The following is a 69,938-nucleotide window of genomic DNA, read 5'->3' as shown; positions in this document are numbered from 1 at the left end:
AGGACAAGTGCAAAGGTTAGAGAACAGGTTCCCACACACCGGGATTTCTGGCAGTGCTGATAAAGAAATGCAGGAGGAACTCGGACCTGCTTATAGCATTGCACCAGGAAGGTTCCCACCAGCATTGTGTTTTATAAGGATGAATGTGCTATCCTGTGCCATGGAAAGAGCCAGGTGGCTTGTGACCATCTCAGTGGCATGGGCATGCTGGGCAGTGACCCAGGCAGGAACATCATCTCAAGACCCTACAGAAAGATGCAGCAGGACTGAGCTGGAAGAGTCATCATCTTGGCCAGAGCAGACCTCCTGGGCAGCCACCCAAATGGGAGGCCACCCCAGGACACCCAATAAAGCCATAGAAGCCTACAGGGCAGAAGTGCAGGGCAGGAGATGTGACAGGTCCTCACACCCAGAGAGAGAGCCCCTGTCCTGATGCAATGGACATTAGCAGCTCTGGCTGTGCCGTCTCAGCACACATGGGTGCTTAGAAAGGACAAGAGGAACTGAGACAGTGGGTGACCTCAGGGTGCAGTGAGTCTTTTGCCCAGGACTTTATGTCCAGCTCATGGTGCCAAGCCCAGAGGTGCTGGCTGGGGCACTGGAGGGCAGGACTGGATGCCCTCTTGGCAGTGAGAGTGTCTCTCATCTGCTCTCTCCACCTTCCCCTGACACTTTTCCAGACTCCTGTTTGGTTTTCACTTCCTTCTGCATGTTGCCCTGTTCTGAATTTTCCTTCTTTTCTCTAATTTCCTCCTTTTTCTTGGAGCTGAAAACCGAATCCAGTAATAGTGAGATGGGGAAAGCAACTCATCTGCCCGTAGTTCAGTGCACCAGGTTTGTGCTCAAGTGATAATTTCACAAGGATTAGCCCTTCATTCAGCTGTCTCTGGGGGGTGCCCTTCACACTTTGCTCAGCTCTACCCAGAGCCATAGAGCACCTTGCAATAAAATCGGTGCAAGCACAACGAAACCCACACCAGAGATATTCCCCACCAAGAGTCCTCAGGAATCATCCCAGAGAGACTCACGAGGTGGTACAAGGCTGAAGATGTGACATCATCTATGGCCACAGCACATCTTGGATGGTGGAGCCCAATGTTCTCCAAACATTAGCTCCCAGTGCTTTTTTATATTACTCTGTCCAGATGAAGGACTGTACTGGTCCTCTTTGTCATGGACTCACTTGCTGTTGCTGCACACACCTCTTCCAAGCTGAGCTCAGGTGGAATTCGGTGTTTGTTAATGTCATGGAGGAGACAACCATTGACGTGGCACCAAGGACACATGCCATCATTCAAGCTTGCACCAGCCTGCTTGGGAAGTCCCTTCGGTGGTGGTGCCGCAGTGGGAAGCATGAACAATGTCGGGAAGTTGAAACTCTCGGAGGAGAGCAGATTGTGGACTCTGGCTGGAGACCTGGGGAGGAAAGGCAAGAGGTGGGAAACCATGGGTTGCAACCATGGGATCCCCTTGGTGCCTCCCTTCTCCAATGGCTAGAGAGCCAACCCTGCTGTATAGAGTGCCTAATGCCAACAAGACTAACTCCTGAGTGTCAGGCCACTTGCCACAATGGAAGTCTCCAGCAATATTAAGGATGAGTTATATCCTGCCAGAGACTACAACACACCATTACCATCATCTTCCTCTTAGACAGTGCTTGTCACACACACTGTTAGTCAGGACCTAGCACTCAGCTTTGGCCATGCTCATCACCTGCTGAGTGAAGCCCAGGAATGGAGGAAGGTGGGAGCTCAGTGGGAGGGTGGTTTCACCTCCTTGCCTCTGCCCTGTGATGAGATGTAAGGTCTGGACTCAGTTTTGTGGTGCTGGAGCCCATAATTTCACTTCAACTGTATTAAAGGTACATCCTTATAGACATAACTTCATCTCAGATGTGACTTGCTTCACCTGTGTCCTCACCACACTCTGGCAGGAGTGAGCTCATCTCACCAGCTATCACCAGTTCAGCCTTTGCTCCATCCCACACCAAGCTGTTTAGGTCTTTCCTGACTTGTCTGCACCCCACAGGCACCCATTTTGGCAGCAGATCATAGAATCACAGAATGGTTAGAGCTGGAAGGAACCTTAAAGATCATCTTGTTCCAAACCCCCTGCCCTGGGCAGGGACACCTCCCACCAGACCAGGTTGCTCCAAGCCCCCTCCAACCTGGCCTTGAACCCCTCCAGGCATGGGGCAGCCACAGCTTCTCTCGGCAACCTGGGCCAGGCTCTCACCACCCTCACAGCAAAGAAGTTCTTCCCCAGATCTCAGCTCAATCTCCCCTCTTTCAGTTTAAAACTCTTCCCCCTCCTCCTATGGCTCCCCTCCCTGATCAAGAGTCCCTCCCCAGCTTTCCTGGAGCCCCTTTAGGGACTGGAAGGGGCTCTAAGGTCTCCCTGGAGCCTTCTCTTCTCCAGGCTGGTCTCACAACTCTCTCAACCTGTTTTCATAGGAGAGGTGCTCCAGCCCTCCACTGATCTTTGTGGCCCTCCGCTGGACCCATTCCAACAGGTCCATGTCCTTCCTGTGTTGAGGACTCCAGAGCTGGACACAGTGCTCTAGGTGGGGTCTCACGAGAGCAGAGTAGAGGGGTAGAATCACCTCCCTCACCCTGCTGGCCACGCTTCTTTTGATGCAGCCCAGGATGTGGGTGGTTTCTGCGCTGCCAGTGCACATTGTTGGCTCATGTTGAGCTTCTCATCCACAAGCACTCCCAAGTCCTTCTCCTCAGGGCTGCTCTCCAGCCATTCTCCGCCCAACCTGTATTTGTGCTTGGGATGATGTGGAGCAACCTCATGCATAGGCAGAAGAGCAGGGAGGCAGCTTTAGCCAGGCAGAGCTGGTCCAGTGGGGATCTACCCACCCATCTCTGAGAGCCTGGTCACTTCAGCCTCCTCCTGGGATAAGCACAGGAAGGACATTGACCTGTTGGAGCAGGGCCAGATGAGGACTACAAGGATGCTCAGAGGGCTGGAGCCCCTCTGCTGTGAGGACAGGCTGAGAAAGTTGCAGGGGTTCAGCCTGGAGAAAAGAAGGCTCCAGGGAGACCTTATAGTGGTCTTCCAATACCTAAAGGGGGCTACAGGAAGAATGGGGAGGGATTCTCGATCAGGGAGGGGAACAATAGGATGAGGGGAAATGGTTTTAAACTAAAAGAGGGGAGATTTAGAGTAGATATAAGGAAGAACGTCTCTGCTGTGAGGGTGGTGAGAGCCTGGCCCAGGTTGCCCAGAGAAGCTGTGGCTGCCCCATCCCTGGAGGGGTTCAAGGCCAGGTTGGAGGGGGCTTGGAGCAACCTGGTCTGGTGGGAGGTGTCCCTGCCCAGGGCAGGGGGTTTGGAACCCCCTTTAAGGTCCCTTCCAACCCAAACATTCTATGATTCTATGATTCTAAGGTGGAGAAGTCCACACCAGGCTGCACTAGCAAGAAGCACCTCTCTATAGGTCTGCCACTCCCTGAGACTTCTACAAAGCAATAATGTTTGGAAAGCGTTTATGTCCTGAACCACTGGCAAATGGGTGGGGATGTGTCTGCTTGCCTCTCGGCAGCCGGAGGATAGTCCTGCCCAACTGGCACGGCCCGGCCCTTGGCAAACTCTGTTTGAAAAATAATGGGCACTTTATGGTTGGGCACCTGGGGCTGTCAGCAGATGCCAGTGATTTAACTGCAACGTGCTGAAAAGGAGCAGGTGGGAGGCTCAGCGAGAAGGGCCCCCAAGGACAGAAAGGCATGGTGGCTCCTTAGGTTTTCAGAGAAGGCGCTATAAGAAGACAAAGGCATTGGTGGTGTAACTCCATGAGCACCAAGTGTGCACGGCAGTGGTACATCTGAACGACAACCCCTGTTAGAAGGAGATGCCTTGGTGCCTGGGTACGCAACCTGCAGTGCGCCTGGCCCTGCTCCTCCCTGCCCTCCACCACTCTACCCCCTTCACACAGCTCCCTTCATCCCCTCCTCCTCCTCCCAGACACAACCACTGCTGCTTCCCTTCCAGACCCTCTCCTGGAACTTGGTGGAGCTCCAGCACCTTTCTCCAATGCCAGCCCCCCAGAGCAGGGCTGCCGTCTGGTGGTCCCTTACACCCCACACCTGCAGCACCAGAAGCTGTGTGTGTCCCAGACACCAGCCCTCACCCACCCCACACTTGGCTGTTCGAGGACACCAAGAGAGCCCCTTCTTTCCCAGCCCAGCTTCCCGGGACGTGTACTCTACCATGATCATGTCCTGTGCAGAGGAGCTGGGAGCTGGCCTACATGATGGAGCAAGTGAAGCCACAGCACTCCTTGAGCAGGGTGAGACCCGTTTTGGTCATGTAGGGTGCGGTGGTTTGCTGCCCCCTGGAAGTCATTTTCTTCTCTTTGACAGGAGCTACGGAAAGAAGAATCAATGTCTGCTTGGTGACAAGAGCACAGGTCCATCACTGCTTCTTAGAGTTCCTTTGGGGGCTAAGATGCGGACCCTCTTCTGACCCACAGCTGGGCATGAGGTTCTGCATCCAGGAGGCACATCACCATGTGTGCCACAGGCACAGGGACCTGGGGCTAGAAATGCCTCCCACTGCACTGGGGAGGTGTTCCTCCAGCAATGATGGAGGCACAGCAAAGAGGGTAGCCATCAGAGGCCATGAAGAAAGGAGGACTGGATGGATACCACAACTTATGATCTTAGCTAATGGTGTGATGAAACCTAAGGAGCTGGTTGGAAAGGGTCAGATGAAGTATATCAGCCCTAAAAGGAGACCTACTCGTCCCCATTCTCATGCGACATGCTGGCTGGGAAATGGAAGCATAACATCTGTACCAACTTAGGATGTTTCCACAATGTGATCTCAAGCACCACCATCCCCCAGTTGTCATTTCCCCACACCCTCCTCCAGCAACAGACAGCCTCCAGGTAAGCTGGCCCCATGCAGAGCAATGAAATCTTGGGTACAGTGTCCTTAGGAAGGGGGAGAAACTGCCAGGGAAGTTCAATGCAGGGAATAAAACTCATCAACCACCTACTTGCTTTCTGGAGGTAGCTTTTGGAGAGCTTACTTTGCAGGAACTCTGCCATTTCCTTGTCTTCTTCCCTTTCCCTGTGACCAAGAGATTGGTTAGCACTCAGGAAAGGAGCAGCAAGGCACTCAGGACCATCTGGCAAGGCATGATACAGACCAGAGGACAGACTGCACTGTCCTCAGTACAAGGAATAAATTGCACCCAGCTACCTGAGCCTCTCAAACTCCACATCGTCCACCAGGAAATCCCGTGTTTCCACCAGCTTGTGTATCTGCTGGACCAGCTCCTCTTCCTTCTGCTTCTCCTCGTTGGACTTCTCATTCTCTGAAGCACAGGGAACACATTTAACACACCAACAGGGGCCATCCCGCCCATGCCAAGGCCAAGCTTGCTCTGCTTCTGCTCGACCTGGGAGCAGATGTGAGAGTGGGGGTAAAAGCCAACCCAAAGTAAGCACCTGGATCCAGACACAGGCTGCTAAATAAGCAACAACCTCATCCCAAACCTCCCTGGCCAGAAGGAGACAAGTCTGGTGTCACTGAAGTTTGAATTTTCAGCTTCTCCCCAAAATTTCCATGAGGCTGAGCACTGCAAAATGCAACTGTGAGCTTTGCAGAGTAGAGGAAGGGCCCCTCAACCCTCTGACCTCTCTGGCCAGAGTTGACCATGGCTCCCCTGGGGTCTTCGCCCTGCACTGATGGAGAGGCTGGGTACTGGGCGTCAACAAGCTCAGAAATGTCAGGCTCAGATGTCATCCTTCGGTCAGGATGTGCTCAACCCGCGTTTCCCACGCCAGCACACCCAACCAGTCTCAGCTTGGCCCTCAGCTGTGTAGGGGTCCAGAGACCTCTGAGCCAGGTTCTCTGGCTGAGAAACCAGCCAGGGATTCAGGTGCACAGGGAATTATCAACAAGCCCAGATGACTTGGGAACACCTCACCCCACCATTTATCCCATTCATAGAGAGTCATGAAAACCAATACAATCCAATACGGGTTTTGTAGCCTTTTAATTCCCTTGCTGAACATGGTCCTGGTGATCTCATCCTTTACATCTGACCTTTCAAACCACTGACAGCCCCATTCCCACCCCAGCGACAAGGACGACCACAAGTTTCCAACCAGGCTCTTTTGGATGTGTTATCCTGGGCTGTCACCTGAACCCCTAGAGTGACCTGCCTTGAGCACAGAGGGACCCACTTGTGCCACAGATCTTTGGGTAGTGAGTTAGTGAAGACCTGAAAGCTCCCACAGCACTAGGAAGTCGTGTCTTATCTAAATTGGTACATAATGGTAAGTGGGATATGAGAAGATGATAAGGAGCGTTAAATATAAATGGAGAGCTACCTTAGGTGGAAACTATGACTGTCCATGCTGCAGCTAATTAATACTATTTCTGAATTTCATCCAGCTCCAAAATCAATACAGCACAGGATGGATCAATCTCCAGTCTTCCTTCAGCTAAATAAAAATACAGTGAAATGCACAGTATGGAGCAAACCCGGCAGGCTGGGTCTCAGCAGTTACCTAAACTACGTATTGATTTGTAGTTTAAAGTTTGCTACCTATTGATTGGAGGTGCCGCTGCAGGGGGCTGAGTAGGAGGAACTTCTTGTAATCATCATGTTGTTAGAACCATCCCCAGCAAACAAAGGTTTCTCCTACAGTTGTGGTCTTGTGCAGGGAGTGAGGTCCAGCTTCCCGGCAGAGAAAACCAACCTGGACTGAGGTCTGTCCATCTCTGGAGACATTCAAAACCCGCCTGGACACGTTCCTGTGCAATCTGCTCTGGGTGGACCTGCTCTGGCAGGGGGTTGGACTAGATGATCTCCAGAGGTCCCTTCCAACCCCATAGCATCCTGTGATTCTGTGATTCTGTCTGGGCCACGTCTGCCAGTCTTCTACCACAAAGAGTTAATGCAAAGTCACCCGGCCACGGGCACTACCTGTGTGCAGCAGCTCTCACCCACCTGGTGGGAACAGGAGCACTTTCCAGTGTCATTTGGATGCTGAAAAAATCGGAAACATCAGGCTGCACACAAACATCCCAGCTATCTGGAGTTAATTAACCATCTGCATTCCTGAGTTAGAGCACGTCGGAGTTAACGTGCCTGCCAGGTAAACACTGCACCTTTTTTTCCAACTTGCTGATCTCAGAGTCCATCGTGACCACGGTATCTCTCTGAATTATTAAAGGCACCTTGGTCTGGTGAGATTTCAAGCCCCAGGTCTGTCTGAGCTCTGAGTAAGCACTGACGTGTTTGAATCTTTATCCGTACAAAGTTCAATGCCCATTTTTTACAAATGATCTGCTGCTATCATCTCACAACACCTACGATTTGCGGGATTTTTCCGGCAGAGTCTGATTTGAGCCAAGTTATAAAGAAGACAAAAAGAGCATCCCTGATGCAAGCAGCATATCTGCTCTCAGCTGACTCTGGGAATGCTGAAAAGGATAGAAATGAAAGACCAAAGCAGATGAAGGAAAGCCAGCCACATTTCTCAAGCTCCAGAAAAGGCCAAGTTTACCTCTGGTCCTGAGCCATCGTTTAGGTCATCTTGTTTTATAAATTGGAATACACTTGAATTAAAAGCCCACAAGAGATTGGGGTCTATGTTTTGCAAGCAGCTCCCATTTTTATGGCAAAACCCTCCCCTCCCTTGTCTGAACCTCCCTCTGGATGTAGCCAGGTTGTATTAAACTGATCAAGACCTGCATATCAAGCAGCACTTGGGCTCTAACTGAGTGCTGATGATTCACAAGCGAAACCATGGCACTAGAAAGGGTGCAAGTTTCTTTGAGACAACCTTGGGGACAGAACCGATGAGCTAAGCCGCCGCTCTGGGAAACAGCTGGTCCCTTGTCTGCATCCCGGCATCGCCCCCTCCTACACATTCATTGGTCTCGGTGAGCACAGCATCCTCAGAGTGATACTTGTGGTGGTCCAGATCTTAATGCTTGGATGGGTGCAAATAAGCAGGGAAACATCTCCCACCTGGTTCCAAAAACACACATAAAGTCCTTCCTGGGGATGAGGGTGTGCTAGAAGGAGGCACGGTGTGATGGACACAGCTTGTGGGGAAGCCTTTCTTGCTTGCTCTCATTCAAACCCTGAGCTGTTTGGTGTGTGCTTCTGCTGAATACTTTGGCTGAGGGGGATCATTTAGAGAAATGAGGTTGTGAAGGGTCAAGGCTGGCTCTGGCCGCAATAGGCACCTGGGGGGTCATGGTCATGGTAAGGAGGGAGACAAAAGTGGCATTTCCTCCCAGCTGAAGGTTTTCACATATTTCCTTGGACTGTTTGCCTTTTTTCAACATCCCGAATGATGAATTCACCTAAATCAGGGACATCAATGGACCCCTTTGACATGATGGCCCCCCTACACCCATCCTATGTTGGTTGCAACCAGGAACCCTTCCCTGGCAGCTGCTGCCATTTGCCTGACACACATTTCTGACATGGCCACAGCAAGAATTCACTGTTTTTCATGTACTTGAGGCTCATCTTCCCTCCTGCTACTTCCAAAGCAGGGTGCCTCCATGGTGTGGTCTGACAATGTCCCCTGCTTGTCCTCTCAACTCATTTGGGGATCCAGTGTATGTGGCAGGTCCCACTGTGTCGGCATTTACTACCACCTCCCTCAGCTCCTGCCCTCCTCCTATACCAGACCCATGCTCTTCCTCAAAGGACTCATGTTTTTTCTCCTTTCCTGTTTCCTCTGCCTTTCAGCCCAGGCCTGGACAAGGACTCCCTGGCAGTAAACAGCAAAGATCCCAAGAAAGATCTCAGCTCAGACCCAAGGAGTCACGTTTCCTGATGCTCAGGCACTGCCTGCAGCAGCAGTGTCCCTGGGAGCATCCCGGGGTGGGAGCCATTCAAGAGCTTCTTGTATTTCACGGAAACCTTTCTGCTGATGGCAGTGGCAGGGTGCAGCTCTTGGAACCTTTACAAAGTCTTACCTGGAAGAGCAATGAGTTTTTGAAGCTCCTGTTTGAGCCGGCTGATTTCTTTGCAAAGCTGAATGTCGTCCATCCTGCAAAGACACAAATGAAACCACTGAGGGAAAGACTGGGAGAGAAAAGGTTCAGAGCCTCTGGAGCAACAGCCAGCCAACGCTGGAAGGCAACATGCTCAGTGTCCCCGGCGGGGAGCACAGATTTACCTGCCTGCTCATGGGAATCGGCAGCCCACTTCAGCCAGCTTTGTTGGAGCTACCTGGGTTGTGCCACTGGTTGTTGGCAGTGAGAAATCAGCCAACACATTTTTCACCTAGACAGAGGCACCATACCTCCTCCTAAGCCCTACCAAGCACCCCAGCATCTTAGCATGAACTTGCCAAGGCTGTCCAAGCCTCTGATGTAGAAGGACTCCTTGGACGCTTTGCGGCCCTCATGTGAAACCGTCCAACCTGGAAGAGCACAGCTGAGGTTTCTAGGAAGCTCCAGTCCATGAGTGACAAGAAACTCCAACATACCATCTGTGTCTACAGGTGATACAGGATTGATTTATGAGCTGGTGCCACCTTGAACATATGTGCTTTTGGTTCCCTTTGAAGCGTGTGTTACTAGAAGCCCTGTCTGCATCTTCAGTAATCCTGCTGGTCCTTCCACTGAGTCATGCTGTCCATCCCTTCTGGGATGAGTCATACTTGCTGGAGCTACTTGAAGATGCAGCTTTCTCAGCTGAGCCGAGGACACCAGAAAAATTAATAAGGGAAGGGAAAATAAACGGATTGATGAAGAGGGACCTTATGAGATGCTGCTGTAGGAGGAGATCATCTCAGGCGGAGGAAAAGACTTCCTCTTGGCTCTGTCAGACTTTTGCTCCATCTGACATTGCCTTCATTTGTTTGTACACTGCACTGAGTAGGTCCACTGATGCCAACATCTGGGAGCTGCATGTGGAGAACAAGGAGGTCTGTTTGTCCTTTTATTGCCTGCTCAGAGTCCTAGGGTGGCCAAGCCCTGAGCTTGTGCAAAGAGCACCAGGTCTGCAGGGGACACATGGGCAACAGGCTGATCGCTAGTGATCCACTTATTACAATTAAAATAAACAGTCAAATGATAACTGAAATGTTATTAAAATTAAATTGGAATTTAATTCTGTAAAAACTGATAATGAGAAAAATAAATGGGCAATAATAAAAATTCTCATTTCAGTAAAACTTGGGAGAGATTGCAGAGACAAGGACCCAAAGGCTGCTGCTGGAGCGGAAATTACTTCTACCACTGGCGATAAAACTTAGTGCAGCATCAGCCATGGCCACGCTGCCCCCGACCGGCCCCGGGGCACAGATCAGGGCACTGAGAGGGTGCAGTGCAGAGCTGAGTGTCCCACAGGAATTCCAGACCTTTCTTTTTGCCCTATAAAAGGAGGAATATTGGGAGCTTCAACTTCTTCTGCAGCACAGACATCTCACAAACGTTGGAACGTTTTAGTTGGACATTTCCAACAAGAAGAAAACACCGATGGCTATCGACTGACCAGATGGGTCACTCCTCCGTTTGGCAGCACACCAGTGATGTCCACCGTTCTGAGCCCCACCATGCCACCAATCCCGAATATTACATTTTTTTTCCTCTGTTGGGAAAAAAAGGCTTCTTTCAGCCCTACGTCCCAAAACTTTTTAACCTTCTCCTGCTGAACCCAGCTCTGGGGATCCCTCTTCTCCAGCAGTGATGCTCAGGGAAGACCTGGGCTCTCCCTGCCTTGCAGGGCCACACTCTGCAGAGCTGATGCTCGAGTTCCCCCCGACGCCTCCAAAACACTCAGACACAGAATCCTGGCATTTCCAAACTTCCAAGTGATCGCTCCTGCAGCTGTGCCCACCCTGGTATGTGGTTTCTGTAGGTGATTTCCTTTTGTTTTCCAAGAGCAAGCCAAGGAAGAAACCAAATAAAGGGATAAGAAAAAGCAAGAGACGTGAGTTTTGACAGTACCTGTGAGATTTAGGTACTGGTTGCCATGGTAAACATTTAAGAACTAGACTTTTTATCATTTCCAAAAATCCTTTTCAACAATATATTCAGGGGGAACTGTGCCTCAAAGAGGTCATCACTCTAAATCTGAGCCTCTAAACCACACTCCAGCTCATAGCTTCCCCAGACGGGGGATTTGCACAGGCATTTCTTGGGCTTTGGTGATCCCTCTAGTGCCAGTACCAGTGGGGACCCAGACACATTAAAAAAGCAGCATATCGAGTGCTGCAGCCCACTAAATATGATTTTTGCCATTACCAGCAAAAGATCCCAGGCTTTGTGTTGATCTCACAGCATGGGATCTCAGGACTGGGCTGACTATAGCAATTTAGTGGTATTAAAAGGATTAATCAACCCAGACTATGAATAATTGGTCCTTTTCCTCCTAGAACATAAAATCTCTTGATATGCCCAGGGAAAATATTCTTTATCGCCCCCCATGCTTTATCACCTGGTTAGTGCCACTGCTATGCAGTGATGATTTGATTGCCTTAAATGCGACAGGCCTACAGATTTTTACTCAAAATCTGCTTTGATTATTGAAATGGACCCCGGAGAAAACCCTTCCCTCCTCATCTGGCTGCAAAGACTGTGCTGGGAGAGCAGGACACTGTGTGGAGATGGGCATCAGGCACCGATGCTGGTCCAGCCCCAAGGCCCGCCCAGCCCCGATGCATCCCGATGTCCTCCAGCAGCCAGGGGATACAGGAGAAAAGGAGGAGCTGGGTGGATGTGTAGTATTTCAATATAGGGAGAGTAAACTGTGATCATCTGGATGTTCAACAGCTTGTGCTGGGGCAAACAGATATCTCCAGAGAGCAGCAATGAGCCACTAAACTTCAGGACCCTTCCCAAGCCCATCCCAAGAACCATGCACTGAAGAAGAATATGGACGCACTGGGAAGACCCACAGGGTGCCTATGGTTGAATATAGAAACAATTAGTGTAGTTAAACCCGTGCCATAGACTCTGCTTGCATGGAAATAGGCTGGCTCAACTCGTCACAGCATCAGTGACAGCTTTGTAACAGGGACCTGTTGAAGCCCCTTCTGGGAGCAGGGCCCAAGCAGTGGGAGAGGCTGCGCTTCCAAGTGGAAAAGGAGGTGGAAAGTGGCCTCAGCTCTGCTCACCCCTGGGGATGATCCGTGTCTGATCGGGCAGGCAGAAAACAGTGGGGGGGAAGGCAGGTACTCACATGTACCGCAGCTCCGACTCCCTCCTCACCAGGATCTCCCGGATCCTCTCGATTTTGAAGAGCTCCCCTTCAATGTCATCGATGGTGGTGGTGGAGTCGGCCATGGAAACGATCTCGTCCTCTGCAAATGAAACAGGAGCCACGTTAGCCAGGAGATGGTAAACACGCACCGACGGACAACAGGGACCACAGGGCTGTCACGGGGACCCCCCTGCAAACACCAGACCAGTGTAACCACTAACCCCGTGTTATGGTTTGAGAAACCCCATAACAATTTATTGTCATTTAGACAATTATTCTGTTACCTGATGACCCCTGCCCACCTGGAAAGGGGAATTGGGGAAAGCAAGGAAACCCGAGGGTTGAAATATAAATAGATTGAATAGGATAAGACTAAATAATTAACAATAACACTAAAGAACCAGTATTGATCCCGATACCAATATAAAATAACAAGGACTATCCCCAGCCCATTCCATCCCAGGGAGCCGTGCACTCCCAGCAGGGACAGCCAATGTGGGACCCTGCGAGCGCTGCGGCTTCGGGAGGAAGGGAAGGGCTCAGGGCTCTGGCACCGGGGCAAGGAGTTCTCTGGACAGTGGCCATCAAGGGAGAGAGACCTATGCAGCAACCTGTTCTAATTTATATTGAATGTGACGATCATGGTATGAAATAATCCTGTTGGCAGCCTGGGTCAAGTGCCCGGGTCTCACTCCTCCTCATCCCTGCACCTGGGGAGACTCAACAACACGGAGACCTTGAATCCCACATCCCAGAGCTGGCTGTAAAGTAAATATTTTCATGAATTCAGACACTAGAGTCTTCTAAAAGTGCAGATTTCCCCACATTAGAAGTTAGCCCTGTGTCGCTCAGCCCAGGACACACTGCTGGGTGCTGCAAGAGGAGACGGCCCAACAGGCACGTGGAAAGGCAGCAACACAGGAAAGCGTGTTGAGCTGCCCGTGACTGCATTTTGCCTTCATTTATGCTTTCTGTGAGGCTGGGCACCGGAGCAGGTCTGCTCTTTGCTGCGTTACCATCAGAGCTGGCTCGGCTCGCTGAGCTCAGCTCCGAACACGCATGCAATATGCATGAAGTCTCGGCATGAAAGAGGACCTCGGAGGCCAGCAGGCCACCTCCTCTGTGCTTGCAGCTTTCTGAGCCTTAGAAACGAGGATTATTTTGCCTGTTTGTGCTGGCTTTGCAGCACACCCTCCTCACACCCAGGCTCTGCACTGCTGAGAAAGCCCCAGGTTTCCAGGGGTCTTCCCCTTTGCTTAACAGCAGGAGGCCAAGGGAGATAAAAACTGCTGGAGGGAAGGACAGGAATATCTCTCCTTTTTTCCAGAACCACGTAAGCCTTGGACATCTCCAGCACATGGACAGACACCCAGAGACATGAGCCTGTCCTCCAGTATCACAGAATGGTTTGGGTGGGAAGGGACCTTTAAAGGCCATCTAGTCCAACCCCTCTGCAATGAGCAGGGACATCTTCAATTAGATCAGGTTTCTCCGAGCCCCATCTAACCTGACCTTGAATGTTTCCAGGGATGGGGCATCTCCCACCTCTCTGGGCAACCTGGGCCAGTGTCTCACAACCCTCAGCGTAAAAAAATTCTTCCTTATATCTAGTCTAAATCTACCTTCTTTTAGTTTAAAACCATTTTCCCTTCTCCTATCACAACAGGCCCTGCTAAAAAGTTTGTTCCCAGTATGTGCCAGGACCGAACGCTGGGCCCATATAGCACAGAGGGGCCTCCTAAGGAACCATGGAGGTGAAGATCCCATAGCCAGTCCCTTTCCATCACAGGCTGGATGAAGACACCCCATCCTTCCCAGCCCACTGGGGGAAACCCTGTTGGTACCCAACAGGGCAGTTGGGCTTCCTCAGCCTCTGAAGTGCTATAACGCACTTGGGGAAACTGAGGCAGGGAATCATAGAATCATAGAATGGTTTGGGTTGGAAAGGACATTAAAGACCATCCATTCCCACCCCCCTGCCCTGGGCAGGGACACCTCCCACCAGACCAGGTTGCTCCAAGCCCCCTCCAACCTGGCCTTGAACCCCTCCGGGGATGGGGCAGCCACAGCTTCTCTGGGCAACCTGGGCCAGGCTCTCACCACCCTCACAGCAAAGAATTTCTTCCCCAGATCTCATCTCAATCTCCCCTCTTTCAGTTTAAAACTCTTCCCCCTCCTCCTATGGCTCCCCTCCCTGATCAAGAGTCCCTCCCCAGCTTTCCTGGAGCCCCTTTAGGGACTGGAAGGGGCTTTAAGGTCTCCCCGTCATTCTCTCTCAGTCCATTCTACCTGCCCAAAAGGGCAATGTCCTTTGCTTAGGGAAAGAGGCAAGAGCCTCACAGCAAAGTACGGGGAAAAGGGGCTATAATGTATATTTTAGAAGAGCGCAGTGGCCAGCCCAGGGACAGATGGGACAAGAGGCCAGTAACCTCAATTCATTGCTCCAGCCACCACGCTCTGCCTCCACTGGTTTACACACAGATGTCCACTGGTTTGCACAAGACCATCACACTGATTTACACGAGGACGCTGCGCTGATTCAAACAGTGCCTGCGAGCCTGCACATCCCACAGCGGCTCCCAGCCCATTTTATGGGGAACCTGAGGGACAGCCAGCTCCCGCCCCCCAGCCTGGTCTGGCTCTTGGAGACACATCACTGAGCTTCTTATCAGTGACACGCAGCAGCACATTTGTCACACACCGGCTAATCTGTCTCTCCTGTGATGGGGAGAGAGGGGGCTTAGCGGCTACAGCAAAGCCAGGCTATGAGAAAACATTAAAAATTATATACATTGGGGGCATTTTCTGCTCCCTTTGAATCTCCACAGGACACATTTCCCCTCTGCGACTTCGCCTTCCTGCAGCTTGGGGACTTTCCCCACGCAGGAAGGGGGAAAAGTACAGCCAAGGAGCACCAGCTCCAGGAGCAGGATTTTCCGGGAGGCCAAGGTCGGGAATGGCAGATGTTGGAGCTGAAGTGTGTGGCTTGGGGATCCCAACCGGGACCCAGGCCAGTGCTGAGGGTAACAGGACAGGAAAACACTGAGGCACAAGGCAAACCACGCTGCACTGGTCCTCTACCCATCATGTAAAACAGCTTGAGAACTCATTCCGGGGTGAAGCACGTTGCCATGGCTGTTGGCAGGAAAGGTTTAACAGTGGAAATACGGGTGGTTTGGGTTAGCGTGACTGGTTTGGAGAACAGTTTTCTGCTGTTTCTGACTTAGAAACTCATGAGGACTACTTGGAGATTATCCCCCTCTTCCCCCAGCCACAGAGGCCACATTCAGCAAAAGCCAACTTGTCGAATCCTCTACCGTTTCCCACTCTGTCAGGATGCTCTCAGGGACCAGTGGCTGCTCAGTACAGACCAACAAACACATGGGTTGGACGAGATGTGGGGTTGGATGAGCTGCCCTCCCTCAGCTCTTTGCTCAATGCCTCTGCTGAAAATTTGCAGAGAAACCCTCCTGTAGCTTTATTTCTATGGGCCTGAAGGGGGTTGCTAGGGGACTGGACTGTGGTTGCTACAGGACCAGGATGTGGTTGCTAGGGGACCACAGTGCGGTTGCTAGGGGACCGAGATGCTGAGGTCCCTCATCCCGAGCATCCTGCTGCTCTGCCACTCCAGAGATCCTCTTGCCTGGGATATTTTGCTGCACCCACATCCAGCACCACCGAGCAGCCGAGGCCATGCCCTGGGGACAGGCAGGATCTCCCTGCAGGTGACGGTGGGGCACACAGATGACAACACACATGAAGGTGCTGATGGTACAGCCGGCGTGTGGCTGTAGGCAGCCACTCCCTGGGGTTTGGCTGTACTTCAGTGCAGCTCGAGACCTGTCAGGAAAAAGCTGCATTGCTTTAAGCATCACTTCTGTGACAAGGCTGTAATGACAAGGCTGATTACAGATGCACCAATAAACAACTGTACGAGCTTACTGCAGCCTTCATTAGCCAAGGACAAATCTAATCACCCCTAGAAGCACAAGGGTGGGGGGTCTTGGGGAGGGGGACTGTCACTCCTGGCCTGGGTGGGTGGGTGAATAGCCCAGAATATCTTTGATCACTGGTGGCAGGAGTATCTGGCTGAGGTTCTCAGCCAGCTGTTTCCCGGTGGGTGAGTTCAGGGGTTTGAAACAAGTGTCAGCATCATTTCTTCGCCCTTCTCATCTCAGAACCTCGCTAGCAGAAGCCATCCCAGACAGGAGAGGTGGATCCTCACCTGTGTACAGGAAGGGAGGAGGTGGCAGTGCTGGGTTTCTCTCCCCTGTCACAGCAGAAGGCTGGGATGTCACTTTAGGCAGCTGCCCACAAGAGTGAGAAAGCTCCTGGCTCAGCTCTGGGTGGGTTCCCATCAGAGACAGGGAATACTGTGTGGCTGGGACCACCCCACCCAAGAGGAGGTGCCCTCACGTGCTCTTTGTCACCAGATGTCACCTTTCCATAGGACACTTCTCAGCAGCCTCCTGTGAAGTGGGGACAGCGGACAGGTCTGTATCACACAGCAGAGCAATGGCTGCAGGACTGGAGCTGGAAGCTCTTCAGCCCTTGGCTGTGCCTTCGGGTGGTGTGGTTGGGGTCATGGCACCCTGCATCCCTCAAGCAAGATGTGTCCTCAGGCACTGCGAGGGAACTGCTCACCAAAGCAGTAAGTCCTACACAAGAAGCTCTAAGAGGAGAGTCAAGTGCCTGGAACTGCTTAATTTAGGGCAGAAGCTGAGGGAGGACAGTCCCAGGTGCTCCTGCAAAATGAAGCCCACGAACCCTGGGAGGGAGCACCTGGACAAGGGGACACAAAGCTACCCCTCTGCACCAAAACTCTCCACTAAACCTCACAAGAAACCAAAGAATCCGTACGGGTGACTAATAGGCAGCAGACAGGATGGGAAGATGAACTTGCTCATAGAGCATCTGCCAGCACCTGCCCGGTACCACAGGTCATCATGCCAAGAGCTGAACATCTGAGTGAGGGCAGGGGCTGGAGCACGGGATGGATGAGGAGAGGCTGAGAGAAGCAAGTTGAAGGGTTGTTCAGACACTGGAATGGGGATCAGAGAGGTTGTGGGGTACCTCCTGGACAAGGCTGTGAGCAACCTGATCTACTCAGGCTGCTTTGAGCAAGGAGTTGAACACAGTTATCTCCAGAGATCACTCCCAATCCAAACTCCTCTGTGACTCCATGTAATGAGATGGAATTCCAGTCTGTGACAACCAACTGGGATGTGCATGGATCTTCCCTGCTAGCTCAGGAGATGCTGTCTCCAGACAGATATGGGGTGATGCTGAGTTCCCGAACCCCAGCAGCTACAGGCATGGGCCAGATCACAGCTTTCCTGAAATGGTGGTGAGACCGAAGGGCACCGTGAACCTCCCAACCTGTGCGATGGCAGCGACACCATACAGCAGTCGCAAACGGTACTCAGAGCTCATGAGGGATTAAAACCCGGCACATCCTTCAAGCAGACACATGGGCAAAAGATTTCCCTGGAGGTGCTTTCGCCAAAGCTAAGAACGGGTTTCTTATACCTCTCTCAGTGCCTGGCACCAGCGGGGGCCTAAGGCTGGGATGTTTATTAAAACTGTGATTGAGCTCACAGTCCTGAGTCTCCCTTTGGGGCTGGAGAGGGGATGGCACCCATGTACGGCTGTGCTGCCCGGGGGTCCCTTTGCTCCCACGGCTGTGGAGCCAGATGCAGAAATCAATCCCACGCTGCCCGGGCAAAAGGATCCCCGACTGGCACCATTTCAACCCAGCAAACCAAGGAAGGGCAGAAAGCTTCGATTTAAACTTGGAGATGCTCTAATCATCGCACATGGCCCAGGGGAAGCAAGTATCGTTAATGAGGAGTCTAATAGCCGGAGACTTCCACTCCATATGGCTTTGGTGAAAACATTTAGACAGCCAGCAGCAAGCCTGAGATGAGTCACAGCAGCAACCAGCGCAGGGTTGAGTTTCAAATGATTTACTTCATGATTAAAGTTGGGCGATTGATTGACGGCCCCCTGTGGAGGGGGTCAGAGCTCTTTACTTGGCATCCATCCCGAGAGGCCTTTAACTCAGCTGCCTGCTTTTCACTGCCCAAGGCATGGGCAGGGGGCATTCAGCCTGTTAAAATCAGCCCTTGCTCCAAAAGCTCGATAAGGAGAGCGATGGTAACCCACTTCCCAGCTCTGGGGCAGCCTGGTCAGAGGGGGTGCCATCCCCACCACCTACACTGTCTGGCAGGAGGGACACAAGCCTCCAGGATGGCCAACGCACAGCCGAGCACTCTGGTCCCAGAGGACACGATCCTGCTGAGGTGGGAGAGATCACAGCTCCTGGAAGCCTGCAAACCATGGCACTGTTTCCCTGCCAGTGCCCCCTCCACTAACCCAGGGAGAAACCTGCAGCCTTGGCCCGTGGCAGTCAGGGGAGACCTCTCTGGCTGTGTTTGTGTAGCCCCTGGTACAGCCAGCACCACTGGGGTCATGTTAGACTGCCATAAAAAACACCAGATTTCGTGGGTGAGGTACCACGGGACGACTCACAGCGGGTATCACCAGGGGTGTAGACCCTCCATGACATCCCGCTGCTGTGTGTGTGTTCCCCTGGTCACCTCCTGAGCACAAGCAGGGCTCAGCGCTTCACAGGGTTGGCCCGAGATTTCCTGGGCTGGCAGCAAACAGCAGAGCAGCGTTCAGAAAACAGACACCAACCATTGCCACGTTCTCGCCCATCCTGAGGGTCCCCCAGGAGCTGGGAGTTTACAGAACTGCATTGAACCAGCAAACATCACAGCCACCACAGCCCTGCTGGCCAGCACCTGAGGGGGGAAAGCCTGGGCCATACCTAGCATCCCGAGTCCAGCAAGTGTTTGACCCTTCCCTGGACCACCCTGATGTCAGCCAGCTGCTGGGAGCAGTGGATCCATGTGATGGAAGTGCTTAGACCCCCCAAGGGCAGGGTCTCCACTCTTCCCAAGCAGGGGAGGTGCATGGGGGAAGGACACCATGTTGAAAGGCACAAAGGAGAAGGACTAAAACTTCAGGCAGCTCACCAGGGAGGTGAGCAGCTTCACGGGCAGCACCCTCACACAGTAGTGCTGAGCAGGATGCTGGAGTTTGCTCCATACCTCCTTCCCTGCCTTTCCAGTTGCCTGTCCCTATCCCGCTGGGTGCAAGGGGCTAAGGGGGAGCAGAAAGCGATGGAGAAGGGGAGAGGTTGGAGGGACACCACAGCAAAGGGGCTGCGGGTGCTTCCCCTCCACAGGATGTTGCCCACAGCCCAGAATCGGGCCCCTTCCTCCCACCCCACGGTTGGGGATTCTGCCCTGGACAATCCCCTGGTCAGTGTCCCCACCTCGTTTTGCACTGGAGGAAGCGGTCAGAGAGGGAAAAAGGCAGCGAAGGACAGGGTGAGCACCCCAGTCTCTCGGTCACAACCACGCTCACAGCCGGGGATGACAGCACAGCGGCTCCGTGTCTCTCCGGGCAGCATCACCCGGATGGCGTGCTCCATCCCTCCTTCCATCGGCCCCTTCCCTCCAGCCATCCCTCCTTCCCTCCATCCTTCCTCCTCTCCAGCCATCCCTCCTTCCCTCCATCCTTCCTCCCCTCCAGCTTCCCTCCTCCCATCCAGTCCCTTCTCTCCGTCCTTCCTCTCCTCCATCCACCCTTTCCCTCCTTCCATTGACTCCTCTCCCCCATCCAACCCTTCCCTCCCTCCATCCCAACCTCCCTCCATTCCCCCCTTCCCTCCGTCCTTCTCCCCCCGCCCCGCTTCTTCCTACCCCACTCCCCGATGTCCGCGGCGCAGGGGCTCCGGCGGTGCCGGTACCGGTAACGGGGAGCAGCCGCGGGGCTCCGGTTGGTGGATGAAGCCGCCGGTTCCCCCCCAGCTCCCGGGACTCGGGGTGCCCGGGGAGTCCCGGAGCCACCGGGGTCGGGTCGGGGGCGGGAGGGGGGGGGGAAAGTTTGGATGGTGCAGCGGCCCTGCCGGTCCCGGTCCCGCCGTGCTCACCTGGCCCCTCGCCGGCGGGCGGCCACCGGGTGGACTCCAGCGATCCGTACCGGGGGGGCGTCCGGCTCCCCTCCATGCCGCAGCCCTGCCCGCTCCGCTCCGCGCTCTCCGCTCCGCTCCGCCGGGGCGGGCGGGGGCTCCCGCCCCCCCGCGCCCTCTGCCGGCTGCCGCCCCCCTGCGCCACCGCCCCGCTCCCCCCGCGACCCCCTGCAACGTCCCCCGGCTTGTTGCCCCGGGGTTGGACCGGCTCGGCACCCCCTTTAGCCCAGAGCGGCTGCTTCGCACCCCCGCAAGGCTCCCGCGGGGGGGGGTGGGGGGGTGGAACTGGGCGATCTTGAAGGTTCCTTCCAACTCCAACCATTCAATGATTCTACGATTCTGTGAAAACCGCAGCAATAAAGGCATAAAAAATACAAGCGGCCCCGCCTGGCACAGCAGGTTGGGCGGGGGGGTGGGGGGGGGAGCAAAACGCACGCATCCTGGAGGGTATGGTTGGGTGGGCACACGCGTGGCTCCTGTCAGTAAAGACAACCAGGCTTCACAGAGCCCGTGTGGGACAGGAGGCGTGCTGCGGGGGGGTGAGGGGTTTAACACCAAACAGCCCCCCCATAAAGACATAGCATCATCCAATGGTTGGAAGGGACCTTAAAGACCATCCAGTCCCACCCCCTGCCCTGGGCAGGGACACCTCCCACCAGACCAGGTCGCTGAAAGCCCCGTCCAACCCGGCCTTGAACCCCTCCAGGGATGGGGCAGCCACAGCTTCTCTGGGCAGCTACACTTTCCAGCAGAAGTAACTTTTCCCTATGGAAAAACACAACAGGAGGTGTTTAAAACATGTTCAAAGATACCATGGAATCACGTGTGTTGGCCTGAAATTCGAAGGTTTGTTGGCAACACCCACAGCAGTGGGGATCTCAACCATGGGTGCTGCCCCTCTCCGGCCGGGCTCTCCTGCAGGACACAGCAATGACCAGTCCTACCATCTTGAAGGTTTGTCCCAGCAAACTGGTACAGGGCAAGGCGAGGACAGGGTGTGGATTGGAAACCCTCCCGCTCACTCACTGGTACCAGAAGCGTTTTCTCCACTGAGGATTCCCAACCTGCTGTCCTCTGGAGGCACACACCTCGGCAGCACCTTCCCCAAAACACACCTCCTCTGCTAGGACACCTTTCTCTGCTAGGGCATGCCTGCAGGTGGCACTGATGTCCCCAGGCTGGCTTTGTGCAACAGCACAGGTCCAAGGGGAGGGTGAGGCTGGGCTAAGGGACACACCACCTTCAGGATGGGGCTTAGGGACACCCTCCAGCACATTTTGGGAAGCGCCACACAAAGTCACTGGGCTGGAGAGCAGTCACTGGGCATTGGAGAGGTGAGAGCCAGGCCCAGGGGAGCAGCCTGTGGGGTTCTGCCCCCCCCTCCATCCTGTCACCTGGCTGTCCTCACTCCCAGCTGGCGGTGACATTGCTAGAAGTTGACAGTCAATGCAATAAAATAAGCTATTGGTGAGCAAAACCGAGACAGGGCAACGTAAGGGATGGGTGAGGAGCATCACCCCCTGCAGAGAAACACCAGCCTGTGGTACCTGCTGCCAGTACCTCGCAGCATCCTTGTCTCTGGATGCTCCCCCCGCAATGAAACTGGCTGCTGAGCTAATCCGTATGAAACGTCCTTACTGGAAATGACATAAATCTGAGGAATATCTTGGAATTCCCATCTCCCAGAACCAGAGAGGGGGTGCTGATTTTTGATCCGGTCCTGTGTTTTAAACCAGAATGTGTGCAAGGGAGACGGTGCTTCACTCACCGAGGATAACTGTGGCATACAGACAGAAGGAGGAGACAAAAAGTAAGAGTTTGTGCATTAATAAAAAAAGGAAAAAAAAGAAAAGAAATATAAAAAAAGGAAAGGACATGGGAGCTGCTGCTCTGGGTTAGAAATGCAGGAGCAGCACCTCGCTCCAGCAATCCCCGGAGAACACAGAAACGTGTCTCAGATGGGAGCAACATGAAGCCCCAAGGCCACAGAGGTGTCCCGTAACCCACCCCAGCGCTGGGGCGTTTCTTGAAAAATACAAAGTTTCACTATTGAAATGACTTGTTCAGGAATGCCCCGAGTTTTGTTTGTAAGGCAGCTGCACGGTAATTTTAACAGTTAGGCGGGCAAAGCCCAGCAGAGGGTCACAGCCACGTCGGGGGGTCTGTGGTTTGGTTGTTTTAATGGGGAAGGTAAGAACAGCCCCCGACTGGCTGTGCCTCAGCTCACGGAATGATGAGCTTCTGCCATCACTGTAATTATGAACTCAGGTCTGAAGTGACTCACCTTGTTTTGATTACTCCACAATGCAGAGAAAATGAACGTGTAAATATTTTAAATCAGTTCTTCAGTTGAGCACCCCACAGGATTACTTTCGCCACAAGTAGCCAGGTCTGCTGTGGGTTGCAACTTGAATTCGACACACTCTATATGCTCACTTTGTTCTTAATAAAAACCTGGGCTTAAATCAAACAGTCTAGAGTCATACACACAGTTACGATCCAATTAACGCACGCTATTTGGTCTGCCACGTCGAATGGAATCATTATGTGCAGAGGTGAATGCAAATGAAGTGCACCACAGGGTACAGAGCCGACGTGCCCCCTGCGAACGCGGAGGCTCTTCCTTCACCCAGGTACGCTCTACACCCTCAAACACACACCTGAGAAGTTTTAGTGGGTCTTGAGGTGACTTTCACATTGATCCGCGTGAGAGGAGAGTCACTAGCAGCAAGGCCTCCAGGGCAATAGAAGAATATTTCTTGCAAGCGCTAATATTTCCCTGTCTACAGTCATTTCTGTAGAAATCGAGCAGCTACACAACAGAAAGTACACAGATGTTACAAGCGTATAAACAACATCATCCAGTACCAAGCAACAGTAACACAATCTCCCAGGCACTTGAAAGTGCTGAGAAATACAAAGAGAATTAAAATGCAGCTTGGAGAACATCAGGATGGACACGGTCATTTGAAGCTCTTCAAAGAAACAACCTGAGCAGGCAACAGCAAACAACAGACACTGCTACATTCAACAAATTCAGAGTCTTCAAGAGCGCTTCCAAGGTGATGCTAAAGGGCCCTTCGCTGCCAGCTCAATTAGGTGCATCCCCAGCAGGGCGAGGGGGGGGATTCTGCCCCTCTGCTCTACTCTGGGGAGACCCCCCCCAGTGCTGCCTCCAGCTCTGGGGCCACCAACACCAGAAGGACATGGACCTGTTGGAGTGGGGCCAGAGGAGGCCACGGAGATGCTCCAAGGGCTGGAGCCCCTCTGCTGTGAGGACAGGCTGAGAGAGTTGGGGGGGTTCAGCCTGGAGAAGAGAAGGCTCCAGGGAGACCTTAGAGCCCCTTCCAGTCCCTAAAGGGGCTCCAGGAGAGATGGGGAGGGACTCTGGATCAGGGAGGGGAGCCACAGGATGAGGGGGAATGGTTTTAAATGGAAAGATTGAGATGAGATCTCAGGAGGAAATTCTTTGCTATGAGGGTGGTGAGAGCCTGGCCCAGGTTGCCCAGAGAAGCTGTGGCTGCCCCATCCCTGGAGGGGTTCAAGGCCAGGTTGGAGGGGGCTTTGAGCAACCTGGTGTGGTGGGAGGTGTCCCTGCCTATGGCAGGGGGTGGCAGTGGATGATCTTTAAGGTCCCTTCCAACCCAAACCATTCTGTGATTCTATGATCTTGATGATAGAAGGAAGCTGAGTATTTTAATTTGTCACTTGTTGAGAAAGGACTGTGGTCCCAAGGACCTCAATGTCTATTCCTGTGGAGGAACTTACATGTCAGAGTAAATGGGTTTAATTTATTAAATAACTGTATTTTCCTTAGGAGTTTTCAAAAAAATCAGGTTCATGTTTCTCAGTGCTTTGAATACTACAATTATTTCAGCATGTGATTGTGTTTCGTGGCTCAAAATTCCTTTTACTGACAATAAAAATCCATGTTAACACAAGCCCACTGATTTCAGTATTGTAACTCCCTCCGTAGTTCTGACCTTTCAACCTACTTAGAGGTAAAAATGTTCTCAAAGTTTCAAAAACAAAGCCATGTTGCCAACAACTTCCCTGTCTGCTGTACTGCCGAGGTCATGATAAGTACATTTTCTGCCCCTTGATTTCTTCAGGCAAGATTTCTAGATATGAAAGGTGAAGCAAAGGTTAATTTTAAAGTTGCCTCATACTCGCCTCTACACTTGGGTTCGCAGTTTTATGGTCTCAACACACCCAATTTAAAGTAAAAAATTGCCCTTAGCCAGAAAACTCATTTATATTGCAGCAAAACCAGGCCCCAGGGGAAAAATCATGCAGAAAAAAAAAATTATCTCTTCCCTGAGAAATGGACAGTCTAAATTAGCAGAGATTCCTTTACTCCCTCTTAATAAATAAAGCAACAGAGATACCAAGCTGAGAGTGTCAAGATATTTCAAGATAGACTCTTTTTTTCCTCTGCATTAGTACTACTTAGTGCTCACGCCTGTAATGGTCATGAGCTGCCTAATATTTTTAAGAAGTCTACATGGGACCCGTACTGTAAAGACGCAGAATCTCCGTATCACGCTGTAATCACAGTTCACCTGAGTTCAAATCCAACTGGTAATGTCTCGTCTGTACTTTAAAGATGAACAAAAGGAGAAACTTCTACCGAAGACAACAGGGCTGGTGCCTTAGAGGCATCACGCCCCGTCACGAAGGAAAAGACAATTCAAGTGCTCTTGCTTTTAACATTCAGAATAAGCAGAATAACTCCACAGCTCTCAGACATGTCACTCTTGTGTTCTTGTGAAACTGCAGCTGAACGGACTTACCTTAAATGGACCAGACGTACGATTTTGGGAAATGACTTATTACAAAACACCACGAACCTCTCTGTGAATTCATCTGGGTAGATTTCACTGCAGTCCATAAAGAAACCTGCAGCCATTGTTTGCTGAATGATAGAAATCTTTGGAGAACACGGGAGAGGATCTTACTATGCTGCTCAGATCCACAAGAAAAATGAACATTTAGAGATCATTGCCCACTGAGTTTTACCTGATTTCATATTCTGAAAGTGCCACCCTACTGAAGTCCATCGCCGATGTGAGGTGCACACAGAGAGGAGCTGGAGGAAACATTCACAACATCCCATCATAAAATAACGGCCAAAATGACAGAATCTGGAATTTTAGTTCCCTTATAACCTGGGAACGATATTTTTAAAAGCAAGAGAAGGTGTCTGATGCCATGAGTTACTCAGGCTGCAGCTCAGCTCCATCAGCTGTATCGAAACTACCTGCGGGGCCCGTAAGTTCTTTCATGATAAGCAAAGAAGCCTTTGTCATCTTTTGGCAAATGACGTCTCATCTAATAAACCTGATTTACTTAGATCCTTTGAAACCTCTCACGGAGTACATATACATTGAGCTACGTGAGGTTTAAAATCTGAGAGCCACACAGACGGTCATTGTGCGGAACTGGTTGCTCAGCACTAACTGTGGCTTGTCTCCTGAGCTCAATTAAATCAAATTGTGTTCAGAGAAGAAAGACACAGCTCAACTCAGACCCTGGACTGACACCAAGTCGCAAAAAAAAAAAAGGTATTTCTACATATAAACCTCTGAAATTTGTTTAAAGTTCACTGTGAAGTAGGCAAACAGTAAAATCTGACGTGATTTATAATCACTTTTAACGTCACAATTGCTGTTTAAGAATAAAAATTTAAAGAAACAGAAGTTTCAACATCAATTTTTTGGTAAATAGTTGCAAAGTAATACAAAAATAACCACTGAATACATGATGAGAACCTATTTTGCCCAAAGCCAGTTCGGTTCTTCTCAGTGACACCTTCTTCCCAATGGCATCACACGCTTTAGCACGTTCTTACTTCTGCAAGAACAATAAAGCCACGGTTGGAGCGAAGAAGTCTCACACAGAACAATCCAAGTCCACCTCCCTCCTTCCCCTTTTGGCTTGCAGGGTCTGTGACCACCAGAGAAGAAGAAATTGAGTCATCGACGTTGTGGAGCTGACATACAGAAGCTGTATAACTCCCTGCAGAAAATTATTTAACCAAATCGGTGCAACTTCTTCAGCGAATGAGCCCTCTGCCATAGATCCATAGAATGGGTTGGGTTGGGATCTGTGCACAGGGCTGACGAAAGTGTTGGCGGAGGGAGGTGACAGAGGGTGCTTGGTCCCCACTAGGGCTGAGCAACAGCAGGCAGGAGACACAGGAGCTGAGCAATGCCCAGCGAGGCATCTCTATCCTTCCAGCTTGAAAGGAATCATAGAATGGGTTGGGTTGGAAAGGACCTTAAGGATCATCCAGTCCCACTCCCTGCCCTGGGCAGGGACACCTCCCACCACACCAGGTTGCTCAAAGCCCCCTCCAACCTGGCCTTGAACCCCTCCAGGGATGGGGCAGCCACAGCTTCTCTGGGCAACCTGGGCCAGGCTCTCACCACCCTCACAGCAAAGAAGTTCTTCCCCAGATCTCATCTCAATCTCCCCTCTTTCAGTTTAAAACCATTACCCCTCATCCTGTGGCTCCCCTTCCTGATCCAGAGTCCCTCCCCAGCTTTCCTGGAGCCCCTTTAGGGACTGGAAGGGGCTCTAAGGTCTCCCCAGTGCCTTGTCTTCTCCAGGCTGAAACCCCCCAACTCTCTCAGTCTGTCCTCACAGCAGAGAGGCTCCAGCCCTCCCAGCATCTCCACGGCCCTCCACTGGACTCGTTCCAACATGCCCATGTTCACTTCCACAGCGGTTTGTAATTCAGAACATATTTCAAACTGTAAAAATACAATTCTCCCGAGTCAGCACCACATGTGTTTATTGGATTAATAACTTTTTTAAAATATCATATTATGCAAAATTATTACACTGACGTTAAGCTTTGGGCCATACCTTAAATCCTCCCTGTTGGTAGCAGCGGTGGCTGAGCACATCTAAACATCCATGGCCAAAATGGCCCCCAGAGGGTCCAGGGTGTCACACCGTGGCTCAGCCGGGCGGCTGTTGTCACCCCTCCGCCACGGTCGCAGGACAGGTTGCACGAGCACTTTTCATTTCAAGGTTTCTCTTTGCAAAACTGAAGCTACAGCAGCTGGTCTTGTGCTGGAGCGGATGAAAAAGAGCAAATATCACCCGTTTAATTGTCTTCACATAAGGGCCATCGCTTCCAGCTCAAGAAGGAACAGCATTTTAAACCATTCCAGCTCTTTCTGCAGCGATCAGCTCACACCAGCACACGTGGCTCTGGGATGTGCTGCCTGCAGTTACGTTACCCCAGGCTGAAGTCAGATACTCCATTAACAAGTCATTAAGAGTTCCTGAGGTATTACATGATAATAAGTCGGGGATAAATTCTTGACACTAAAATTGTTCTCAACTTGAGCTTGAATTCCTGGGAGAAGGTAACATCTTAATAAAAAGTTCCAGCTATTCTTGGCACGAGGACAGTTCTATCTATAGAGTCATTCTAGTAGAGTATTCTGTGTGGCAGTGATTTGTGCCAAGGAAACGGAGAGCTAATTGCCCTGAAAGCATTTGATGTACAGATAATCTGCAATCGGTGCATACAGAGAGATTATCTTCAATGGCACTGCTTTTCCTCATCTCCAACCACTTTCCACTGAGTCCAGAACGCAGCCAGGTGACAGACTGCAATGCCACTTACATATGATATATTAAATATGCATTTAATGGATATTATGCTTTTTGCAGCTTGTAAAACATTAGGAAGGTGTTATTAAAATCTGTCTCTCTGCAAAGGAGTGATGTAGTCGCTTGCCCAAGGAAGCACCTAATAAACTGACGGCAGCTGAAAGGAGTGCAAGGCTCAAAGCTTCTCCACCAGCCCTGTTTAAGGTTTGACACAGATCCTTTCATGAGATCAGACCACCAATTTTTCACTTGTAAACAGTCTTACCTACTGAAGAGGTGTTGAAATCTTTGGAGTTTAAGGCAAGGCAGATAAGGCAGCTTGAGGATCCTTCCAGACTTAGCAGGCCCTGTTCAGGACAGAGATTTAGTTCTAAATAGGAAAGGTGAGAAGAGGGCTGCCCTCAGGCCAAACTGACCCAGGGAGGATCACCAGCTTCAACCAGACCAACTCAGCCAGCGCCAAGTTCCTTCTGAAACCGTACCCCACGAACATCCCCCTGCGTGAACTCCCAGCCCACGGAAGTTACTCAGACCAGAAGGGCAGAGTGCTTCCTGGTCACCCTCAACACTGGGTGCCACCTTAGGTAAACACGCACACGGAAGTCCACAGGCTGCTCTGCTGGATTTGGACAACCTGCAGGCACTGGCTCCAAGTCATGGGTGGGTTTTATTCCCAATAGACACCGATGCAGAAGCACACTTAAATCCCAAAACACAAGAAGACAGACAGTCTGCAGCAAAACCTGATTTTACACATGACAGCAGAGCAAATGAACCGTTGTTTTATTCACATTCCTTATTCAGCGGAAGGAGTTCACAGACATAGCACCTTGAAAAAGTTCAGTGTGCTGTTAGCATTACAATATTTTTCATTTTGATTGTGTCAAAGTACAGGTCACAGCTTTTACTCACAGGTTCCACAGCATCAGCTCCAGGGAGCAAGAATTCAAGTTTGCTTTTTGACTAAAAACTTAGCTATGTTCATTTAAGCAAACGTATACCTGAAATACCTGGTTATGATTTCGGAAGCAAAATCATAAAAAAAGTTCAAAAGGAAAATTACTACAAGATCACTATAAATTAAGAAAATAAAAATATTTATAATTTTTTTTAATAAAAATCTGTCCTGTCAGATATATACTGTATATATTTAGCACTTTAGAATTAACAGTCATTTCTGTGCATCATCATCATACCACGTTACTGCTCCACCCCCTACATTCAAGTACAAATTAGTTGATCCCATGCTGTTGTGACCAATTCCTATTAAAACTTTCATCCTTCATAGCTTTTACCAGCCAGTCCCTCTCATTCTCCTCGTCAGAGTCACTCATATCGCTGGAATCTGCAGCCAGGAGACGAGAATAATTAATTTTTTTCTGCCGTGGCAATTTAGACTGGACAATTAAGAACAAGAAGAGCCACAGCACCAGGCACACGCAGCATGCCCTGTACAGAATCGCCAGGCCAAAGTGCTTCACGACAAATCCTCCCGCAAAACTGCCCAAACTTGCTCCTCCACCATAGCAGAGACCCTGGAGAAGAGCGTGCAGGGACCTGTCCATGCCTGGAGTGGCTAGGTCATCCACTGCCATGTTAACCACCCACCACAAAGCACCGCTACTGAAGGCGGATAAAAGCTGGATAAGGAGAACTGACCACACAGTCCATAAGAAGGAGTAGCACAGGAGCTGTACTGCCAGGAGGCTTAGGCTGACTGCAACAATTTTGCTGCTCGAGAAAGTTCTCAGCAACCTCCCTTTGAAGAAATAGAGCAAAATTTCAGCAAGTAGCCCAACGGCCACAGAGAGCCCCATGTACAGCTCACTGCTGCCTTGGTCCTGCATCTGCCAGAAGAGAAAGTTGTGCACTGTAGACCCAGCCGCGCCAGTGAGGAAGACGGTGATGGCGTACAGGATCGCTCGGCCATCGCTCCACAGGAGAGCCAGGGCTTTGGCAGTTTTGTTAACCCGGTCGGTTCTCTTGGGAACATGGACAGGAAAAAAGACACTGACGAGCAACGAGAGCGTTATCAGGAGAGCATAGCCATAGAAATGGACAGTGAGGCGGGTGATGGTTCTGCTGAGGAAGCAGTTCAGTTGATCCACAAATACGGCAATGCTGCAGGCACCTACAGATGCACCCAGGTAACTCCAAATCCACAGCTTGCCATACCTGTCAGTCGCATCAACAAAGTCAAGATATTCATAAAGACTCTCATCCACTGTCCATTCAAGAGAAGTAGCCAACAGCTCCCAAAGCACAACAGCACCCAGTACCATAAGAAAAACCTGATGCTCTCTGTCCTGAAAGAAGTTTTGCACCACCCCAAAGCTGACATCTTGACTGTCTTTCCGGTGGTCTAAATGGTTTCCAGGCACATAAGCACCTCCAACAGTCGGAAGAGTTGTTTTAAACAAAAAGAGCTCACTACTTTCAGTAGCATAAAGGCTTTCTTCAGCGTTATCAGCAAGATCTATTGCAGCAGAACCCAGACTGCTCATTTCCTTCTCAAGTCCACGTAAAGGAGGTCTGTAGGAAGCTAACTTTTCTGGTTCTCGTGTCTCCCTGTTAACTGCTTCCACAGACATTGTCCAGCCGGAGGGACCATCCAAGTAGCCATTTGTCTTTATATCACCTTCACCAATCCCTTGGCCTTTTTTCTCAAGTGCATCTGTCAGGCCCAATAATCCCTGGAAGGCTGCACTGGTAAGTGTTGGCTTTCTGCTTGCTATTAAAACATCAGCAGTCGTTTTCACGTTTTCTTTTGTCACAGCTTTTCCGTTCGTAACAGCACTCGTGCTTAAAACACCGTGGCTGCTGGTGCCCGGACTGGGCACCGTGGTGGCAGCCCCTCGGTCACCCGGCAGCTGGCTGGCATTACAGTACTTGTACCCCGCGTCCCCGTCAGCGGGGGGGATGAGGGTGAGCAGCAGGCTGGCCCCCGCCGAGCCCAGCAAGGAGCTGGCGACCAGAAGGCGCCGCTTCCTTCGGCCCCGGGGGCAGCGGGAGCAGAGGGGAGCCCAGAGAGCTGCCGCCAGGTGCTTGGCTCCGGCCACGACGCCCACCAGCGGGGCCGGCAGCCCCAGGTGCCGGAGGTACAGCGTCAGGAACGGGGCCGCGCAGGCCCTGCCCGCGCCCTGCAGCAGACGGAAGAGGCCGGAGAGGGCCAGGGCCCGGCCGACGTCCCACTGCTCGCTCATGGCGCCGCCGCATGCTCCTCCCGCGGGCACCGGCGGGGCGGCCACGCACCTCCGAGTCCCCCGCCGCACCTCCGGGCCGCGGTGACCGTACCTGCCGGGCGCGGGGCCTCCCGCCGCTCTCCGCCCGCCCCGGCCCGCACCTGCCGCCGCCGCGGGACCGCGCCCCGGGCCCGCCCCGTTGCCAGGAGACGGCGGGCGGTGGGGAGGACAGCGCCGCCTGGCGGCCGGGAGGAGCGGGGCCGCCGCCCGCCCTGTTCCCGCCCCGCCGTCTCCTCAGCGCGGTTTTCTCAGGCCCGATCCCCTCAGCCGCGGTCTCCACAGCCCCACTCCTCTCAGCCCCGCTCCCCTCAGCCCAGCGCCTCTCAGCCCAGCGCCTCTCAGCCCTGCTCCTTCCTCAGCCCCACTCCTCTCAGCCTCGTGGTCTCCTCAGCCCCGCTCCCCTCAGCCCCGCTCCCCTCAGTCCCGGCCTCCCCAGGGGAGAAGCGGGTCCTGTGGGCCATGGCGGGCCTGAGGAGCCCCACCTGGTGCACGGCGCCGGGAGGGTGCTGGGGAGTCATGGGGTGGGCAGCCAGGTCTGCGAAACCCAACTGCGACTCCCAGCCTGAATACTGAGCTCAGATTTAATGCTCCCTGCCCGGATTCACGTTTGTTTTCGATCCTTATGGTTATTTATTTTTATCCTTATCCTGGAGGGAGAGAGGTTTGCAGGCTGTGGGTAGGATCAAGGCCCAGGCCGTGGTGGGATAGGACGTGGATCCCATGGGATGTCGCAGCTCGGCTGCTCTGAGGTCTTTCCCTGGCTGCCGTCCCCGCCGGGCAGTTGGTGCGAGAAGGAGTGGGGCAGCTCGGCTGCCCCTCTCTCCCACAAAGTCAGGGACACGGGGGATTTTTTTTCCCTGAAGTGGTCGCAGGAACGTTCCAACTCGGTTCAGGTCCCAAAAGGAGACATTATTTGCTGCAGCGTTTCCCCATGTATGGAAAAACAAAAGCTCAACTCTTCAATTCAGAGTCAGGATGGGTTTTGGGAACCAAAACTTTTCATGCTGGCAACAAAGCAGGGAGGAAACCCATTCCCTTTTTCACATACAAACTCACCGCCCAGTTCCCACACAAGGCACGGGGCGCTCCCCAGCCCACATCCCCACAAAATAAGCCTCTGCTTTCAGCCCCTGACCCGGCCTGGGCCACGCAGCGGGTCTCTCTGGTGGAAGAAGGCATTGGCTCCGCGCTGGGTTCTGTTCGAGACGCTTTGCTCAGGTGTGGGAGCTCCCTCCATCCCTCCCCATGGCCGTCAGGGCTGGTCTGGATCCTCTCCCCTCCCCGCTGACCGGTAACCAGCCCAGCTCCTGGGCAGCCATATCCACTCCCCTGTGATATCACAGGGGTCCCTAATCGAACCTCGTAACTCCCCTGTAGAAGTCAGCCGGCCTGGCTCTCAGGGCTGTTAAGGCTTATTTCTATGAAGGTTAGAAAACAAACTTAAATCCCAATCCCACAGCAAGCACCAACCCCTTTTTCCATCGTTCCTGGCTTTCAGCTTACCCGGTGTGATCCCAAGTGAATTTTACTCCCTGATGCTTTAGAGCAGCTGCCTCAGGGTTGTAGCTACATCCCCTGGCCCCAAAGCTCTCCGCTCACAGCTCCTCTTGATGCTAACCTCTTCCATCTCCTCCTCTCCTTTCCAGCCCTGCAAAGCTCGGGAAGGGCTGGTGGCCGAGCACTTACACCATGCATCTCCGAAAGGGAAGGGTTACTCAGGTGCTGGTGGTCTCCAGCAGTCCCGGCAGAGGTGGCAGTGCCTCTGCTGTGGCAGAGTGGGCAAGATGCAAGGAAACGTGGAAAAAATAGGCTCATGAATCACTGAATTCAGAAGCCCGGTGCAGTCAGATCTCCTGAATCATCGTTTGTGGTGGGGAATACCTTCCTTCAACATAGACTCTTTGTTTTTGTTCCCATGCGTTGAGTGATGTGTTCATAGTCCTGCTTTACTACAGTGCTTTGTAACCTGCTGTTCCGCGTCCCGTGTGTTCATGCAAACAGTGTTCACGGGAGCTGTCATGACGGTGACATCCCATGGAGCTGTTTCCAGCCTGTGAGGTCCCCAGAAAACACACACCAGCAGCATAGCGGAGCGCAGAAACCAGCAGAGCCTTGATTTTAGTGAGCCCAGAGAAAAACGTGGGGAAATCGCATTCTCCTTGCTTTGAAACACCTTTAAGAGGGGCTTTTCCCCCATTCTGTGTTTATCCCGTCAGTGTTTGAAGGCTGCTCTCGTCCGGCTTTATGGTCTGACCTCAGAGTGCTGCGGGGCAAGGGCAGGCAGGGCCCCCTGGACGCTGGGTGGCCATGGAGGGCTCGGCGAGTTCAGCTGAGAAAAGGGAAGAGCTGCCCGAGCAGAGCGCGGCTGAAATCACCCCGGTGGGATATGAAATATGGATGGGGCTGTGAACGCTGCTGTTAGAGCTGATTTATTCCTGGTGCCTTGCAGCGCTGCTGCTGGGGAGGTCATTTAGTGAAGACACATTGATCCACCATTAATGGTGGCCACGCAGCACTGTCCTCCCCCTCAGTCAGTCCGTAGGTCTTCACATGGACCTGGTGGGAGACTAATTTTCTTCCCATATGTAAAAATTATCTATACCAGGGTTTCTTATTGCTGCGTTCATTCTGCCTGTGAAGGTTTTAATTTTGGTACAGAATGCTCCCTGGAAAAGAGGTGACTTTTAGCCTTTTTTCACATAGTGTTTAATAATTTACAGCCGGTGGGTGTGCTCAGGCTGTCCTAGGCAGTATTTCGGGAGAGGTGACGGAAGGGGAGGGTTGTTCAGAATGCAGAGCTCACAGGCAGCGAACTGGGGATTGCCTTAACTACCTGTGAGTGCCAAAGTGCTGATTGCCACCCGGGCTGGGCTGGGTTTGTGCAGGAGGAGGAGGAGGCGGCAGTGACTCACGCTGGCAGCCAGACCTGTGGTGACGCAGCCGGGACCGTGGGGTGACACAGCAAGCCACCATGCAGGGACACGGGTGGTCTCTGGCCAAGCCAGCTCAGCATCAGCCTCTCCCTGCTGGAGAGCTGTTTGCATCTCTGCTCGGCATCGAGCTGGGGGGTATTTTGGTGTAACCAAGTGTGATGCCTTAAATAACTGTATTCAGGAGGGACTTTGAAAGGCTGGGAGTCTCTCTGGTGAGCTGGAGGGAGGTGAGGAATCCTGCCTAACACAGCTGTGCCAGGAGGGTTTGCACCTCCAAGTCCTACCTCCGGGCTCTGTTATTTATGAACACACCCTGCACAAAGAAAATGAACCAAACTGACAGTTTCTACTGGTTTTTTTCTATTTTTTTTTTTAATTGGCAATAAAAGGATTTCACCTTCTGATACAGATCATCTCTGACACCTATACAAATAACTTATAATCCATCTACACCATTTACAACTGTACAGAGTAAACTCTGGACACCACAGACCACGCTCCAACCCAGCACACGTCTCGTGGCTTTGTGAGCAGTTGCCTTGTGTGCCAGGGTACGTAACCCCCCCAGTGAAGCCCCAGGGGAACAGAGGTGTGAAGAGCCGCTGGTCACTCCTTGAACTCCCTGTTACCCTACGCAGGAGTTCACGGAGGAACACAGCTGGTGCAAGCAGGCGTTTACTGACTTCTTTCTGAGCTTCTTCTCTAACTTCAGCTTCCTTCAGGGCCAAAATGCTTCCCGCCTAAGTCTGGCATTGGCGGGCGTCAGTAGTTTTTTATTTGTGAACAATTGGAGGTGAATCGTAGAATTATAGAATTGTCGAGGTTGGAAGGGACCTTTCAGATCATCGAGTCCAACCATCAACCCAACAGTGACAAAAACCACCACTAAACCATATCTCTAAGCTCTATGTCTACCCGTCTTTTAAATACCTCCAGGGATGGTGACTCCACCACTTCCCTGGGCAGCCTGTTCCAATGCTTAATAATCCTTTCAGTGAAGAAATTTTTCCTAATATCCATCCTAATAAATTTTCCCTAATATCCATCCTGGGGTGTGGTTGTGGGCGTTTGGTTTGGTTTGGTTTTGGTGTTGGTGTTCTGGGATTTTTTGGGTGTGCTTTTTTTTTGTTTGTTTTGGTTTGGTTTTTTTGTTGGTTGGACTCGATGATCTCAAAGGTCCCATCCAACCAAAAATATTCTGTGATTCTGTGATTCTGGGATTCTAAACCTCCCCTGGTGCAACTTGAGGCCATTTCCCCTTGTCCTATTGCCTGTTCCTTGGGAGAAGAGACCGACCCCCCCCGGCTACACCCTCCTTTCAAGGAGTTGTAGAGAGCAAGAAGGTCTCCCCTCAGCCTCCATTTCTCCAGGCTGACCACCCCCAGCTCCCTCAGCCGCTCCTCACAAGACTTGTGCTCCAGACCCCTCACCAGCTCCGTTGCCCTTCTCTGGACACGCTCCAGCCCCTCAATGTCTTTTTTGTGGTGAGGGGCCCAAAACTGGACCTAGCCCTCAAGGTGGGGCCTCACCAGTGCCCAGTACAGGGGGACCATCATCTCCTGAGTCCTACTCACCATGCTGTTCCTGATGCAGGCCAGGATGCTGTTGGCCTGGCCACCTGGGCACACTGATGGCTCGTGTTCAGCCAGCTGTTGACCAACACCCCTGGGTCCTTTTCCACCAGGCAGCTCCAGCCATTCTGCCCCCAGCCTGTAACGCTACAACGCTGGGGTTGTTGTGACCCAAGTGCAGCAAAAAACAGTTCTGAAGAACCAAACCCTGTTGCTGAGATCCTGCAGCTTTGTGACTCCTACGAGGGGACGTTAAGGCTCAGGGACTGTCCTTGGCTCAGCCAGGAGCGAGAGGCTACATCTGCCAGCAGTTCAAGGTTGCTTCCTTAGGAAACGGTCTTGTCGCTGTTGCCCAACATGATCTTTTATCTCTTGGTGCTGGTTTGGGATTAAATATTTTTTGGGACCTGGAGGCTTTTTACACTGTTAAATGACACACCATCAGCTGACAGCTCCAGAGCTGCTGTGCCCCCCGTAGTGTATGTCAGCAGTTGTTTTGGACTGCACAGCGCGTTCAACGTGAGAGTGAATAAACCTCGACCTTGGGAAGAGGAAGCGACAATGGCTGCTGTGCCAGGGGACAGTGCATGATGGGAGCAGGATTATGGAAGCCCTGTGCTTGTCAGCAGAGAGAGGGACCAGGGAAGTCTGAGGGCTGAACCCCTAAAGCCTTGTGCATGTGGCAAGAATTGCAAGGAAGATTTCCATGGGGCCCAACCAGCCAGAACAACCCACAAGCTCAGGGCAGTTCTGTGGAAGGGAAACTCCTCTCCAGTATCCTAAACTGGGATACTGGGAGGTGAGATCCTTGTTCCAGGTGTGGGTGGTTGAACAGAAGTGACTTTCCAGAAGTGCAGCTCCCCATGGCTGGGCAGACCTGGCAGGGACAGGACAGAGGTGTATTTGTCCCCAGCCATCAGGGCTAACACAGGGGTTTGCCAATAGCCACTGCGGCTGGGTCAGCACCACCCTGTAGCACAGAGCTGGCTCCAGGTGACATCGGCCCCACCGGTGACAGCCACAGAAGACTGGGAATAGCTGCTATGCACATCTACAAAGCTAAAGGACACTTTCTTTGGGCTGCTGATCCAAGCAGGTACCCCTGAGTGAGGGCAACCCAGGTAATGAGTTATCTGGGAGCCGAGAGAATAAAAAAAATGATAGTGTCATAGAGGGAACACCCCCAAAATACCCTTCAACATGAATTTAGGAAAGACTCCCTGGAGATACCCCAGAAACCACAGATTGCATGCAGAAAGTCAATAAATACACACCACGTTGCTTCCATTATTTCAGTCAGCCACAAAGTAGAGTGAAGACGGGGTCCTTCTACACCATCATCCTTAACACAGGGTCAGCCTGAGCCTGGGTGGAAGCAGGAGCTGTCACTGCTCAGCCTGGCCCATCTGCAGACCAGGGGAGCGTTTCTACACCCTGGTAGCAGCAGCAGAAAGGAACGGAGAAGTCTTGCAGGCATCCATCATTCCTCCACTCTTCCATATCTCTCACGCGCCCAGCAGGCACAGACCAAACCAGGCTGGGATGCAGAGGGATGGCTGGCTGACCTCACGGAGGAGGTCCGCTGCTCCTGGAGTTGTGGGTGCTTATTCCTGGGATGGATAGCTGGAGAAATGCAACCAACACTCGTTAGGCTCCAGACCAGATGCAGAGAGGTGACGTAGCAAAGCCACAGTGAAATCCCAGGTGGACTCAAAGGTATAGCTCAGTTGTCCAAGAGCTGTTGTGCAGTCTCCCTTGTTTGCTCAAAGGTTTCTTCTTCAAGCACGTGTATCCCGCTCACAGCTGAGCGTTTCCCACAGCACTGCCTGAGCTGTTCTTGCCCTGTTCGTCACTGCCAAATATTGCACTGGATTTCCCACCTCCCTGTTTCACACCGTTCATTGGTACTTTGTGTGACCCCTTTGAAATAACAGCAGGTTTTCCACCGACTTCCCTAGAAGCTGCGTTAAACACACACGCTCTCCCGGTTGTGGCCAGGCTTACAATGGGGATTCCTACATCAGGCAGGGGAATAATTGCTGGTTTGCCCAAAGACATCACCCTGTGCCAGAATGAAAAGTTTGCTGTGCAGATCCCAGCGCAGCCGGCCCTGACCCGCTGCCAGGCTGCGAGACATTGCCATAATAAATATTACTGCCAGCGACTGCTCCGCTGTCTGCGAGCACGGCGAGCACCACGGCCTCCACTGTGTTTCCCCCAAGTCTCCCTGAAACGACGAACCTCAAAGGTTTTCCCTGACTTTTGTGCAAAAGGTTGAAACAGTTTTTCAGCAACGCTCTGCCCCTTGGCGAGGGGGTTGGCTGTGGTCATCGCTGTCATTCAGCAGGGCACAGCTGTCCTCCCTCAGCCCTCCCCACCTCTGCTGCTGCAGCTTTGTGCACCATCACCGCTGTTGGTGGCTTTTAGTGTGTTTTCTTTTCCCATCTCCTCTGTGATGACCCAATGTTACATCTCTCACACCAGCTTTTTCTCGTTCTCTTCACTGGATGAAGCCTGCAAACGTGTTGATGGGTAACAGCAGAGACTTGGGCATGTATTTCGCAAGCCCCACATCTTCTGTTTCGTGCAGGCTAAATTTCATTGTTCTTGTCTTTTGCAAGCAGTAGCTGGGCTCTAGGCAAGGAGACACTTCCACGCTGCAAGAACACAAGAACATATTTACTGCATGTGCAAATCTGCCCTTGAGGGCCAGAGTCTGACCTCAAACCAAACAACAGGTCTCTCCACTGACTGCTGAGGAAGGGATGTCATGCCGAGATGTGCGGCTGCTTTTATGCTTTTTCAACTGGTTTTGGCTGGACAGATGAGCTGATGTGATTAGAGTTTGACCACAAAACCAGTGTCCTTAGCCTGGCTCAACTGGATTCTCAGAAATTCACATTTTATGTATGTTCCACATTGTCCACGGACCACGAACCACCTGTCTGTCTGCTTCCAACATATCATATGTCACTGCACCTACTATAGGCACATTGATCCCTGCTAATTTCACAGAGCTGAATTCTCTCCCTCTACCTTCATATGCTTGAGACACCCTGCTGAGGAACGCAGTCAGTGAGAGAGCATCAGCTCCACGATGTAATTAAGGAGATCTAAGAGCTCAGTTTGTCCCTGGAGGTACCTTTCCTTCTACTGTCCTAATGACAGCACCTCACTTAAAATGGAAGAACTCTTTTGTTTCTCACATCATCACCTGAAACTACAAACATAGGAGGGCAACGCTCTGCCCTGCTTTCCCTAGAGAAGCAATGTGTTTGCCCATGGGTCTTTTGTCACGTATGAGGATCAGGACTAGGACTCCCTGGGAAACAGCTCTGCCACCTTGGGAGCCCTTTCTGGGCCAGGAGGGATGCAAGGCCACCAGCAAGGTGTGCAGACCCCGGCACATGTGGCATTCTCACCAGATCACGTTCCTGTAGGCTCTTCTGCTGTCCTTGTCCAGACACACCGTGAAGGGTCTCTGCTCTGTGCTCCTGATTTTGATATTGCGTGTTTTCAACCTGTTGGCCACAGCCTGGATGGAGAGAGGAGGAAGAGCCCAGTGAGTGTCTCACATCCCTTCCCTTGGCTGTGCAGTGATGGATGGTGTGTGCATACTGGGTACGAAAGGGACAAATGATGACATTTCTCTTTTTTTTTTTTTTTTAATCTCAGATGTGACACAAGGTGACTTCTTTAAGGAGGGAAGTGTCTCTCTTGTCTCTTTTTTCTGTAATCACAACCTGGTCAAATTTCGCAAGGGCAAACTTTCCAAACGGGCAGTGCTTGCACAGGTTGAAGGGTTAGAGATGTCTGATGTGGGGCACGGTCTGTGCTCCAGGGCCATGGGGTATCTTGGTGGGCAGCATGGGCTGCAACACCTTGGTGTTCCCGAAAGCCAGGTGAAAACAAGCAAAAGTGTGCTGGCTGGCTAAAAATACCAGCTGAGAGGCTGGAGGCACCAGGGCCCAAATGACCAAGGCACAATCACAGAATGACAGAATCACAAAATGCTATGGGGTTGGAAGGGACCTCTGGAGATCATCCAGTCCAACCCCCTGCCAGAGCAGGGTCACCCAGAGCAGGTCCTACAGGAACGTGTCCAGGCGGGTTTTGAATGTCTCCAGAGAAGGAGAGTCTACCACCTCTCTGGGCAGCCTATTCCAGGGCTCTGCCACCCTCACAGGAAAGAAGTTCCTCCTCAGGTTTAGATGGAACTTTCTGTGTTCAAGTTTGTGCCCGTTTCCTCTTGTCCTGTCCCTGGGCACCACTGAAAAAAGACTGGCCCCATCCTCCTGACACCCTCCCTTTAAGTATTTATAGGCATTGATCAGATCCCCCCCCTCAGTCTTCTCTTCTCCAGACTAAAAAGACCCAAGTCCCTCAGCCTTTCTTCATCAGAGAGATGCTCCAGTCCCCTCATCATCTTTGTAGCCCTCTGCTGTACCCTCTCCAGCAGTTCCCCATCCTTCTTGAACTGGGGAGCCCAGAACCAGACACAGTGCTCCAGATGGGGCCTCCCCAGGGCAGAGCAGAGAGGGTGGATGACCTCAATACTTAATGCCACCCAAACTGCAGTGACACATTCCCACGGGACAGCGTGTCCTCTGGTGTCTACTTGAACTCTCACATAAAACAAGAAGGACAGGAGCCCAAGTTTTCAGTCCCATCTCTGAAGTTCCTGCTTCTCGTTTATGCTTTTTAAAAATATTTCTCCAGTGGTCTCTATTCTTGTGAGCTCTATGGGGGTTAACAGGCAGGGTCTGGGGAGGGCACTGCAGCTGGAGCGTGGAGCTAATGGAGTTAATCACAAAATTACAGAACCTCTCCTGTACCCAGGTGGAGCCACGATGACTAGGGCTAAGCCTTGTTTCTCCAGTTCCTCCCTGGGGTCACAGCATCACCCCAGCAGCAGCTCAGTCCTTCAGGGTCTGCTGAGGCAGGATTCAATGTGGCACTGAGCGGCAGGGATGGCATTTGAGGCTTTGGCTCAAAAATCTAAACTTTGCAATGGAAAGTAATTGCAAAACACTCTTTGTGTGGGGTGGCCCCAGAGCCTTCTCCTCCCCTCCTCCCCACAGAGTGTTCCCCCTTTCACCATGTTTGTAAGGGATTTCCATGCGTTAGACAGCCCCTCCAGGGCCGTGACCTTCCACAGCTACTTACTGAGAACGATCGTCCTGACAAGTTGTTGATCCGAACGATTTCAGTGATGTTCACATTCAGACACACCAGGTCTGCAACAGAAGCAGGGTGTTAGCCATAGACCATGGCATGATCTCAGCTCAGCATCGAGTGGGGCTGGTGCCAGATCCCACACTCGGGCACACTACCAGAGGTCCATGGGACCAGCAGAAAAGGACTCTGGCAAGCTCCATGGGGTAAGGGTTTGCGTGGGATCACACTCAGGGTGGAAACCTCAGAGCCTACACTAAGGGCAAGGTGAAAGAGGAAGGCTGCAGGAAGAGGAAGATGCCGCCAAGCCTAGATTATGGTTATGTTGAACCCCACATTACAGGGAGCCCCAGGAACATCATTCTCGAGAAAACACACAACCACAGACTGGTGACACCAATACATGCACGTCACTGATTCAACCCCCGCAGCCCACGCGCAATTGGCACTCTGTGGTCAGATTTACTCTATCGAGCACCAGAAAACTCAGCAAAACCTCTTCACGTTGTTCCAAGTAGGAGGAACCCACCTTCAGCCTCATCAGCAGGGATGGCTTTCATCACCAGGCCTGTGGAGCGCAGGGACATTGTTATCTCCTTTGCCCGGTCGCTCACCACAACCTGCAGGAAAGGCTCTGTTAATTCCCCCTGGCAGGGAGGTTGGACACGGAGAGGTTTGGGGGCAGTTTTTCACAAACGCAGGGTTATCTAACAGGCTTTTTAACTTCACCACGACCTTTCTGTGCTGAAGTACAATTCCAGAAGAAATGAGGAGGGCCAGAGCACTCCTTTTGGGAGATCTGTGTCCTGCTGGGGATCCCTGTGAGCAGAGACATTTTGGGTGGCTGAGAGCCCCGCTTACCTTTCTGTACGTTACTGTGAGGTCTATGCCAGGGCCATCCAGGGTGGTTTTCTTCTTGGTGATGTTTAACTCTGCAAGGAGGGAACCGGGTAAGATTGAGGTTTCACTCATCCCACCTGTCTGTGGTCAAGAGAGGGGTCCTCCCATGGGACGACCCACCCCATCTGTCACACAGCCGTTGTGGTCTGGCACAGTGGCCCTTCTCTCCTCTCCTCTGTGAACTTAACAGCTCCAGTGAGATAGATGCATTCGAAGTTCTGTGCCCAACGGCAATGGCAAACATCCATTGGATCTGACACAGGGGTATGCTGATGGAAGGGATGGATGTGACCTCTGTAACAGTCCAGCCCTCGAGCATCCTTGTCCCATCACTGGCAACTCAAGGAAGCAGAATTTCTAATAGGGAAAACATCTGTGAAGGGGGATAGCTGTAAAACCCAGCTTGTTTCCTCAACAAATACATGATGTTGGTTCAAGTTCAGAGGGTCGTGGAGACAATCAAAGGCACAGTCTAAAAAACCTGGAGCTAGTGACCACAAGGTCTCTCATTTAGCCTGGTGTCATGTGCCTGAGAGGGAGATGGAGTGGAGGTGTTTAGGGAGGCCTCCTGCTTGTCAAGGAACAGGGGATAGTGGCCCATGGCATGGCCTTGATGGCTGCAGGCTGAGGGACAGGGCGAGAGGGAGCCTGGGCCAGCAGGACCCTGCCCAGGATGGTAGCCCCTGCTGCAGGGCTCAACGTGGGGACACACACACCTTTGTGGGAGATGCTGTCCTGCACCTGGGTGCGCAGCTCCGTGAGGAACACGTCCTCAGCCGGCTCCTGCGCTGGGTCATTGAAGAAAATCTGAAAGACAATAAAAAAATCTCTAAAAAACAGCTCCTCCTCAGTCACCCTGTGATGTCACACTGCGCTTGTTACTTCAAAAGGTTCTTCAGAGCATCCAGGTGTGACATCACCAAAGGTAATCTATGACATCATGGCAGCCAGGGGGCCTATGGGATGGAGAGAACCTCTTTTACTCTGCTTTCTGAAGGCCAGGAGGCTGGAGGACCTGGCCAGCAGAGCCACGGGCAGTGTCCCCTGCCACTGGGTGTCACTGCGCCCCCACAGATGAGTCTGTTCCCAGCCATCCACCCAGAGGCAACCCAGGAGAAGGGGAGCAGTTCCCCCAGCCTGGCTGCAGATGCTGCCTTAGCTTCAAGGCAGGTCATTTCTCCCTGATACTCCTAAATCAACCGGTCACTTCAAACTTATTCATTTTCTATTCATGGGCTTGTTTTGGGCAAAATATGAAGGTAAGGAACCCTGGGAGGTTCTCCTAGCCCTACATCCAGCTCCCGTGGGACTTGACCTTCCCTTCCAGGAAAACTCTCTGCAACCAAAGAGGAACAGTGTGGTCTTAACCAAAAAGGCAAACCAAACGTAGATGAAGTGGCATCGCACCCCATACAACAGCAGGGTAGGTTAGGTGCCGCTATCTGCAAACCACATCTGGACTCAGTTCCTGCTTGAGTCAGCCGCTCTCTCACTTCCTTTTGATTTCCAACTTGGAGAAGAAATGAGTGAAATAAAAATTCACCAAAAAACCCAAATTCCCAGCCCCACAAGCCGAGGACCAGCTGCTCCAAGGGTTAACGAGCTACATGTTATTAGTTCAAGTCCTGGTGATGCTCCACCAAAGCTCTTCCAGCTCTTTGTGAGCCACATGTCAGGTTGCTCATGTAGTGGCTGCTCCTTTGCTGCAATAGGTTACGACATTGGCTACGGGTAGATAAAAAGGAGATACGTGCATCGGTGCCACTTTGAAGGGGGAAAGCTGCCAGGAGAGCAGATGGGGGGGTTGGTGTTACATGACCAAATACAGTAGTTTTTTGCACTCATATCAAATGCCACGTCTCACTATGATGCCTTTTCAGAGAAAAGGTGGCAGGAAATAAATAAAGTGGTGTTTCAGGAAGCCTTGCAAAGCCCCTGCAAGGTACAGGATGGTTTGGGCAAAGCCACTCCGTAACTCCTGTTTGCCCACAGCATCTAAAGCAGCAGGAGGTGCCAGAGCTCCTGAGCAAACCCAAGTGCAGTGGAGCAGGAAATCTGTGTCCTTACCGGGTAGTTTCAAGGTTCACTTTGCTGACCTGGGTGATCCTGAAATAGCCTTCCCGGGATCATTGGCTCTGGCTGAGCTGTGCTATGGGCACTAGATCCAGGAGCCTAGCAAGGAGGGGGTGGGCTGGAGAGCATGGAGATCCAGGCTCAGATATGCTGAAAGCCCCCAGCCGCTGTCGACTTTGCATGGCTCTGCCCAGATTGGGTTCTGCAAGCCCTTGGAGGGCCACCTGAAGGCACAAGAGATGTGGTACCCACCTTCACAGCATAGACCTGAAAGCAGACAGGCTGGATGCCCATGCGGACGTAGTATGCGACGACATCGGTGATGAACAGATCAGTCACAAGATGTTTGCTCGGAGAGGAAGGCTGAGGGGGACAAATCACATCATGGATCAGCCACAGTCACTTGTCAAAAACATTGCCCACTAACCCTCATGCCTTTCTAGATAAATAATGAGCTGTCTCCCCGGGCGGCGCTGAGCTGCTCTGCCATGACTAGTCAAAGCCAATGGGACAAGCGAAGGCTTGCACCCACCTACCAGCCTTTTTTTTTTTTGGTAGGCTATCTATGGGTGGCTCAAACTGCCGGGAAATGAGAGCTGGGGGTATTTCAGCAAATGCCTCATTTACATTTTCTTTCTTGAAATCTGCCGTTTCCTGTCCCTTGGCCAAAAAAACCCATTACAGAAAATGGGTCTTGTGGGCTGGGGCAGTGTCAGCCGCAGGCACCTTTCCGGCTGCCAGGCCCCGGGGCAGGTTTGCAGGGAGAAAACCTCTGTCTGGGTGACAGAGGAGCTCTGCAGGGCACGAGCTCATCCTCAGGGACCGCAGACGCATTTGGGGAATGGGCCAGGCTGGGGAGGTGGGAAGGTGTCCCCTCGTACCATGGTGGCCAACTTGGGAATCATGTGGCACAGCGTGTTGATGTTGCTCTCGTACCACGGATCAGCTCTGCCCAGGTACCCGGCCACCTCGCAGAGCTCCTCTTGGCCGGTGGCAGCATGGTCCTGTGGGAGAGACACACAGCTCAGAGCACGATCGAGGCTCAAAATACCAGGAGGAAGAGAGACCTGGGGCACAAATACCCAGTAAACCCCATCCATCCCCCTTCCCTGCTTGGTCCAGAGAAGGCAGCAAAACATTTCTTGCAGCACTGGCTTAGCAGGTGCTAAAGACCAAGTGAAGAATGAAAAGAAGAAATATTCATTTTTTATAACAGCACGTTTGTCAGGACTCACAGCCAGCCCTGGGCCAGCTTCAAATATTATGAGAAGTGCAACTGTTTATTTATCGCTGTCTCAAGGCTGTCAGAGGTGAAGAGATTTTGCCCAAGATAAGCTGCAAGGTGGTGAGTTGCAGAACTAAAGCTGGGGCCATGACCAAGCGGGCAAAGCCCTCAGTAAAGGACAACCACTTCCCCCTGAGCTTTTGGGAGGTGAGAAAAACATCGGTCCTTTGCTGAAGCTCCCTCGATCCTCCTATAGCTGGGACATGGCAGCAAAACTGAGTACCCATTCTAGGCTGTGAGTTATCACCCATCGGGGTGGTTGGAGCAGCCTCAATGTCTCTGGAGCTGATGGATTCCTGAAGTCAATCTGCAAACTGAGCCCTGTCCTGGCTCCCATCCTCCTGCTTCTAGGAACTAGGCATTAATGGATGTGAATTCCTGTAAACAGCAGGCATTTCTCCAAAAACACTATCAGCTGGTGGCAGCGCCTGGAGCTGCCGAGCCCAGACTCACCGCAACGGCCAAGGTGTTGGGCTGCCCCGTCACGACCGGGATGTAGTAGAACTGCAGGTTCAGCCTGGGAGTCAGGAAAACTCGCCGTGTTTCTCGTTTCCTTGAAGTGGAAGAATAAATAGCCACGTCACAAGGGGAAGGCGGGAGGGAAACAGCTCTTGGCCAGGGCTGGGCAGTACCAGGAGACCACATCTGCTCTGCATCAGGAGCTCATGCCCTCCTCACACGCCTCTTTTGCTCAGTGTGACAGGATGGCAGTGAAGTCCCCAGGTTCCCAAATCCGGCAAGGGGAGATGATGGGGTAAGGGACATCGCACAGATGGGCTCTCAGATGGGACCAGTGGTCCCCTCTGCACCCAGGCTGCTCCCCAGACTGCTGCCTCCACCATGACCGCCACCCACCCCATGCTGGTCTCCTGGATGGGCAGCTGGAAAACAGCTTTTCTTTAGGATTATTCTCTTTTGCATAGGAAAGCATCTTGCCTCATTTATTGTTCATTAAACCATGGAGAGAAGGGAAAATCTCCCTTTGTGCATCACTTTAGGACAAGAGGAAATGGCCTCAAGCTATGCCAGGGGAGGTTTAGGATGGATATTAGGAAAAAATTTTACACTGAAAGGGTTGTGAAGCCTTGGAACAGGCTGCCCAGGGCAGTGGTGGACTCACCATCCCTGGAGGTATTTAAAAGCCGGGCAGACGTGGTGCTGAGGGACATGGGTTAGTGGTGGTTTTTGTCAGTGTTAGGCTGATGGTTGGACTTGATGATCTGAAAGGTCCCTTCCAACCTCAGCAATTCTATGATTCTACGATTCTATTTGGGCTGACAGAGCCAAACGATGCCATGCAGCCAGACGCTTTTGGGTGCAAAACACTTGGGTGACCAAAACATTTGGTCCTGTCTCTGGTAATGCTGGAGCCCAACCCCATCCCCAGCCATCCTGGCTGTGTCAACAGGCTGAAGAGCAAGCCCCCACCCTGTCTGCCCTTTCCCTAAGCCCCCAGAACCAAAGAGGCTGTGGCCACCGGTTACCTCAAAGAGTGGTAGGCTTGGGCCAGGCGCCCCAGGATCCGGTCGTCCCCCAGAAGCACGATGCGGGCAGTGTGGAGCCTCCGGAGCGGGGCTGCCGGCTCTGGGGGGGTGCCCGCTCTCTTCAGGGGCTTCGCCGGGGGCTTTGCCCCAGCACCGTTGCAGCCAGCTTGCAGGAAGGCCACGCTCTCTAGTGGTGACAGCTTTTTTTTGATGCCACCTTTCCTCTGGAGCCGGGATTGCTCTGTCTCGGTGCTGCAAGGGGCAAAGGGCTCCTCGGCTGCCGCCGGCAGGTCTCGCTCGATGCCGCTGTCGGTGGAGAGCACGGAGAAGCGGGTCTGCTCGCAGCACTCGCAGTCCGAAATGATGTCCTGAATCTCAAAGTTGTCCAGGTCCTGGCTTAGGCAGTTGGGCTCACAGCTGTGCGACAGCGGGCGGATGAACAGCACCAGTTCCTTCCCTGCAGACAAGAAGGGAGCTCGAGGAGGGAAATCCAACCAAACCCAGTTGAGCCCCAGTCCTGCCCCGGCTCCCCTCTTCTCGTGCAAACTGGAGGGTCAATATCTCCACCAGCGGGTCCAAGAAGAGTCAGTCTTTCGGTCCCATTTCACATTGCACCATGAAGAGAGCTCAGTATGACTCAAATCATGTACTCTGGGCAAGTCCTGCTGCAGCCTGTCCCATGGGGGTCCCCTCCTCATCTCCTTCACCCCTCTCCCTCCCTAATCCCCTGACCTGACACAGACACCCCAGAGGAAGGAAGGCTGGTGCAGTCGGCATGAGCCTCTGTAAGTTTGGCCCTTGGGCAATGGTTATGAGACCCACAGCCCAAGAATCAGGCCTAAATAACATGTTTTGCACAGGTTTCCCAGCCTCAGGCACCACCCGAACTTGCCACAGGCCCCCCAGAGCACTCACAGAGCTGGTCGTCTTCTGTCCAGAGGTGAAAGCTGATGTTGGGGTTGGGCAGAGGGGTCCCCTGCAGTCCCCCCGAGGAAGCATCGCCTGGGGGAAACAAGGATGCTTGTAACACACAGGAGCAGACAGTTTTCCTGCACCCCCACTGGTGCCGTGCTTCAGACACAGGCTGAGAGAGCCTGTGCTGACCCCAAGGGCTCTCCCACCCCAATCAGCTCCTGGCCAGACCTGAGGCTGTCACCACAGGACCTCACAGGCTGAGCCGTGAGAAGGTCTCTACACCTACATCAGTGAGAGGGAGAAATGAGGATGGGGAAGCCGGCACAGGCAAGTGAAGGACCTTGTGCTGCTGCAGACAGCAGAGGGATTGCTGAATAAATAAAACATTCTTTGAGCACTGGGCCCTCAACACACATGGCAGGACCTCCCCTTGGCGATCTCAGCTGAGCTCTCTGACCCCACCATTGCAGGCTATTTTTAACCCATTTTGGCTCTGTGGAGAAGCAGTGAGACAATTGAATCACTCACTGACACCAAAGGAGAGGGTCCCACTCCTTCCCCTGCACCACTGGCTGCTCCTCCCCATTTCTTGCACTGGGACGGTCTCCAGCTCTTTCTGGGAAGGGGGCTGGGATTCAGGGACCTTCCACCAGGAGCAGCCAGGAAGAGGTAAGCATGGCCCCCATTTCCCTTTGGTCTACCCGGGATCTGTGTGAGGAGCTGTGATGGGGGACATTCAGTATAGTCTGTGTAGCCCCGATGGCACCAGGCTGGAACAGAGCACTGCTGGGGATGGAAGGAGGTGGCAGTACCAGTGCCCACCACAGCAGTACAAGGAGGTTTCAGGGAGTGGTGCACAGTGTCTCCCCAGTCTAGGCTATGGCAAGATGTACCTTACACCAGCAGAGCACTGGAGACTCTGCCCAACCTCCCCTGGTCGACACCTATGGCACCCTTTGCAAATGACGGAGACATCTCTGGGCCTCAGGGCAGTGGAATTAGCAGCAGAGATTGCCACGGTCCCTTTCCTCAGGTGACAAACCTGCCTTCCACTGCCACAAGCAGTTGGCCATCATGGACATCAGGTCACAGCAAGGAGCCAGGCTGTGAGGACCTGATCCCAGTGAGGGACGCAGCTCAAGTGGAGGCGGAGGGGAGGTGGGGATGGGCAGCTGTGGGAGAGCAATAGTGAGGACACGGCAGCGAGGCAGGGACCTGCCAGCTTCCCGGCCCCCTTTGCCCACCCTGCACGGCCAGCCTGGATCTCACCTGCTTGTGGGGCGCTGAGGACGGCGTGGTAAATCTTCTCCAGCCTGGCTGCATGCTGGCCCCGGTCTGCGCTCCCCTCCTGGCCTGCACACTCCACCGCCGCCACCACTTGCTGGAACCAGTGCTCCACGTCGCTCGTGGGCATCTCCTGTCGCGAGGAGCAGCCATTAACACCCAGAGGTGTGAAAAGAGGAGATGCTCCACAGACAGGGCAGTGGGAAGGGGCAGAAAGAGGGCAAATGAGTCCTGCAAAAATTATTCTTTGTGCAGCAGAGGACACAATTGACCTCCTGTCCCCGGGGAAGGCTGGAGGAGGAGAGCTGCTGGCTATGCTGTCTGCTTAAAGGTCTCTTTCTGGCAGGTTTGCAGCTGATGGGCACTGTGCTCCTGGATGCCACCAGCTCAGGGAGCGAGCAGCAGGGCTGGCAGCTCCGGTGACAGCTCCAGTGGCAGCTGGGCAGATGGGGACCGAAGACACACAAAGGAGTCCTTTGGAGGGGAAAATGCTGAGATCCCCTGCAAAGTCACCTGTCTGAACCGGCTTTCTGTCTTATTGTGGCCCCACAGCTCCTTGAAGGAGGTCTGGGAGAAAACTGGTTGAACCATTTCTGATGAGGTGGTTTTGCAATGACTGATGGCTCCTCACGCCAAACCAGGGATCACAGCAGCCTGTATTTCACCCTCAGAGCCCAGCTTTGCTCTGCAAAACCAAAGAATCAAACCGAAGATTCAAGACCTCTGGCTCTTTCTGCAGCAGCTCTTTTCTATTTGGAGAATTTTTTTAGTATAACGCCAGCTCTGCTTGTAGCCCAGCCTTGCAAGTAACACTGGGGCTACTGGGGATGGAGAGCAGCAGTGAGGAGCTGGGAGGGGTCTCCCCACTTGCCAAAAATCCTTTCCCTGCCCAGCAAGAGGAGGACCATTGGAAAACCACACTTGGTGCCACAGAAGTGGTGGCAGTTACCTGGAGGCTTCTCTTCAAGCCGCTGACGTCGCAGCCCTCGTCCAGGGCCGCCTGCATGGCGTGGACGATCACGTAGCACATGCACGCCCGGGGACTCTGGGACACCTGAGCTGCCTCCGTGTCGGTGACCAGCGCGTTGCAGATGGCTTCCGAGAGCAGGTCCGGATCGGCAAAGATGAAAATCCTGCGTGGGGCGGGAGGATGGGAAAAGAGGGAGATGAGACAAAGACTGCCCGTTACCGACATCAGGGCTGGCGTGAGTGGCTCATGTCTACATTATCACAGACTGGCAGGGGTTGGAAGGGACCTCTGGAAATCATCTGGTCCAACCCCCCTGCCAAAGCATGTCCACCCAGAGCAGGTTGCACAGGAACGTGTCCAGGAGGGGTTTGAATGTCTCCAGAGAAGGAGACTCCACCACCTCTCTGGGCAGCCTCTTCCAGGGCTCTGCCGCCCTCACAGGAACGAAGTTTTTCCTCATGTTCAGATAGAATTTCCCGTGTTCCAGCTTGTGCCCATTGGCCCTTGTCCTGTCACTGGGCACCACTGAGAAGAGTCTGGCCCCATCCTCTTGCCACCCACCCTTTAGCTATTGCTCAGCATCGATGAGGTCCCCTCTCAGTCTGCTCTTCTCCAGCTGAACAGCCCCAGGTCCCTCAGGATTTCCTCAGCAGAGAGATGCTCCAGTCCCTCATCATTTTCACAGCCTCTGTTGGACTCTCTCCAGTAGTTCCCTGTCCTTTTTGAGCTGGGGAGCCCAGAACTGGATGCAGTAAAGAAATCCCATGCAAAAAAAAAGGGTTCCTGCTGATATTCCCCTTCTCTGCCCTGTCTCCCTGCCCAGGAGGCTCCCTGCCACCCAGGACCACAGAAATAAAGTGAGACACCTGGGAGGAATGTGCTTCTCCCAACGCAAAGCTCCCCCAAGACCGCGCACTGCCGTGGGGTGTATGTCCAAATTGTCTGTTCCTTTCAACATTAATTCAAAGCACAGGAAAATGACAGATTTCACTATGAGATTATAAAAGAAATAAAAGTAACAGCACATTTGAAGAGGATCTACTCACTTTTCCTGGTAAGGGTACGGGTCACTTTTAAGACTTTGTTCGGAAATGACCATTCTTTGGTACAACGTACCTAACAAATGCAAGGAGATAAACACGCAGAAGTCAGAGCATGAGAAATAACAGCACAGCCCAGCGCAGCGGCTCAGCGCGGCTCCTGGCTGCCTTGGCCGATGGTGGGTCTGCCAAGTCGGTGAATGCTCCTTGCTGGGGAGATGGTGTAAAAGGGCCAAGAATCGGGCTCAGAGTTAAAAATAGTCAAGGACAAAGATAGACCATGCTACATAAAAAGAAAACCCCTTCTATTCAGGGACAGTTTCCTGTATTTCCCTTCCTTTGTTTAGTGGATTTTGAGCTTTGGAGCAGAGTCAGAAGCAGGAGGAAAAGCCCTACTCCCAGCCTCCGTGCCCGGGGCCACATCAGGGGACAGCATTTGAGTAGATATGAAGAACACAATGTGTTTCTGCATCAGGAGAGGTGTACTTTACCCTCACCCAGCTCTGGGGTGGGGAAGATACATCCACCCCGCATTGCTTGGATGCAATCATCTTGTAAACCTCGTGGTGCTCCAAAAGCCCTCCTGGAGATCCCCATCTCTCCACACTGGATCATTGTTTTACCAGAAGCCAGGTGAGATAAAAGTGGACCTTGGAGCTCCAGACAAAGTGGTACTGGGGAAGAATGGTTGGGGTGATGGTGATAGGCTGAGACTACCAAGAATGGCACTTTCTAATTTCCCACCAGGTTTCTCATCCTTTACTTCTACCTCACAAGGTGTTTGCACCTTGCACCTTTTAAAAGGATTTCTTTTAAAGACTCTTCCTAAAGAAGACTTTACCGAGAAGAACTTTAATGAGCAGCATAAAGAACAAGGAAAACAGAGTTTTCCTCTGGCTTTCTTTCTAAAAGGGACTGATCTCTGGAGGAACTAATGATGTTTTAGTGTCTAGAACATGATACACAGTAGTGGAGGGATGGACAGCCTGCAACTCAATTTCGGATAGATTTCAGACTTTGCAAAATGAAGACCTCCACAAAATTTACTGAGATACCCAGGCTGGGAGTGTAAGCACCCTGTTTCCTATACAGACAGAGGCTGTATATACACCTGCCTTAGATGGGCTGGACTTGACTCTGGTGGTGCCAACACCGACAGCAGGAGGACCCCAAGGTTTTCCACCAGTAAGTAAGGCTCAGCAGCTTGAAATAAGGAGAGAAGAACCCTCCCATCCAAATGCATCCCTAAGAGCCCCCAGCATTTGGCCAGTCCCCTGCAGAAATCCCTGCCATGGCTCGCTGCATCAGGCAAAGGCCAGCTCAGGTATGGAACCTCCCCCAAGACACCACCACCATGGCCTCAAGGACTAAAGCTGTTCACCGTGCCCTGCACGGGCAGAGTGGAGAAGCCCTCCTACCCGGTGCTGTCCTTTCCATCTTCAGCCTGATGGCATAGTCCAAACCGATGGTGCAGAAGGGCTTGGGCAGGGTGAGCAGCTTCTTGCAGAAATCATACACTCTGCTGCAGAGCTCGTCGGAGATGCAAGGGGCCTGGGGCAAGAAAGGGGCAGATAAGGAGATGCCACAGGAGTGGTCCCTAACGGTGCTCTCCCCCAAAACAGACCCCAGGGTGGGAGGGCACAGAGCTACACCAAATTCAATGTGGATTTAAATGCAATACATGAAGCATAACCAGGCCCTACAATTGCTGGAAACCTCCAGCAATACCCACTGGAGGGCTGTGGGCACACATTTTTGCCAGGTTGTGGCTTCCTGCACCATCAGGCACCTAAACACCTCGGAAAAGGGGGTCACCTAGAAGGACCTGTCACTCCCATGCATGTCACAGGCATCTCAGCCATCAAACATCACACTGGGAAATGCACAGTTGAGTCCATCCATGGTAGCGCTAGGGCTTTACTGGGCAGGTACTGGAGTATTTCAGCACACGAAGAGGTGCTGACTGACCTCAGGTGGTCCCTCCCGTGGCTTCTGATTTCCCTGGATCTTGCCCCAGAGAAGCCCGCGGAAGGTTACCTTTATCAAGGCGTACATCAGGGTGTGCAGCAAGGGGATGATGTAATGTCTGAAGTCACCTCGCTCCGCCTGTGGGACCAAAAGGCACAGTCAGCGCCTAGCAGGGGCTGGGACCAGAGCTGGGGGGGCCACCGCAGCCCCCGGGGTGAGCTGGTTCAGTGTTTCGGGCACACAGGGTGAGCACAGGCACTCGCCCGGGCTCAGGGGGGATGCTGCCCAGGTCAAGGTGGCTTTGGGGTCTCTCCACAGGCCACCAGGATGGGCAGGATGTCTCTGGGGCAGACAGGGATGCTTGGTGGGTATCCCATGCAAACCAAGCCTTGGGGAAGAACGGGAGGTGGAGGGGTGGACCACACTGCTATTGCCACCACCCCATTGCAGGGCTGGAGGTTGTTGTAGGGATGTGAAGGCTCTGGAAGCTGCTGTGGGAGCGTGGTTTGCACAGCAAGAGCTGCGAAGTTCATACACGAGCAAAGTATTCCAACTGAGCTCATTAAGGAGCTCCTTTCTGTTGCAAAAATTCATATGAAAAACATAAAACCACTGGGAACCCTCTGGAAAAAGCATGTTTTACACTTGGTGGGTGTGGGACCGGAGTGGGCAGGGGGGAGAGATGCTCTTGCATCCCCGTCCCAGCCCAGGGGAAGCCAGATGGATGCTCAGGTCAACAGAGCCCCAACCGCTCCCTGCAGCCTGGCTCTAACTGACAGCTCCAGCGACGGGAATGCCCTTGGATAAACCCAGGAAAGACATTTTCATCCCAAAGAGATTTCCAGCCCCTTTCTCCAGGGCTGCTGGAGCTGAGTTAAATGGAGCTGATGGCAACAAAGCTTTAGAAATGATCAGTAAAATGAACACTACTGAGTTGCTGAGACCAGCTGATATTTGCCCAGAGCCCCGTAGGAACTCAAGCATGAAATTGCTAAATTATTATCTGTGGTTGGTACCGACTGCTCGGAGCTGCTGCAGTACCAGAGGAATAAAAAAAATAAAATAAAATAAAAGTGACACTGATTTCCAAGAAGAGCTTCAGGGTGATGAAGGGAATTACAGACCAGGAGACCTGACATCTCTCCTGGGCATGGAAAGATAAGAGCAGCAGAGTGATAATGGTTATAACAGGGAGGGACTGACATGGCTTTTCCAGGGGAAAGCAGACCTCAAGCCCTCCGGGGGAATCCCTGCATCTGTAGCCAAGGGTGATGTGGGTGTTCCTGTCTGGATTTGCAAAAGCCGCTCAATAAGTGCCCTCCCCAAGGCACTGAGGGAAGATAAACCCCCACAGCATAGGGGAGAGAGCCCGCAAACGGCCTCAGAGCTGCTGGAAAGGCAGGAAACAGGGAATAGGAATAACTGCTCGATGTTCACCGCACTGTGATGTGTGCGCAGGGCTGACATGAAAGTGTTGGCGGAGGGAAGTGATAGAGGGTGCTTGGTCCCCCTTGGGGCTGAGCAGCAGCAGGCAGGAGACACAGGAGCTGAGCAACTTCCCGCGAGGTGGCTCCATCCTTCCAGCTTGAAAGGAATCATAGAATGCTTTGGGTTGGAAGGGACCTTAAGGACTATCGAGTTCCACCCCCTGCCCTGGGCAGGGACACCTCCCACCAGACCAGGTTGCTCAAAGCCCCATCCAGCCTGGCCTTGACACCTCCAGGGATGGGGCAGCCACAGCTTCTCTGGGCAACCTGGGCCAGGGTCTCACCACCCTCACAGCAAAGAAGTTCTTCCCCAGATCTCATCTCAGTCTCCCCTCTTTCAGTGGCAAACCATTCCCCCTCGTCCTATGGCTCCCCTCCCTGATCCAGAGTCCCTCCCCAGCTTTCCTGGAGCCCCTTTGGGGACTGGAAGGGGCTCTAAGGTCTCCCTGGAGCCTTCTCTTCTCCAGGCTGAATCCCCCCATCTCCCTCAGCCTGTCCTCACAGCAGAGGGGCTCCAGCCTTTGGAGCATCTCCGTGGCCTCCTCTGGCCCTGCTCCACAGGTCTATGTCCTTCCTGTGCTGAGGACTCCAGAGCTGGAGACAGTGCTCCACGTGGGGTCTCCCCAGAGCGGAGCAGAGAGGAAAGGAGAAATGGCAAAGATGCAGAGAAAGTGGTATGGGGAGGTTTCTGCACAAAGGACGACTCGCGGGGGCTGTTCGCTGGGGTGGGGAGGAGGAGGTGGGGGGACATGGGCTCCTCCTCCCTGCAGCGGAATGAGAGGGCGCTGGGTAAAATGAGGCAGGCTCATAAGAAAGAAGAGGTGTTACTTCTACACATGACATCTCATCAAACCACAAACCAGGTCACACCAGGATGCTGAGGGTGCTAAAGGTTTACACAAAACCAGAAAATGACAGGACAAATCAATGAAACAAAAAATCCGTGACAGGATTTCCATCAGATGCTTCAGGACAGGTTACTGGGTTAGACACTTCTGCTCTGCACCTTCTGGGGCAGAAATGAGTGCCACAGAGGAGAAATTTCCACTGTACCTGGGGCTGCAGCTGGCCGGGGTGGGATGAGGGGGATTTGGGGGTGCTCAGAAGCGTTTTGCACTTTGCTGTTTGCAAGCTGCAAAGGCCAGCTGCCCATGACTGCTGTGGCATCACCTGGGGAGCTTCCCTGCTCTGCCCGTGGCTCGATGTCACTTTTGGGGCAAACCTGAAGCCATCAGCTGGGGGTGAGCTACAGGTCTGCCCTGGTGTCCCACTGAGTTTTTCACTCTTTGCTGAGTTACGGTCCCCAGCCAGCCTCAAGGCCCCTAAAAACACCTTAGCCATCCCCAGCCCGGGATGCCCCACGGGGGAGGCAGAGCCCTGCGGGTGGAGTTGTGTCCCCATCCCTCTGCCCCCCTGGACCTCGCAGTGGGACACACGCCACAGAGGGATTGATCCCAGTGCTTGGGGAGGGTCTCTGAGTTGGTACTCACCCTTTCCAGCTCCTTCACCAGGATCCGGACCAGGACAGAGCTGTTACTGGGATTCTGGTCGATTTTTTTATGCAGGGTCCACCGCAGCATCCCTGAGAAGTGAAAGCCAAGGAGGAGGTCAGGTTGCAGAGCAGAGCAGTGATGGATCAGGGGCAGGGTTTGATGGAGGAATCAGGAGACCTGGGCACTGTTCCTGCAAAAATCCCCCCCTGGGATGCTACATTGACATCATTATCAGAGCTAATCCAGGCTTCTCTGCCCTCTGCTTCAGTGACCCTCTGCAAGGGACAAGTCACGCTGCTGCCCTGATTCCAGATGCAGAATTGATGTATTGCACCTCTAACACTGGGAAACCTTTGGAAAAAGGTCCCAGAGATCACAGAATCACAAAATGATATGGGGTTGGAAGGGACCTCTGGAGATCATTAAGTCCAACCCCCTGCCAGAGCAGGGTCACCCAGAGCAGGGTCACCCAGAGCAGGGTCACCCAGAGCAGGGTCACCCAGAGCAGGTCCCACAGGAGTGTGTCCAGGAGGGGTTTGAATGTCTCCAGAGACAGAGGCTCCACCGCCTCTCTGGGCAGCCTCTTCCAGGGCTCTGACTCAAAGGAAATAAGTTTCTCCTCATTTTAGATGGAACTTTCTGTGTTCAAGTTTGTGCCCATTTCCTCTTGTCCTGTCACTGGGCACCACTGAAAAAAGACTGGCCCCATCCTCCTGACACCCACCCTTTAAGTATTTATAGGCGTTGATCAGATCCCCCCTCAGTCTTCTCCAGACTAAGAAGACCCAAGTCCCTCAGCCTTTCCTCATCAGAGAGATGTTCTAGTCCCCTCATCATCTTTGTAGCCCTCTGCTGTACCCTCTCCAGCAGTTCCCTGTCCTTCGTGAACTGGGGAGCCCAGAACTGGACCCAGTGCTCCAGATGTGGCCTCACCAGGGCAGAGTAGAAGACAGGGAGCAGAGATCCTAGGACTGGGGGGGGGCTGGAGAAAAGCAAGGCAGGGCAATGGGCATGAAGTTTTTTTTCCGGTTCCCTCTGTTGCTCTGTTCACAACCGCCAGTGTTCAACGCCTGCCCCCAGGAAGGTGGGCTCCTGCTGGTCCCAGCACCCAGCACCTGAACACTGCCTGCCGAAAGCTGGCACTCAGAGCAAGAACCACAGAGCATCTCAATCCTGCAGATGTCCTGCTCAGTCCAGACAAAATCAAACTTAACTAACTGTAAAATATTCTGTGCACTCCAAGGAAAATCAATTTTTCAAAATCAATTAAGTTTCCTAAGGCTGTAGCAGTCCAGTTGCTGGGTCAGCTAGAGTTTTATTCTCCAAAACCATAACTCAGGGATTTCAACTGACTCTTTAGTGAGGAGCTGAGCCATACCCCCGCAGGAGGAGATGGGGAGACTCCAGCTCAGGAATGTTAAGTGAGTTGGATGGGGCTGTGCGGCAAGTCGGTGTCAGAGCTGGGAACAACACCGAAAACTCTGGCAATTGAGGTCCCACCTCAATGCTGGACCCCCCTGGGCAAGCGAAGGGTGTAAAGGATGCAGGAGGAGGGATGAAAGCTGCTGAGGTTGGTTTGGCAGATGCCAGGAGCTCGCCAAAGATTTAGCACTTCCAAGAGCAGGTTACAAAGGACAGAGCAGGACCAGGGACGTGAGGCCACTCTGTGTCCTCCCACACCGACGCCATCTGAGAGAGGGGAGCAGTGAGGTTTGGGGCCACGCAATGCCCCAGGGAGGCAGTGGGGGGAACAGGGGGTGAGGGTGCCAGGGGTTCACCTTACCTCGGTCGCTCTGGCAGGCGGGGTGGTGACCATCCAGCTCTCGCAGCAGCGTGCGGACACGGCGCAGGATGTCTGACTCCACCTCTGCAGGGATGGAGAGGACATGAGCAGCCAGGCCAGCACCCCTGGGGGACTCGCACCTGGGGACAACCCCAGAGCAGGAGACACCGTTTTCAGCGTGCGGTGACTATGGAGACTGCACCCTCCCCGCATCCCTCAGGACAGCTGTCTCTGCAGGCTTCAAGCCTGGATGAGCCTTGATGGAAACGGGCCAGAGCCCTTCCCAGGGCCACTGGAGCTGGGGAGAAAATGCCACCCCATGGACTGGTGGCCCATGCAACCATACTGGAGAGCAAAGCAGTCCAGCAGGGATGTGGTGGTAGGGGAGCTCTGCAGAGGACAGTGCGTGTATGAGCTCTTCAGAGCCCCTCTCTCCCTTTGTTCAACAAAAAAATCACACATTAAATATAGAAACTACAAAATTAAACTACCGCTTAGCACCATGAAGAGAGACACCTCTGCATTTTGGCACCACATGGATTTGGCCTCGACCTTACACCCATCACAAGGAACACTCTTGCAACAAGGTCTGCTGCCCACATGGGCATCTCACTCCTCCTGGGAAACCCAAGCAGAGCCACCAGGCTGGGCATGTCACCTCCTGCCTTCCACCTGTGACCTCTCACAGCCTCTCTCTGACGTGTGACCAGCCACCTGTGGGCCCTGAGCATCTTCTGCTCCCCCAACCAGGGACCCGAGGTCGGTGCTGCTGCCTGGTAACCACCACACGCTCCTCGCAGACGTCAAAACCAAACTGCATCCTGCTCCCGGCCAAGCATAACTCTGACAACCTCAGAGGTATGACTTGTACATGGGGGTGAGGGCTCGTGGTGGCCATGTGCGCCGACACATCGCAGACGTCAAGACGTCAGCCCTGAAAGCACTTGAGGAGTCAGCCAGGAAAGCTGCAAGGTCCCTTTACTCTGTGTGTGTCCCTTCTTACCCTGGGCTACTCGTTCCCCATCGGCAAAATGTTTCTTGTTCCTTTCTAATAAAATAAAAAAAAAAAAGCATTATATAAAGTTGGGTATTGTTAGGTGATGTTCTCCTTCTGTAAGAAGCTGTAGGGTGGAGCAGCCAGAACACGGCCTGACCCAGAGGAGGAGCTCAGATGCTTGTGGTAACCGTATCCCAGGGCTCTTTCCTGGGGCAGGTTCCGTGTTCACTGGTGGGGTCCGGACCATTGCCAGCAGTGGCTAAGCGGGTCCCACCTGCGTGGCAAGGGTGCAAGCAAGGAGCAATTGATCCAGGTCCTAAGGGAGCTCCAGATACATACTGCCTGGTCTAAACTGTCTCATCCACATGGCATTGCCTTTTGGGATTGGTGTCATCACCACCACGTGTCCTGCCCAGTTTTGCTCCTGAATTTGTTTATTCCCTCCTCAACCTCTTCTGCCACAGCTCCATCGTCCCTAATATCAGAGAGATGGCAGAAGGACAGTGGTGGGCACTCACACGCATCTTTACCTACAAGAAACAGAGGAGGCAGCCAGGGTGACGCTATTTCAGAGCTGTGCTCAAGGACCACAGCCTCCAAACATCCTTCCTTGGCTCTGGAAGGAGATAAGGCCAACTGGGCTGGGTCTGGTTGGTGGAGCAGGTGGTGCTTTGGGCTTTACAAGGAACAGTGACTGGGGGAGGTGGGTTGGGAGCTATGGGAAGGAAAACAGAAAAATACAGGGGGGATTTTACAGCTTAGCTGGAGGGTCAGACCAACAGGGGCCTCTCCAGTGACTGCTCCTGTGGGCAGAGGACCATCAAGACATGATCATGCAAGAGATGGGACAGCTTTGAGTTTCTGCCCCCTCATCCTATGCAGACACCTGCACCACCTCAGGATGGGTTTGAAGCAAAAAACAGATGGTTTTTTGCTCTTCTACTGTGTCTTTTAGAGGGTGTGTGAGCCCAGGGTCATCATGCAGGGGAGTGGACATGGCACCCCAGAGTTGCCACCATTCCCACTGGTGATGCACAGCAGAGAGCAGGAGCACTTTGCCCCTCACAGCATCCTTGATGCCTCCTTGTCACCAGCTCGCAGGGCTGGCAGCGTGTCCAGCCACAGGACAAGCCACTCTTGCCCTCTCCAAGCCCAAAGACTGCAGTGCCACAGGTCCAGTGAGATGGTGCCCAGGGCACAGGGGCTGCAGACACAAGCCCTGTAGCAAAGTCAGCTGGGAAATGCAAAATTTAAAGTATTGGAGATGGTCTGTTGCTGAGGACGGCCCAAAGCCAAAATAGTTCTCCTGTTTACTGACCCCAGGGAAGTTGAATCATAGAATCATAGAATCGTCCAGGTTGGAAGAGACCCTTGGGATCATCGAGTCCAACCATCTACCCTACACTACAAAGTTCTCCCCTATATCATATCCCCCAAGTGCATCCCTTTAAGGATGTCTGTGCAGAGGAGTCATTCAATTCAGGCTTCTCCTGCAGAGGAGGAGTATCTACGACCGTGGCTTCCATCGAAGCTATGTTAGAAACCAACCACACACTCGGCTTCACAATTACCCACACGTGCTGGTGAAGCTGTGTGTGTGTACACGGGCAGTGCCACCTCTGCCAGCACAGTCCATGCCATCGCACTCACACGGGGAGACACAGAGAAAAAATATCCTCTGAAATGGGATTTTTTTCTCATTTTGGAAGTGCTGTTTGGAAGAAATGTAAAAATTTTGCTTTGGAAATTTGTATTTTCTCTCCTTTTTGTTTTCTCTCCAGTGATTTTGTGAAGCTCCTCAATTTCACTGTTATGTTCATTGGTTTTGCACTGGGAATTACACAATAATGGACTATTTGAAATTTCCTATTCTTTTCATTTGTGTATGTTTTTAATTACCAGGGGAAGTTTTTCCTGAGCACCGATATAAACACTGTCCTCTTTCCCTAAATCAAAGTGACTACAGCCGTGATACGCTGAGGTTTCTTCGTGGGGAGCAGAGCGTCAAAGCGTTTGCTCCAGCACAAACAAGAGGCACTTTGATCTAAAAACAGCCTCAACCTACCAGCGACAAACAGTGGCTTAGAAATGAAAAAAAAAAAAAACCCAATTTTTCAGCATTGATATCCTGACCTTGGGGTGCCGGGAGACCAACACCGCCTTGTGAAACAGCGTGAAAATAAAACACAGATTGGGAGGGCGGGGAGAGGGGGGATGGACATAAAAAAAATTGCAATAAAATATAAAACTTCTTTAAAATTCAAATGTGAATGGTTGCCAGACCTGGTGCTTTCAAAGTCCCCCTCTGCAGCAAACCTTTTGGTTGCCCCTCTGTTGCTTCGTGCCTCATTTCCCACCCATCCAGCACGATCTGCCAACACCTTGCAAAGAGCAAGGTCTGCCCAGAGGCAATCGATCCTCCTTAGGTATCCATGTATTTTATCGGAGGGACAAGAAGGTGGATGAGGCGGGTTAATTTGGTCAGGACTCCCCACCCCAGCACCCCAGGGGGGTCAGCATCACCCACCTGCGCTCTCCATGGCCAGGCTGGGTGGGCAGCACGGGGTGGGCACGGTGGCCACGGGGCGACTGCAGCGACGGGGCGAGTGCGCGGCTGCTCCTCACTCCGCTCGGGCATGGCCTTGGGTCCTGTGTCTCACCTGTGGAAAAACAGGACACGCTCAGGCTGGTGGTGGAAATCAGGATCAGCCTGGACCTTGGGGAGGACCACAAAGCCACTGGGACACCGTGGGCACAGGAACCCCGGGTGGAGGATGTCCGGCAGTGAGGCAGAGCCCTGAGGGTTAGCACAGCGTGTCTCAGGGGCTGTGTTTTGCCGGAGAAAGATGCAGCTTGAAGCTAAACCCATCTGAGCACTTGGCCCCCAAAGCCAGGAGGCCCCCAGGGATGAGCATTAGCATCACCAAGCAGAGCAGGGTCAGGAACCTTCTCCTCCCCAGGATTAGAGGAAACGTTCAGGGTAAGTCAAGCTGAGTCTGAAATGCAAAGTCCAACCAGAAAAGGAAAAAAAAAAAAACCACAAAAGGACCTAAATTTCCATGAGATTCCTATGCTTGGTGTGCTGATCTGCAGCCATCCTGATCCAGCATCCTGGAGAAACAAACCCCAGGGAAAGCTCGTGAGCCAGCTACACTGCAGAGGGAAGCCGGCCTGGGGCCGGACAGCTTCCCTTGCCTTCAAGCATTGTTCTCTCCAAAGAAAGAGGAAAAAAAAAAAAAAAAAATAATCCCAAGAGCCGAGGAGGAAGGAAGGGAGATTTGCCTGTGACAGGACCACAAGCAGACTGGGGAGCTGGCACGGGGCAGAGGAGACGCCGGCATCTTCTAGGTGAAATACCACCACTGAGATGCTCAGCTGCAGCCATCTGCCCCACAACTGGGTTCCTCCAGCCCAGCAGCTCCAGTGCCTTGTGGTCCTGCTCCCCCCAGCACCCACAGTGAGGCAGCATCTCCCCCAGTGTGTTGCCCTCTCCTGTCTCCCCATCCACGGGCACAGCAGCAACCGCAGGACGGTGCTGCCTGTATTTACAGCCCGAGTGAGCTGCAGCACCGCTTGCAGCATTTCTAGACTGAGGCTTTTCCAACTGGCAGGTTTTGCCCTCTATTCTTGCCTTGAGGGATGGAAAAACCCCCAGCCCACAGCTCTGAAAAACATTCTATGGTTTCCCTGAAACACCCACATTTGGAGCCCATCTCCGGCGGTCCCCGAACCAGCACAGGCAGCAATAACAACGCAGCCTCGTTAGCCCTCCGCATCCCTCCCATCACAGCCAGGCCATCAGCCCACACTCCTGCTCATGTCTTTGCTCTATTTAGGATTCGCTCTATTTAATTTGCAGATTTAGGGCCTAACTCTACCCAGATAGATCCTAAATCTGTAAAAATCCATCACCAAACCCAAGAGCTCTGTGGCTGCAGGGGGAGATGGACGGACACGTGCAGGAGCGCCCCTGCCACGCACCAGCCGAGCATCCTGCTCTCGACAGCTTTCAGAAGCTCATTAAAGGTTTCCTGCAGCAAGTGAAGATTTCAAAACCCACCCCAGACCCGTGTGGCCTTTCTTTCTGGCCCCGGGGCTGGATCACAAGGCCTGGCACCCAGCCACCGTGGCGGATTTCCACCGCCCGCCGAGCAACAGCACTGCTGGGGCAGCTCCCGGCCACGGAGAGGAGAAGGGAGGCGAGGACAGGGGTCCTTCTGCAGGCCAGGGGGCTACTATAGCATTACCCCTGCCTCTGCTGGCACAGCAGGCAGGCAGCTTGGTCCAGGGCTGGGAGAGGGGAGGAGATGCCAGCCCTCTTCCAGCTGAGCTGGATGCCTGATACCAACCATGGAATCGCATCTCTGTGGTGATGGATGTGCCCTTTCCCCTGCGGCGAACACCCTGGGGTGCACCAGAGGGGCGTAGCAGGGCAGTGGATGTCTTCTGAGGTCACCAAACCATTTCCCCCTCTGCCCCCCATGCTGATGGCAGCCACAGTGTTGCCCACAGGTTTTTCCTGTTCCTGTGGCACAGTCACCTGCCTTCCCCCTCGCACCCACACAGCCACCCCTGGCCGGGCATCGGATGACTTCCCGGAGATGCTCAGCACCCTGGGTGCAGAGGGGTGAGCAAGGGAAGGATGCTCTCCTGACTGGGCCATGGGTAACCGCAGCACTGACAGCCTGCACCAAGCAGAATCTCTGCAGACAATCGGGGATTTCTACTTCTCCAGGCACAAATGCGACGTGTCATCTGGTCTGCCAGCATCTGGGCCGGAGGAGGAGAACAGCAATTAATCCTCTCTGTTTTACCAATCCAGATATTGGAATATCAAGGTAACTAATTATTTGGAATTACCAACCACGCTTGTGAATCACTGGCTACAGAAGGAAATTGAATGATTCTCCTAATCTCCTTCCAGTCCCTAAAGGGGGCTACAGGAGAGATGGGGAGAGACTCTTGATCAGTGAGGGGAGCCATAGGACAAGGGGGAACGGTTTTAAACTGAAAGAGGGGAGATTTAGACTAGATATTGGGAAGAACTTCTTTGCTGTGAGGGTGGTGAGAGCCTGGCCCAGGTTGCCCAGAGAAGCTGTGGCTGCCCCATCCCTGGAGGGGTTCAAGGCCAGGTTGGAGGGGGCTTGGAGCAACCTGGTCTGGTGGGAGGTGTCCCTGCCCAGGGCAGGGGGTGGGACTGGATGGTCTTTAATGTCCCTTCCAACCCAAACCATTCTATGACTCTATGATAATCATGCATAAGAGCACCAGCCCGTGAGCTAGTTGGCACTGTGGTTCTCAATATGATAATTCCTGTTGGGAAAAGCGCTGGGAAAAGGGTCCATGATGCTGGGGGAGCCCCACGGTGCCTGTGCTGAGCGGAGCAGCTGGAGCTGCACACCGGTTCCTCTGGCACGCCTGAGCTGGGGCTCAGAGAGGTCGCCTGCCGAAGCGAAACACAGCCCGCTGCTAATTGCGTCGGTGGTTTTCCACATCCGCATCCTACCTGCCCGCACGTGGGAGGGGAGCTGGTGACCAAACATGGAACCTGCTCGCCAGCGCTCGGTTTCCAGATTTAGAAAGGGGCTCAATGGGCCCAGAGTGACGTGAGCTCCTCCTGCACGAGAAACTTCAGTTCTCCATTCACCCATCTGCTTAAAAAGTGCTGGCTTTCATAGAATCATAGAATGGTTTAGGTTGGAAGGGACACCTTCCACTAGTCTTGGTTGGTACAAAGCCCCATCCAGCCTGGCCTTGAACCCCTCCAGGGATGGGGCATCCACAGCTTCTCTGGGCAACCTGGGCCAGTGTCTCACCACCCTCTGTTTCCTCACTGTTGGCAAAGAGGAGCTGAGATGGAATCCATAGTCCACCTGCCTGCTCTGAGTGCTTGGTTCTCACAAGAAAAGTCAACATAAAATGCCAAAAATTGGTCCCCAACACATTCAGAATCCAGTCCCACCGTCTGTCGGAGGACAGGTAAATGTCGTATGAGAAGAGGCATGAAATGACATACACAGAAAGAGGCTGGTGAGGAAGACTGGGGTCAGTCTGGTTCCTGCCAGGCACTAGCTATTGTTTCTTCCTTGGCCTGGCCTTAACCAGCACAGGGACCTAAATGAGCAGAAAATCACCCATTTTCACTGGGGACACTTTCTGCCTGTTTTGCTCCCCGAGGGTGAGGGTACCAGGGCTACCAAAGGAGGAGGAGGGATACAGGGCTGAGGACAGGAAGAGCGGGACAGCATCAGCCCCAGTGTGGTACAGTTCAGGCAGCAGGACCACAGTTGTCCTCCCTGGCCACAACACAGAAGGATGCTGCCTGCCCTTCCCTCCTGGGCTTCATCAGGACCTTCCTGACAGCAGCTGCCCCTGCAACCACCCCAGCACAAATCCAAACCCAGCTACATGGCGAGGAAGGCTTTGAAGATGCAAGAGCCTGTGCTGAAACCAAGGACTAAATCCAGCCTTTGCATAGGTAGTTCCTGGCCCGTGGAGATGTAGGCTGCTCCCCAGCTGAGGTGCAGGGGTAGATTTTGGGTGATACTAATGAAGCCAGGCTGATTTATGCCAGATTATCTGAATTTGGCACCTCTTTGGCTGAGTGGAGAGAGGCCGGGAGGAAAGACCCAGCCTCTGTGCTCCCGGGAAGGAGACAGACAGTCCCTGCCCTGGCAGCAACACTGCTCCAGGCAGAGCCTGACCATAAGGGATGAAGCCCATCACCTGGCAGGAGGGATTCCTTGAATACCACCTAGAAGCCATGTGCCACTGCAGGGACACAATAACCAGCTGAAGCTCCAATGACACACTTAGAGCTGCTAATTTGGGTGAAAAAGCAGTTTAGCAGAGGGTGTGTGGAACTACAGGCACACACCATGGTGCCAGAGCAGTGGGAGATGTCACCCACTGGCACCCAGAAACCTCGGGTGTAACAGAATCCCTGTCACAGCACCAGGCTGCTGCTTGGCCCTCTGAGACAGGATCAGTCCCCAACACCCCTCCTCTGCACCTCTGCCTGCCAGGCTGTTCCCAGGACACGGCAGCCATAAATACCCTGAGAACCCAGATGTGACACGCCAGGATATGATGCTGGGATGCTGGGAACTGTCCTTCCCTGGAGAAGATGGAGAGGGATGACCCTGCATCCTCTTCATGCAGGGACAAGTCCCTTCCTGTGGCTCCTTTGCCATTGCCACCCCTTCTGGACACAGGCCATGGGGCTGAGGACCCTGGTTACAGCCATCTCTGCACTTTGTGCCCACTGAGCCCTGACCCACCACGTGCTGTGAGCCAGCTGAGGGAGTCCCATGCCCGGGGCTTGCTCAGGGGATGGCAGGCAGAGAGATGTGTCTGAGCTGCACTGCAGCCCCCCCTTCTCATCCAGGGATCCAGGTCCCGTCTCCCAGGTTTGCACTACTGGCCTGGTGTCTCATGCAGGGACACTCTCAGCCAAGGGGACTCAGGGAATCTCTAAGACCAGACCCTCAGCATTAGCTGTGCCCCATCCTCACATCCCAGCAAGGGCCAGGCTGTGGTGGGGGATCCTGTCCCTGCAGGAAGGGGAGCACAAGGTATCGGACCCCCCCATTACAGACAGCCCTCTCTGCCTGTCTCGTCTCTGCCCAAAATGACTGATCCCTGGCACAAGTTGGGGGATACTGTCCCCATTTCTGGGGGTGGACTCTGCACTGGTCCTAGTGCCTGGTGGACTGACTCAGACCTTCTGCCTGCGAGCTGCTGCTTCTGCTCCCCCGAGGGCTGGGGACAGGATCCCCCATCAGAGCCTGGCCCCACACCATCCCCACTGCGAGCGGGAGCAGAGGGACCACACCAGGAAGGACCCTGTCCCAGACCCGCACTCACCTTCCCTTGAGTCCTTCCAGCTCCTGGGATCACAGCTCCCTTCGGGGGACAGGACCGTCCCAGCAGCCACATTGTGAAAGGAGGAGGAGGAGGAGGAGGGAGGAGGCAGCGATGGATCAGGCGATGCCAAAGGGCACCGGCTCCTCGGCCACGGTGGGAGCTCGACGGGGAAGCAGCAATCCCTGCGGCATCCGCACGGCAGCCCACGCACAGCGCTGCCGGCCGTGGACGGGGCCGGCTTCGGCTCAGTGTGTCTGAGCTCACCGGGGACCACAGCCTTTCTACCCAGAAACAGGAAGGGCTCACAGGCCCCAGCCAACCCAGACGAGCCGAGGGGAAATACAACGGTGCGGGGCGTAAAAGCGAGCCCTGCAAAAGTGCCAGCGAGAGGTAAAAGCCGCTCAGTTCCCCGATCCACAGCCGCCAGGGCTTCTCTGCTTTCTGTCCCCCTCCTCCCCCTTTGGATCCCTTCCCTTCCCTGCAGCAGACACGAGACACATTTCATCCCGTAACTGGTTATTTTGCTGTCTGCCAGCTCAGCAAGACCAGAGTCTTCTCTGCATTCATCCCACTTCTTCGCAGAGCTGCAAATCCCCGCTTCCTCTCTGCAATTCTTAAAATACCCATGGCATCAGCTGTATTTTATTTCATTTGCAGGAAAAAATTAAAAAGGAAGGGCGAGAAGGGAAGTTACATTCCTCCCCTCAGTTTCCAATAACCATGAGGTTTTTAGTGAAAAAACCTTAGTGACTCAAAAGCCACCTTTCCCAAGACTTTGGGGTAGTTATGGGAACCATCTGGCTATATTCTTGAAAACGAAGAACTTTGCATTGAAAGTACAGTTTTCCCTGGAAACTGGCAGATAAGACCATGGGATAAAGGGCTTTGCAGCCTCATCCTCCTTTTCCAGACTGCCAGGATGCTGGAGACAGCGTCAGCAGGACCTGGCTGAGCGTCGGGTGCAGAGCACCCCATGAACCTATCCTCAGCCTCCCTCCTCTGCAGGGCAGCAGATAACGGGGACCCAGAGGTGGGGAACAGTTTGCAATGGCTACTCTGTATTGGCCAAACTAATAGAAAATGAAGTGCAGTTGCATTTAGAGGTGAGGCCACCGTGGCTGGGATCCTCCAGTCATTTGCCTCCCTCCTCGCCTCTCCATCCACCCCAGTGCTCACCCCGTTGAACCACCTCCCTCCTCAGCAGGGGTTCCCCATCTGCGTCATGCTCCCACCCAGGCCTGCACAAGGAAATAGTCACCTTCCTCCAGGGTTGTCCCTTCCCTGGTGCTCACAGCCATGGTGGGGGGACCACACCGATGCCTTCTCCTTTCTCTGAGGACTGGTCTTCGGCCAGACAGACACCAAAGGCACTGTGACAAGGTGAGTTTCAGCCAATCAAACATTGCCTTGTTTGCTTTTTGGATGTGTCTGGAGGGTCCCAGCTACAGCTGAGTGGACATCACCAGGCTGTACAGACAGAAGGTTGTTGGTGCCTCTAGGGTCATTGGTCCCTACTGCACGCAGAGACCAGGCTTCATGGGCTGCTCTTGTCCTCCACGAAGGACGATCCATGCTCACTCAGCCCTTGTTAGATTGCTGGAATCATAACGTGGGCTGGCACCCTTATAGGTATCAGGCTACATCACCTGCAGTCCCAAAGAACCCTGGATCGGGCTCAGAACCATGTGGTACCACACCAGCAGAGGGCTCACCTGACTACCAACACCCCTGAGCGGCTGTACCTGAGCCGAGACATGGCACAGTCACAGCCTCACCACCGAGAGACATGGGGGACTTTCAGAAGCACTGCCAACACCCTGCCAGCGAACACCCATGAGCCCGACCAGTCTGACCAGGACCTGAGCTGAGTCCCAGGAGGCCACCTGGGCCATGTCCCACCCCACAGCAGCCCATCTCTCCCAGCCTGTTCCATTCTGCTGACTGTTATGACAAATCCCAGCCAGGTAGACTTCCCAGCAGGCATGTGGGACAGCAATGGGATTGCCTCCCCTGCCTGGAGCGCCCACTGGAGGAACAGTCCGGCTCTGCAGGAAAGCGCATCCCAGTCCCAAGACAAGCATATTTCCTTCTTGGCTCCAATCCATGGAAGGAATCATAGAATCATAGAATTGTCTGGGTTGGAAGGGACCTTTCAGATCATCAAGTCCAACCATCAACCCAATACTGACAAACCCACCCCTAGCCCATGTCCCTTGGCACCACATCTGCCCGGCCTTTAAATGCCTCCAGGGATGGTGACTCCACCACAGACCTGAACAGCGTGTTCCAATGTTTGACTACCCTTTTGTGTAGAAATTTTTCCTAATATCCATCCTAAACCTCCCCTGGTGCAGCTTGAGGCCATTTCCTCTTGTCCTATTGCCTGTTCCTTGGGAGAAGAGACTGACTCCCACCACTATACACCCTCCTTTCAGGGAGTCGGAGAGAGCGAGAAGGTCCCCCCTCAGCCTCCTTTTCTCCAGGCTGAGCATCCCCAGTTCCCAGGAGCTGAAGCTCCGTCCTTTTTAAGCCCCCAGAATGTGAGGACACTGGGGTGAGACTGAAAATCCCATAGTGGAAGGACGGCGATATGTCCATCCACATGAATCATCTCAACCCCACCATACTCAGTGGAGAGAAGTGACTCAGGCTGTCCCCTGGAGACATTCAACGTGGGCACAGACAACCTCCCCAAAAGACCTGCTGCTCCGCCTCACTGATTACCAAAAGCTGGCGGAAATCACTAAAAAACAAAACCCCCAGCCTAGGTGAAACACGTGAGAGACAGATCGAGTGAGGCAGAAATATCTGAAGCCGTGAAAGAAAACCTAAACCCAACCCCGTTGGTGGTGGGAGCCGGGCCAGCAGCGACGGTGCGGGCTCCCTTGGGAAGCTCGGTTGTGCCGTCCTGCCCCAGCTCTCCCGGCCACCCTCCGATGCCCAGCACACCCTGGCCTGGGTCCCTCATGCCATTACCTGGGGCTCTGCCGACCACCGCCGGCCCTGGGGGATGTCTCCTGTCCCACCGCCCGAGGACGGCGGTGACACAGCAGGGCAAGCGCAGCCCCTGGCGCGCACACGCTTGCTTTCTCCCGGTTATATTTAGTCCCGCTCCAAAGGCAGCCTCTCCACGCCTGCTGCAGCCCTGTATTTAGTTACAAATTCACTACACGGGTGCGTCTGAGGTTTCCTGTGGTTGTTTATCAGCTCGACTGCAGACGCTCGCAGAGAAAAACCCGCGTATTGCACAGGAACCAAGGGTGGAAAGCCGTTCCCCCGGCCCCGCTCCTCCCCTGCCCCCTGCCCCATCCCACTGCCCCCACCCCAGCTCTCCCCGTTCCCGCAGGGAACACCCCGCCTGGCTCCCGCGGCAAGGAAGGGTGGCACAAATACCATCGGCGGCGGCGAGGGAGGTGTTGGGCGCCGGAGCATCCTGCAGGGAGATGTGGCGGGGGCTCGGCCGTAGGGGACACGCACGGGCACGTGTACTGGCGGCGTGTCGTCGTGAGGTGACAGATGTCCCGCGGAGCAGAGAACCAGAATTTGCCACCCCCCCGCCGGCGCTGCCCTCCCCCTTTCTGCCTTATGAAAGTCGCACATTGGAGGC

General features: G+C 53.2%; 3 protein-coding genes across 3 annotated transcripts; all 3 read right to left on the bottom strand.

The window, feature by feature from the left end:
- Positions 1 to 4,250: 4,250 nt before the first annotated feature.
- On the bottom strand, positions 4,251 to 20,273 carry LOC141473006 (bMERB domain-containing protein 1-like). The gene is made up of 6 exons (XM_074160307.1): positions 20,198 to 20,273; positions 12,175 to 12,295; positions 8,961 to 9,034; positions 5,211 to 5,325; positions 5,005 to 5,078; positions 4,251 to 4,369 (listed from the first exon to the last, which is right to left on the bottom strand). The coding sequence occupies exons 1-6, from the start codon at positions 20,271 to 20,273 to the stop codon at positions 4,251 to 4,253; spliced, it is 579 nt and encodes a 192-aa protein (XP_074016408.1).
- Positions 20,274 to 29,097: 8,824 nt separating this feature from the next.
- Positions 29,098 to 31,068, bottom strand: MFSD6L (major facilitator superfamily domain containing 6 like). Its single transcript, XM_074160332.1, has one exon. The coding sequence runs from the start codon at positions 31,066 to 31,068 to the stop codon at positions 29,098 to 29,100; it is 1,971 nt and encodes a 656-aa protein (XP_074016433.1).
- A 7,043-nt stretch (positions 31,069 to 38,111) lies between these two features.
- PIK3R6 (phosphoinositide-3-kinase regulatory subunit 6) lies at positions 38,112 to 61,005 on the bottom strand. The gene is made up of 19 exons (XM_074160168.1): positions 60,993 to 61,005; positions 57,469 to 57,552; positions 55,683 to 55,774; positions 52,775 to 52,843; positions 52,156 to 52,288; positions 50,744 to 50,813; positions 49,677 to 49,860; positions 48,713 to 48,860; positions 47,444 to 47,530; positions 46,529 to 46,985; positions 45,498 to 45,597; positions 44,641 to 44,763; positions 44,012 to 44,122; positions 42,403 to 42,493; positions 41,648 to 41,718; positions 41,316 to 41,406; positions 40,778 to 40,848; positions 39,034 to 39,146; positions 38,112 to 38,268 (listed from the first exon to the last, which is right to left on the bottom strand). The coding sequence occupies exons 1-19, from the start codon at positions 61,003 to 61,005 to the stop codon at positions 38,112 to 38,114; spliced, it is 2,265 nt and encodes a 754-aa protein (XP_074016269.1).
- Between the last annotated feature and the right edge of the window lie 8,933 nt (positions 61,006 to 69,938).

The sequence above is a fragment of the Numenius arquata genome, chromosome 17, assembly GCF_964106895.1.
Source record: "Numenius arquata chromosome 17, bNumArq3.hap1.1, whole genome shotgun sequence".
Classification (NCBI taxonomy): domain Eukaryota; kingdom Metazoa; phylum Chordata; class Aves; order Charadriiformes; family Scolopacidae; genus Numenius; species Numenius arquata.
The sequence above is the reverse complement of the archived record's forward strand: the minus strand, read 5'-3'. Positions and strand labels throughout refer to the sequence as shown.

Coding starts and splice junctions, on each gene's coding strand:
- LOC141473006 (XM_074160307.1), bottom strand. CDS start 20,273: ATGGAGGGGAGCCGGACGCCCCCCCGGTACGGATCGCTGGAGTCCACC. Junction 12,296..20,197: donor GCCCGCCGGCGAGGGGCCAG/GTGAGCACGGCG, acceptor TTTCATTTGCAG/AGGACGAGATCGTTTCCATG. Junction 5,326..8,960: donor AAAACTCATTGCTCTTCCAG/GTAAGACTTTGT, acceptor CCTGTGCTTCAG/AGAATGAGAAGTCCAACGAG.
- PIK3R6 (XM_074160168.1), bottom strand. Junction 50,814..52,155: donor GATGGAAAGGACAGCACCGG/GTAGGAGGGCTT, acceptor TGCATTTGTTAG/GTACGTTGTACCAAAGAATG. Junction 41,719..42,402: donor GGACAGCATCTCCCACAAAG/GTGTGTGTGTCC, acceptor CCCTCCTTGCAG/AGTTAAACATCACCAAGAAG.
- MFSD6L (XM_074160332.1), bottom strand. CDS start 31,068: ATGAGCGAGCAGTGGGACGTCGGCCGGGCCCTGGCCCTCTCCGGCCTC.